The following is a 70,118-nucleotide window of genomic DNA, read 5'->3' as shown; positions in this document are numbered from 1 at the left end:
TCAGAATTATCTGGAGCTTCTTTACCACCTCTATTTAAAACATTCTTGATAATATTTTGGTGAACAATACTAAAACTTTCCCACCTTCACAGGAACATTGGATTTCAACCCCCTCCTATGGGAAAAACTTAGTTAAAAAATACTAATGTTAAATTTTCATAATGTTTCCAAAAAAAACTCAAATCTAAATATTTCCAAGTTATGATTCTTGAAAAATTAAAAAAAAAAAAAAAAACTTCCTATCAAACAAAACCATTTGTAAAATGTAAAGCATACACGAGAGGGAGCACATAATTAGGCTTTCAGCTGAGTATCAAAGGTTATTTTATGGGCCTAAAACAGTCCTTCCCAAACAGATCCTATACTTAGTTTTGTCCTATTCAATAAAACACAACTCTTTCAATTTGTGTCGGTTGACCCCAAAAGGTACATTCCTTGGGCTTATATTTAAATATGGCTAGGCCCAAAGCCCATTTATTATAACACCATCTAACTGTCACACGGTGTTTCTTTTGTGGCTTGTTTCAGTTCTGTCCACAAACTTTAGGTGACTTTATTTTATTTTATTTTATTTTATCATCACAAAGAATCAATGTCAGCCAATCAAGAAATGCTAGCTATCTGCATCTCCCTCCCTGCTACTAATGTCAAAACTGAACTTCATCCGAAAACTAGAAATAAGACAACATTTTATATAAACCAAATTAATTTAATTTCTTATGGTAGTTTTCTGGGTTTCCCACTCACATTCAGATGTTGGGTGGTGCACTTTCTACCCCAACAACTCAAAGTATCAAGCCCACAAGAACAATTGCAATGCTTTATCCAACTCATAGATTATTGTCTCTTAAGGTACTTTCCCACTATGTTGTTTCAGTTATTTCCTATGTTGTTGTTGTTGTTCTTGTGTTGTACTAGGATTCTTTAGTTTGGTAATGGCCTAATGGGCACGTGTAAACTCAAATTTTTGTTTTTTCTAGAACCCAGTATCAAATACCAGAGGATTTTCCTCAAAAGAGAATTGCTTCATCAGAGGTCACCAGATCAACATCAAGCAATTTTTTGGGCTTATCTCGGGTCCTGCTCCACCAAATAAAGCAGGTTCTACTTGCTGTCTCGATGCACTCTTCTACGGCTTCATCAGTTAGAAATTTGAATTCATGAAATTAGTTATATGTGATTGTTGCACTAACATGGGTCTTTTCTTGGATGAAAATGAGTACTAACTAGTGTATTACATCAACATCATCAATGTTTTCCAGCTAATTTATAATGTTTCAAATCCGAAGTTGGTTAGTGTGAATTATTGAAATGTAAGTTGAATTTGCCAAATGAGAAAAGAGAAATGGAGGTTGAAAGTGTGAACAATTAAAGTAACTTCATGATGAGATGAGATTAATAATATTTCTTAGAGTAAATTACACACCTATATGAAGTTTCATGAGATTGCATACACACCTTATTGTTTCTACTTTCTATTCCTACACTATTCCCTTTAATTGTTTGAAAAAACATCTCACTGTCACCTCTAAGACATTAGATTAATCATGCTTAAATGTTTGAAAAACATTATATTGTGATGTCCTGTAAAGGAGGTTATTGTAAACGTTAAAAAAAGTTGTATGCAATTTTATGAAACATCATGAGATATCTGTGTAATTTATTTGATTTCTTATTTACAATTATGCATCAAAGTAGCTTGGAAAGGATGTGAGAATAGAGATTATTGTGACACTCACATTCCAATGTTGCAGGAAGAGTTGTTTCCCCAAGCTGTGTCTTGCCACTTACAGAAGAGAATGTGGAGAAGGTTTTGGATGAGGTGAGGCCTGGCTTGATGGCTGATGGAGGGAATGTGGCATTACATGAGATAGATGGTCTTGTTGTTGTTCTCAAGCTGCAAGGGGCATGTGGATCATGTCCTAGCTCAACTATGACATTGAAAATGGGAATTGAAACTCGCCTCCGGGATAAGATTCCAGAAATCATGGAAGTGGAGCAGATACTGGACACTGAGACCGGTCTCGAGTTAACTGAAGAGAATGTTGAAAATGTAAGCAAAACTTCATGCATCATTTCTAGCATTTCCATAGTTTCATTGGCCTTTTAGACTTTAAGGTGTGAAAGCTAAGTGATCTGATTAAAATGTTTTCTCTTCAAGTTTCATGTACCATATACATTCATTCTCATCAACTTGACAAGGAATGATTGGTGTATAATGCAAAATCATGATGAAATGTCTAGACCATCTCTCATTCTTTAATCACTTGGATAGTGGTATAAACATGAAGAGTCTGTTTGTATAAATTTCTCCGGAATAAGAGAAAAAACTTGGAAGGAAAAAAGAACTAATTTTTTCCAAAAGTTAAATTTAACTTGCTTTCATATTAGTTTGTTCAAAAACTAATTGTTTTGATTTATGTATAAACTAGTTTTACCTTGTAGAAAAGTTTATTTCATTTTTTTTTTCTTTCTAGAAGTGCTTCGGGAGAAAGTTATCTAAACATACCCTTTATCCTAGAATTAGAATAGAATATCAATGCTTAAAAATGAATCTTCCAAGCCATATATTTCTGGTGGCTTATTTGTAGACATGTATGTATCTATATGCTGTAGGATTCATATTACTAGTGAGCACTTGGTGTTGCTTCAGTATTAGATTCTAAATCTTATAATGTTCATTTTTCAGGTTCTTTCTGAAATTAGACCATACCTTGTTGGCACTGGGGGAGGAATATTGGAGCTTGTTGAGATCAAAGATTATGTTGTCAAAGTTAGGCTAAGTGGACCTGCAGCTGGAGTTATGACAGTTCGTGTTGCCTTAACACAGAAGCTGAGAGACAAGATACCTTCTATTGCGGCTGTGCAACTTATAGATTGATGTCACATACAACACAAGTTCTTTGATATTTTGACTAATCTGTTACAATATGAAATGGAATAAGTCCATAGAAAGAACATGTAAAAGCTTTAGTCATGAAAAGAAATTCAGTGTCGGTTACTCAGTTTTATAGGATTTATTTAATGTTTCTCTCCTCCCTTTTTACTTCAGAAGGTTTTGCTCTAGTAGGTGCAATTAATAAATTAATGTTTTGACATGATTTTAGTGTATGACAATAGGGATATATACTAAAATGAAGGATTGAGTTTTTTGTTGTCGAAGGTTAACATATACTATACTAAAATTAATGAAAATGACAAGTTGCACCGAGTGAACACAATGTTGTTTTCTTTATTTCTACCTTGTTTAAGAACGATCTAAACCAGAACTTGGAAAGCATAAAATAGTTCTCTTTCAAGCATAGTGTCTCAACGCACGGGTCATAGTGTGAACTCAGTTAATGGATCTATATATATTGAAAAACTTTGGTTGTGCTAGTAATTATTACTGACTCGTAAAAATAGCTAAACCACACTGTTCCACATAGAGAAAGTGGGCTAAAAGCTATGACTTACCCTGTTTATTAGTAGGTTGATAGGCTGAAAATAATGTTTTAATTATATTTATATGTAATATTTATTGAAAAATTAAATATATTAACTTAATTTTTAAATAAAAATTTACCTAGACGTAATAAAATAAATAAAAAAATGATAAAAAAAAGTAATGCAGTTGTGTGCACTTAGTTAATTATACTATCAAACATAATTTCAAAATTTTGAGATGATAGCGACCAAGATAATAGTAGTAGTTTAGTGATGAAAGTAATAATACAACAATAGTGAAAGTGACAATGATAATAAATATGACAATAAATAATAATGATGATAAGAATATTAATAAAATAACAATAATAGTTATATATGATAATTTTACTTATAATATTTTAATTTAAGAGTTGAGATTTAACATTACCATTTTTACATAATAATCTTTTATATATATATATATATATTTAACAGCAATGTCATTATTGGGCTATTTGTTTATCCCTAACATTTGAAAGTTAAAATTTGTGTGATGGAGGAAACTCTGATTTAACCATTTCTCTATCTTTAGACGCCAAACTATAATAACATCCAATGCAGGTCTTTCTCCTATGGGTAATGTATGTTGTTGTTTTTTACCAAACTGCTAGAGTGAATAGTACAAGAGCAATGACCTAAACTATTACATGCTATTGTAAAAATTGAAAAAGTTAAGGCCTCTTCACTTAAACTATTACAAAGATTGAAGCTTCAGTTGTTAGCAAGGTTGATTCCAAAATAATTATCTTCATTTTGGTAGAACCTTTCTATAGAGACCGAAGAAATGAGAAGACTTTTCTTACGTGAAGATTCCACTTCATCTTCTTTAAATAGATTGAGAAAGTTCGACAAATTCTTAGCGAAACTTTCTTTAGATGTGAGGAGAGTTTTCAAGAGCTTAAGAGAAGATTAACTAGTGCCCCTGTGTTAGTGTTACCTGATCCTAGTAAGACTTTTGAGGTATTTTGTGATGCTTCTAAATTGGGTTTAGGAGGAGTGCTTATGCAGGAGGGTAAGGTAGTAGCCTATGCTTCTAGACAACTTAAAATTCATGAGCAAAACTATCCTACCCATGACCTTGAGTTAGCTGTAATAGTATTTGTGCTTAAGTTGTGGAGACATTACTTGTTTGGGTCTAGATTTGAGGTTTTTGGTGATCATAAAAGCCTTAAGTACTTGTTTGACCAAAAGGAATTGAATATGAGGCAGAGGAGATGGTTAGAGTTTCTTAAGGATTATGACTTTCAATTGAATTATCACCCTGGCAAGACTAATGTTGTAGCTGATGCTTTGAGTAGAAAATCTTTGAAAGTGTCTTCCTTGATGATTAGGGAATTGCAAATGATTGAGGAGTTTAGGGATATGAGCTTAGGGTGTGAGTTGACCTCTAAGAGTATTAAGTTGGGAGCTTTGAGAGTGACTAATAGCTTGATAAATGAGATTAGAGAAGGTCAGCAGGTAAATCCTTTCTTATTGAGTCAGGTAGATAAATTGAATCAAGGTGTAAATAGTGAGTTTAAAGTTGGAGTGGATGGAGTTTTGAAAATTAAGGATAGGTTGTGTATTCCTAATGTGCCAGAGCTTAAGAGAGCAATCCTAGAAGAAGGTCATAAGAGTATCCTTAGTATCCATCCAGGAGCCACTAAGATGTACCAAGACCTTAAGAGGATGTTTTGGTGGCCTAAGATGAAAAGGGAAGTGGAGGAATTTGTGTGTGCTTGCCTAGTATGTCAGAAAGCTAAGGTAGAACACCAAAAACCTTCAGGTTTGATGCAACCTTTAGATGTGCCTGTGTGGAAGTGGGATAGCATCTCTATGGATTTTGTAGTTGGGTTACCTAAGACTGTGAAGAACTTGGATGCTATATGGGTCATTGTAGATAGATTGACTAAGTCTTCCCATTTTATTCCCATTAATATTAGATACCCTTTGGAGAGGTTAACCAAGTTGTACATCAGTGAGATTGTGAGGTTGCACGGAATTCCTACTAGTATTGTGTCTGATAGAGATCCTAAGTTCACCTCTAGATTTTGGGAGAGTTTGCATAAGGCTTTAGGCACTAAGCTTAGATTGAGTTCAGCCTACCATCCCCAAACAGATGGCCAAACTGAGAGAACCATACAATCTTTGGAAGACTTGTTGAGGGCTTGCATCTTAGAACATGGGGGTAGTTGGGATAGTTTCCTACCTTTGATAGAGTTCACCTACAACAATAGCTACCATTCCAGTATTGGGATGGCACCATATGAGGCTCTGTATGGTAGGAGATGTAGAACACCTTTATGTTGGGTAGAACCTGGAGAGAATGCCATGTTAGGACCTGAGATAGTTCAACAAACTACTGAACAGGTTAAGATGATCCAAGAGAAGATGAGAGCAACCCAGAGTAGGCAAAAGAGTTATAATGACAAGAAGAGAAAAGACCTTGAGTTTAAAGAAGGTGATCATGTATTCCTTAAAGTCACTCCTTGGACAGGAGTAGGTAGAGCACTGAAATCCCGTAAGCTTACTCCACGTTTCATTGGTCCTTATCAAATTCTTAAAAGGATCGGTGATGTAGCCTATCAAATTGCCTTGCCTCCATCTCTTTCAAATCTCCATAGTGTCTTTCATGTTTCCCAACTCCGAAAATATGTCCATGATCCTTCCCATATCATTGAGTCCGACAACATTCTGTTGAAGGATAATCTCACTTATGAAACGATTCCTTTAAGGATTGATGACACGAGAGTGAAACAACTAAGAGGAAAGGAAATCCCTTTGGTTAAGGTCGTTTGGGGAGGAAATATTGAAGAAAGTGCTACATGGGAATTAGAAAGCAAGATGCGAGAAGCTTATCCATTTCTGTTTTCAGGTAAATTTCGGGGACGAAATTTCTAAAAGGAGGGGAGAATTGTAACACCCAACTTTTATTTTATTATTTTATTATTATTATTATATTATTAAAGGTATTTTCGTAAATTTATTAAAGTTATAGGGGTAATTTGGTAACTTGGAACGGGTTGTTCCAAAAATGGAATGGGCTGTTCCAAGCATTAAAAATGTTTTGTTTTTGTTGTTGCAGAACGACCTTGGAACGGGCCGTTCTGGTATGGAGGCAAGGCAATTTGATAGGCAATTTGTGACGGATTTTATTTATCACTGATGGATTTCATTCAGTACAACAGTTTGTGACAGATTTCGCAGTTATTCATCACAAATTTAGTCATCAAAGACGCCCAGTTTGTGAGGGATTCATCCCAGTTAGTGACAGATTTTATCCGTCGCAAGTTGTGACGGAATTCTGACGTCGCAAATTGTGACGGATTCTAGTCAATTCTTGTCATCACAGTTTGTGACGGATACTAGGCATCACAGTTTGTGACGGATACTTGGCATCACAATTTGTGACGGATTCCGTTCATCACAATTTGTGAGGGATTTTATGTCATCACAATTTGTGACGGACTCACATACCTCTCAATCCCTCTCAAATTTGTGACGGAGACAGTTCCTCACAAATTGCGAGGGATTTAATCCTTCACAAATTGCGACGGAGTTAGAGACGTCACAAATTGCGACGGATTTTTATTAATTTCTAAACATTTATTGTTAGAAATTAGTGACGGAAATTATACTGTTTGTGATGCCTTAATTCCGTCACTAATTGTGACGGAGAAAATAATCCGTCACTAAATATTTTGTGACGCCAAATTTTGTGACGGAATCATTTCCGTCACAAATTCCGTCACTAATTTATTTGTGACGGATTTTATAAAGATTAGTGACGGATTTGTTCCCTCTCTAATTTTAATTTTTCTAGTAGTGCATCTAGTTCAATTGATATAAACACGTTAGTTCCAATAAATTAAAATTAATTGGCTTATATAAGGATTAATAAAAACTTATCAAATAAATCTAAAATTGATAAAATATAATTAATGTTCCATTAGTTTAATAAATAAAAATTATAAAATAAATTATATATATAAATATATACACCAATAACACATGAGATCAATTACTTAAAATACGTTATACTATCTATCTTCGATTATGCTCGTACTACTTTGAGGTAGATATCGCTTCTTTGAGGAGACATGATTCTATTATTATATATGAATATGATCCCACCATGGGAAACTGATTCAACAACAACCATATTTTGAAATATTTTTATTTTGTTTAATGGTAAATTAGTTTTTAATATAAAAATATTTATTTAAAATATATCTAATTATACATATATATTTTAAAATTATATTAATTAAATATGTATATAATAGTTTATCTTAAAAATCAATTCATTTAGATATTATAAAATATTTTATTTTAAACGTCAATTAAATAATATCTTGCTACTTATAATTTATTTAAATATTTATAAATGAATATTATATTAACTCCATTGATTATTTTAATCCTTGTCTTTAATTTTATTATATATAAAAATTATTTACCTAATATATTTTGAAATTATTTTCATGAATCTTATTTTATTTCAATTGTTATTTTAAAAGTTAGGCTTAATCATTCAATTCAATTGATATAATCGTGCTAGTTTCATTATTTAAAACCAATTGACTTATACAAAAATTAGTAAGAATTTGTGAAACAATTATAAAATGAAATATTTTTTATTAATTTTAAAAAATTATTATCCTTTGATTTTAATTTACTCATAGATGTTCATAGTATTTAACTTATTATATATACACCTCCTTTTTATTACAATTACACCTCCTTTATTTAAAAAGGCTAAAATTGCTAACAGTAGAGCTTTAATCCACACATATACTTACGTGGAGAAAATCTTAAGTCTTCTCCCTTAACTAATTGGGCAAACCACTCGCTGGTTTTTTTTGATCAGTTTTTAATATATCACAATGCGTTTCCTTGCTTTTTTCTCTACTAAATAGAATATGTGACTGTTTTAACGGAGTTTTTTTATTCGTATATTTATTTTAAAGTTTCATGTTGAAATAAAATTCCAACACAAATTAACATATTTTATAACTAATATCTGGTTTTAAACTTGATATGAAAATATTATGATATAACTTGATAATTAGTATTTTATTAATGGTTGATAATTAGAAAATAAAACAAGGATAAATACATTTTTAAAATTTTATATCTTAGTTTTAAGATGAATAAATATATATTAAGTTAATTAATAATTTATTTAAAATGTTAAAATTTAATTTATAAAAATAATATTTTAAAAGAGAAGTGTTATAATAACACATGTGTAACTTTTACTAAGTATTACATCGCTCAATAACTTTATATTAAATGTGAATTTTATAAATTCAACCGTTAGATTGAAAGTTTTTTACTCTTAGATCATATATACAAAATTTTATATGAATTCAAGATGATTTGATACTTCATTCTTGTATAATAAAATTGACGTAACATATACATTTCAAAATATATTAAAATATGAGCACTTTGATTACCTTCAAGTTGTTATTCAATTTTAACAAAACTTGATATAAACATATAAAGTGATATGAACTTTCAATTTAACGGTTGAATTTACAAAATTCACATTTAATATAAAGTTATTGAACAATGTAATACTTAGTAAAAGTTATATCAGTGTTATTATAACCCTTCTTTAAAATATAAAAATTATTAGTTAAACTTTTAAATTTATAATAGATAATTTAAATTGTATCATAATATTAGTTTTAAATAGAAATAAGTAGATTGTTAATTATAAAAGTAAGTATATATAAATAAAGATTAATTAAATATAATATAATTATTATTATTGGTAATATAATTATTAAATATATTATTATATCTCATAAGAACTCTACAGTTAAGTGTGCTTGACTTGGAGTAATATAGGGATGGGTGACCTTCTGGAAAATTTCTCAAAAGTTGTGTAATTAAGGACAAACACATGCTGAAAAGTGAAGTATTGTGAAATAGAATCCTTGAGAGGCCAAATATGAGTATTTCGTAGCGACCGAATTTGCAACGTCTATAAAATTTAATAAAATAAAAAATAAATCTTTAGCGACCGATTTATTCGGTCACTAATTTGGTCCCCATACACATCAGCGACCAAAATCATTGCAACCATTTTGCGACCAAAATTTTTGGTCGTTAAATAGCGACCGAAAATTTTTTGATCGCTATATAGCTTTGCGACTAGGGTTTTTGCAACTACTTTAATTCGGTGGCTAATTCGGTCGCTAAGACAAATAACGACTTATTTTAGCAATTTAGCGACCGATTTTGGTGGTCACTAAATACAATTTTTTTTGTAGTGAAATTTGATGAGAAAAAGTTATACCTTTATGTTAAACAAAAAAAAAAGTAGAAACTTTTACGAATGAGAAAATGAGAACTTTCAATGATAACATTTAAATTACAGTTAAAAAAATTGTGCAATTAAGATTAAAACTCAATTATAAACTTATCTTATGAGATTATTATTGTCATTGTCTCTATATCATCACTATTATTGTTGTCATTATCACCATTGTTGTTACTACCTATAGTTATTGTTGCTACCACCTATTGTTGTTGCCATTAGCTATTGTTGCTTCCATCATCACCGCACTACTCATGATGATTGTGATGATGATGATAATGATGGTGATGAACAACATTTATGATGGTGGTAATGGAGATAGTAATAATAAAGGTCCCATAAAGTGTTTATAATTAAATTTTAATTTCAATTATCTTAATCTTTTATTGTAATTTAAGGACTATGATTAAAAGTTCTCATTTGAAATGCTCCACTCACACATATATACACACAAGTAGGATGAAAAGGAATATGTAAAAAATAAAATGGATAGAATAAAGAATAGAGGGAAAAAAAATGAATAAAACTATGAGAAAGAGTTAAAACTAAGATGTTTGGTTTAAGGGTGCATTTGGTATATATTAAGGCACAACACATGACAAATGCTCAAGATATTAGACAGTTTTGTTATCGTGTGCATATTATTTGGTGGACAAAACAAACAAAACAATATAAAATTTACTATATTACCCTTCTTAATTTTAGTTATCTTAACAATAATTGTATAATTATTTTAATACAATGCTAATATATAATTAATGGTAATGATAACGACAATAATATGTGATAGTAACAATATTAACAACAACGATTAAAGTGGTGGTGCACTAGAAGCTAATGGTGGTGTGATAGTAATGATAATAATATTGTAATAATAGTAACATATAATGATAATTAAAAGAGAAACATTATATTTAAATAAGAAATTAATATGATTATTTTTATCTTTTAATTATCTTGCACTTAAAATAAAAAATTGTCTCATGATTTATTGAATAAAAAAAAAAGAGTTGAGATTTTGTTGTTTTTATTTTCTTTTGATGTGTATTGTCTTATTATCTTTCTTAAATCAAATTAAATAATTATATTGCGTTGTTTAACACCATTTTTTTTAACAAATCAAACAAATTCTAAGAGAAATAGAAAAGAGATAAATAAAAAAATAAAAATATATTTTAAAATTAATTTTTTGAAATTATAAAAACCAAAATTTAATCATATCATAGGAAAAACAAACGATAATCGATTATCAATCACCAATAATCAATTATCAATTGAAATCATGTGTATATTCATTCCCCAAGTGCTTTGGAAAGAAATAAAAAAGTGAGGGATCATACTTTTCTAATTCTTCTTTTCACCATTTCCCTTTCAATAAATACCCTATGCTCTTTACTCACTTATTTTTTCTCGCTTCACTCATTCTCTCAAATGTTCCATATACCACACAAATCCTTTTTTCTTTTTTCTTTTTTTCTTTTTTTATTTTAATCTATAAAGAGAAGTTTCTTAAAAAGTGACAAGAAGTGCCTAACTCACGTACAAAAACAAGCTGAACCTACAATTAGTACTTCCCAACTTTACATATTACTTGTATTGAGTTCCTCATGTATACATACACAAATTAAATTAGTTATACATGGACCCTTTCATGATGCAAAGTTCTAAAAATATTTTTGCATATTAAAATTTTCCTATGCCTTTTTGACTGAATGTATCATCAAGCTGACTAATTTGGAGTTAAATTCAGTGACTTAGTGGAAGCTTCAGTTGCACAACTTTTTCTTTATTCCATTTCCCTCTTCATCATGATGGATGAAATTCACATGTTTTGTGGTCCCAGAATTTAAGGACAGATTTCAGAATGCGTAAATTAGGCCAACAATGATGGTAGTGAAAAAAAAATAATAAAACAAAGTAGAAGATTGTATATGTCAACTCATTAGCTTGAATATCTAATACATGCGAATAAAATAAAGTACCCCACAGTTTAACCGTCAAATTTTCATTCCTCTTTAATATTGTATAAATTATTACCACCGGCCTACAAAAGACATTCTTTATCTTCATGAATTATTCTTAAAAAATAATAAATAATAAAAATCATATAATTTTAAGTGATTATCTAAAAGAAAAGAGATGATGATTATACAGTAAAATTTATTAAAAAAATTGTAATTCCTAAAAAATAACTATAAAAATAAAATTGTCCAAAAATATGAATATCAAATGGGATAATCTCTTTTATTAATAATATAGATAAACTAAACATTGAGATTAATGAAATTGCATTATCATATATACGTCATACATACACATAATAAGAAAAAAAAACTTAATTACAATTTCTTAAGTGTGATTAATTCTATCTTTCAATTAGAATTAGTGATTTATTTTGTTAATGTGTAAATGTATATTAATAAAATATGTATTAAATATAAATGTACAAAAGTAAATCCCTAATTCTTTTTAAAGAATAATATTAATCACATCTAAAAAAAAACTGTATCTAAATTTTGTTAAGAAAAAAATAAACAACAAAAACTCTATAGTGCATTGTGAATAATCAATTGGAGAGTATAATATTGTTACTTCCTTCTAGCTTTTCTTTTGCACAATTTGTTCCCTTCTCCACCTAACAGATTTGGAAAAACAATATATACAACACGATATTCAAAACACAATACAACGTACAGCATATTATATAGATATATAGTTGCTTAATTTGATAATAATTGTCAATATATATTATATGTGAAACACATAGATAATAACAACAATAATAATAAGCAAAGCAGATACATATGAATGAATCATATCAATGTGTCTCAGCGAGACACTGAAGAATGTTCACCTGCATTTGCAAACAACTTACATAGCTTTGTAGCTCTGTCACCATTTGTTCACTACACATCTCTTCTCCCCCTGGTATCAACCTTCTTAGGCTCTTCAACTGGCCATTGATGACTTCATCATTTTCTTCATCACCATCTTCTCTTAAACCCTTTTTGATTTCTAGCATGTCCTTGCGCTTATTACTAGACTTCAAACTAGGGTTTGAAGGGAAATGATTCAATGGCACCATTTCATCACAATTTTGGCCACAAATTTTTGATGAGCCTTCACCAGCCTTAGTGTCATCACTATCTACATTGGCCCTATCCCTTTGAAGCTTCACACTTAGAGCATTGCTCCATGCATAACCTTGGGCTGAGTACACCATTGCCATGTCCACCTCGTACTTAACAACATTCTGAATATCATCACAATGGCCACTGTGTTGTGAAGAGCTTCTTTCCTTGATCTTCATCAATGCTGGAACCAAGTAGTTCATGTAGTTCCTAGCAAACACTGCTTGTTCCACTTTGTTGGGTTCAAGTGAGTATACACGTCTTCGTTTAGCAGGTTGACCCTCCATCAAATCCAAACGTAGGTACACCTTTTGTTATACAAAGAAAATTAAAAAAAAAAAAATGTATCTAAGCAAGAAGTGAGGGAGGATGAAAAGAAGAAAGAAGAACAAGGAGAGGAATATGTGAGTGATGATAGAGGAAATTAATAGAAGTTAAGAGGGTGCAAAATGAAGAAAGTAAAGTAATGTGAAAGTGGGGAGAGGGTTGATTTTGTCAGCTATGTTAAGGAGAAAGAAGGCAAAAAGAAGCTTTTAGGGGAATGGTGGTTGTGGTGATGAAGTTAGTGTTGAAGATAGTTCAAGTTATAGGAGTTTCATGAAGTTCACTAGCAAATAAAGTTTGAATTTTGCTTGACATGAGAGGCCCCATGCAACTAAATAATTGGAGTGATAAAGGAATTGAATTATAATTATTAATTACTAATCGAAATAAGTATGAAGTCAGATAAAATCATTAATAAAATAAACATTAATATATATTTTTAATTATTTAATACAGTTGTGTACACACATAACTTGAAATTGAAATTACTATAAATCAATCATGTGTGGTTTGATTCACACGATTGGTGATGACTAAGTTAAATATGGACGCACGAACAGGCACAAAAAGAAGAGGACGTAGAGACCTAGAAAAGGAGTATATGTGTGGGAGAGTGATTAAAGGGAGTGCAGTGTTCACAGAGAGGTACAGCACAAAGATATGAGTGTGCAAAATACATACTAGTGGTGGGAGTGGTCTATTTTGAATGGCACATGGCCTCACATGCTTGTTGCTTTTCACAACTACCCACAGAAGGGAGTCTCTCAACCCATGTGCTGCTACAAAACAAAAACACCAAAACCCCACTATAAATGCACCTCACATGACTCCAACCCCTTTAAGTGGTACTCTTTTCTCTTTGCACTTCCAGCCTCTCCCCTACTTACAAGTTTTTTCCCTCTCATTTCAAATCAACCAGCTCATCCTACTCCTACTCCTTTAATTTCCCCTCTTTCCTTTTTCTTTAAATTAATTAATTACCCCTTTATTATATAGTAGTTTTCCTTGGATATATTTGTGGATTAGAAAAAAATTCTCATTCCACACTTTTTGGGGTGACATGCACCAACATGGAGGAAATTAAGACAAATTAGAAAAGAATAAAGTGATGAATATGATGAGTGATGCATGTGACAAGAAAAAAAAGAGAGAAATAAAGAAAAATATTAAATAAGTAGAAAAATTGAAGTTTAATTTCTTAGTTAGCATGATCTTAAAAATTTGTACTTTATAAATTTTATATACATGAAAATTACATTGTATGACTCTTAAGATAGTTATTATCAAAATTAATAAATTTATATATATATATGATATTTGGTAATTGAATGATATTATGATGTAAAGATTATTTTCTATAATAAAATTTTAGTGTGAAAAATCTTAATTCTATGAATATAATATATAATTGATATGAATTGTGAATTGATGCACCTTTGTATATGTGAAAAAAAAAAAACTGAATTTGACTTTTAAGATGAAAGATGTACTTTCTTTGAGTTTATAATTATTGGTCATAAAAATTAGCATTTAACATTTATAAAAGTATATAAACATATATAATAAAATTACGAAATTATTAAAGCTTATTTTATTAATTTTTCTATTTAAAATAATAACTATATATTTCCCTCTAAGAGTCTAAGTTTACTGTGTATTGCTTTTCAAAGAGAAGTGAAATTTATGAAAGTTTCACCATTAGTGACACAAATACAAGGTAAACCTAGCAACAGAAGTGGTATATTCTGATAAGATGTATGTGACAGCTAGCTAGTCCTATGAATTGCACAGATTATGAAAGTTAGGATTTTGAAAGGATAAACAAAATCCAAACTGAATTGGCCCCACTATGGTGCGATGATTAGAGGGAAACGATGATAAACCTAGAGTTGTGTAAGCAAAGTCAAAAACTTGTCTTCATTGAGAAAAAAGTGAAAAGGAAAAAGTTCATCATCAGGTAGCTTGGTAACTTAATCAAATTTGACCTTCATATGCTTGGTAATATAATCACTATGAGAGCCCCACCTGATTTTTATATTGTTTACTCCAAGTAAGAAAATAAAATAATAATGAACTAATTAAAGAATAATAAATAAATAAATAAATAAACGATCATTCAACTGAAAAAAATAAAGAAGTGAAGAAAGTTAGCTCAGAGTCCTTTTGCTTTCAGAGGATCCTGGAAATTGTAGTTTCCAAGTCTGAGGCAAAACTAAATGCCAACCACCCTTTGGACATTTGTGGGACAACTATGCATGTGCAGGAGAGTCTCAGAATTCAGATTATTAGCATGAAGTACGGTTCTCATTCTCACTGTTAAATAATTATTAATAGTAGTATTATTCTACCTGATGCAAAAACAAAAAGGCTAAGAATTACACATTTTCAAGTGTATATAATATTATATCACATTGTTAGAATATGGATTTAAATATAATTTAATTTTATAAAACTAAGTTGTAAGATGGTAATTACTTTCTACGTATATCTTTAGTCGTCATGAAATTTTTAACATTTCTCACATTAAATTTGAACATAAAGTTTGTAGAACTTAATATTGACAAGTAGTTTAATAGCAATCTAATATCAAGTGATACAATATATTAATAAATATAAATTTTCATATGCTTTAATACCATGCTAGAATATAAACATTTAGATTTAACTCAACCTTATCAATTATAAGAAAAGAATTGTTTCCTATTTATATATTATTATAATTTTATTTCTAGTTCATGTAGAATAGTGATACAATTATTATAATCTTATTTATAGTACATATAGAATAGTGAAGCAAGTGGGGGTTACATGTTCAACATTATATTATTTTGTTGCGTAGGGCCTTTTGAGATGTCAAAGTTCAAAAGCAAGACTGCAATTAGCCTTGGCAGGAAAGAAATCAGGTATTAACATTAATTGGATGTTGGAACAGTACTAGAGAAAATGCACTGAGGAGTCACACAACAATTAATGGGTTAGTGAAATTTTGTCAGGGCGTTTGATTGAATGGTCTATGATGTGGGTGTGTTTGTGAGGATGCACGAATAGACAACACAAATGCATGATGGTGCCTTGTAATAAAATCACATTATTAGGAAAAAGAAATAAGAACATCAAAGAAACGTCTGACAGTGTAAGACATAGAGGGAAAGACTTGATTGTTTTTTCTGCAAACAAAATAGAAGTGATGAGATGGAAACACAAGTTTCCGTGAGTTTTTCAATTAGGGTCTAATAGCTTTGATTTCATCATAATAATTTATACTTATGTGAGTCTTCTTTTGACTCTTCAATTATTTTAGATACCAGCTCATAAAATTAATCGGACCCCTCCTATTCTTGAATAATAACATGATATGATCATAAAGAAATAGACTTGTACATTTCTTAAACTAATCATGATGATACTATTCTCTTGAATCTTTGACCATATCTTGCACAGGTGAGATCCAAATTCAAGTCAAAATTAATCTGAAACACTAGCTAGCACATTGCTTACTATTTATCTCATCATTAACTCCAAGAATCGGTCACCTAATCTCAAATTATATGACCCAACATGCATTTTAAACCTGAATTAGGTCACGTTGGACCATAACCATTTACAGAAAAAGGAATTCAAAAGAAAAACTAAAATAAATTTAATTTATCATATAAACCACTTCGTAAAAGTTCTATCATTTAAATCATTCAATAGTTAATTTCAACTTATATATAAGTTAAAATAGCTTATACAAGTAACCTAATTCATGTTTTCTTTTTATTCTCTTTTCTATAAATATTATAGAAAACATGTCTAAATACAAGTTTAGAATGATTTTTAAGAATTTTTTTACCAAACAAAATGCTCTTTATTTTTTTTATATTCAAAAACTCTTCCTAACACTATATTCAAATATACTTATAAAGAAGTTTATTTGATCTTAATCTACCACTAACTAAATTAAACTTGAAGAATTATAGATTATATGAATATTATTGATGAGTGTGTAATAACAATGAGCAATGCAGCTAGCTAGGTAGGATATTTTTGAAGTGGAAGGTATACATGTGTGTGATCTAAAGAAGAGGATTAAGATTTAAGAAGATGTGGTTGGATTTAGAGGGACAAGAAGATGGGGACATAACTGACGAAGTTGGTTTTTGTACTTTAGCCTAATTTGGGAGTATAGTTGAACAGTGACATCACGTGTAAGGTTGACATCTTTGGTGGGAACAGTAACAGCAAATTGTAGCTTAAATCGAACTCAGGCAGCCCGTAATACGATAGGCTTAGAATGCTCCACGCCATCCAATTCTGGATCACAAAGTTCTATGTCTGTACGGACACCACCCTTTTTCTGTGAGAACGACAACGCCATACTACTTTGTCACTACCTCGTTAGAGAGAGCCAACAACACAACAAATTAACCTCTTTTCACTTCCTTTGCTAACAGCTGCTTTGTGCGGCGCATGTGCTTGCTTGCTACTTCCTCATATTCAAAGAAACAAATTAAGTAAAAGTTTGGCTTTTTTAGTTCCTCGGATTTGTAGAAGTTCGATTTTGGTTCCAAGTTTAAAATTAATTATTTTAGTCTTTGAAATTTTTAAGAAAATAGTTTGGCTTCTAGGGTCACTTGGAGTATATCACACACAAGAACAAATTGAGTCAATTATATTGTGTTATTTGAATGAATAATATTTTAAAAGGTTAATGTGCTTATTTTATCATATATCTTAGAAAATTGCTTCGAATTAATTTATATCTTAGGAGTGGTATTGATGACTTAAGCAATGCTACAGTGAATTACTTTTGACAAGTGATTTATGATTTACTACTTTTATTAACCATCATATATTCATCTCATTCTCACAATAGTATTCATGTGCCAACTGTACCAAATAAAAATTTTTCTCTCACTCTCCTTTCTTTATTGTTGCCGTTTCAATTTGTTATCTCCTCATAGTCTTGAACCAACAAGTAGCTAGAGATTTGAGATGAAGAATGACAACGACGAACAATAGGTAATTGAATAGAGTAGTTGAATAAAAGAGGAAGAGTAGGAGTGGTTTTCTATAATCACGTTTGAGGAAATCTCAATAATATCTCTAGAATTCTTACAACAATTATGAAATATCTAGAAATCTGCACCAGGTTCTAATACTCTTTGATGCAAATTTTAGGAATTCCAAACGTAGTCCGTATAGTTACTCAAACTTCATTCTTGATAATGCTTTCATAAATATGTGTGTAACTTGATCTTTTATCATGTAGTATTTAAGTCGGATTTGTTTTGTTTTTCCTACTTCTCTAATGATTCTTCATAGGACTTAGGCTCAACCATGGTTGTATTGCAAGTCTTATATATGTTTAGCTCTTGTGTCCTTTCTTAAATTTCTTCATGCGGTTGTTGTACTAAAACGAAAATGTTGCTTTTAGAAATTTTTTCTTTTTCCCAATTCCAAATAGTAGTTTTATCAACTTCAACATCTCTCTATTGATGATGATGAGCTTCTTTGTTTGCAAATTGTAGATTCGGTTACCTTTTGACTATGTGTTACACTCCAAAAAGATTCCTTGTATGGTCTTGTTGTTATCTCCTCGACAAACATATCAATTTGTATAAATAATTCAATGATGAGTATGAGTATTGTTTTTCAAAGAACTTATGCAATACTTAGTATAAATTACTAATTATACTAAACTAAACTATTGGGAAAGGAAATTTTGATTGATCGAGGAAATAAAGAAAGTTTTTAAATAAAAATAAATGTTTTAAGAAAATCTTTTTGGTATTTTTACAAACACTTGAAATGCAATAACTAATTTTAACACTAATGAAATATGTTGAAATTTAACTTCACCAAACTATCTTCTCATGCTTACAAACAAGTTTTTATCCATTTATAGGTTCAAAAATTATCATTCAATTAACAAATATACTCAAACTTGAATTCCTTACAAGAGTCTAAGTTTTTTGACTAAGTTATCAATTCCGTGCATTATTTAACTAAGAACCAAACTTTAAGAACAAAAGTTTTTGAATGACTAATAGCATTTACTCTATTCCTAGAGGTAAACACCATTAATTGCTCTACTTCAATTCAAAGGTTCACAAACATTTTCCAATCACTTTACACTTACAAAATCATAACAAGCATTAAGCAAATAAGTGAGCAATAATATTGAATAACAATTATGATTAATAACATAGAATGTGAACATGAGAATATGTATGGTTACGTCAAACTCTAACAAGGGTGAACTTAGCTACATATAGACATGGAACACAACAAAAATGATGAAGAAATAAACAACTTGTTCTTAAAGCCATTAGAGTTCTTCTAACCATCACACACACTCCTAGAAATTTTCCTCAACGATTTATCTTCAAATCTCCAATTTTAGGTCATAAACCCTTTTGTCTCTTCTCTTTAATGACATGTCAACACTTCTAATGCTAAGCATGGAAATCCACACTTAGCTTGAAATAGAGAATAACAAAAAATGACCTTTGGAGTTGTTGCACTTAGCGTGGAATTCATGCTTAGTATGGAAAAATAAATCAATTTGCTAAATTTTTTGGAACATTGGTGTTGAGCATGGTATTCCATGCTCAACGCCAATACTTAACCAATTTTTTTCTATTATATCTTGATGCCTCATCAAACTTTTCACTTGTTTTTAATGTTTTTCATTCTTTTCCTTGATCTCATCTACAAAATAACATCAAAAGACTTGTAAATTTTCTAAAAGCTCAAGTTATAAACTAAAGTTAACTTTCTACAAATTAAGATAAATTTAGATCAAATTAAGTGTTTAAGTCAAGGAAATTAAGATAAGTGCTTCAAATCATAAGATTAAAGCAAACATGACATTTATCACTTCTCTTCTAGTTTCGTGTCTCTTTTTTATCAAAAAAACATGTATGTAGCAAATAAATCTTGAGAACAAAAAAATAATGTCCTCATTTTAATGTTCCAAAAATCATAGATTTCTCCCATGAAAATTGGGACAAGGACACATGATAGTTGATTAGTGATCATAGGTTGAAAAAATCTTTTAGTAGTATGAAATATAGTTAGACTTTTAGAAGTAGTTATAATATATATATATATCTATGTCCAATATATGATTGAATGTAACTCTAGTACTACTAATAGTATTTAAAAACAAATGACTACTAGAAAATTATTATTCTACGACGGCAATTTTACATCGATTATATGAAAAACGATGTAAAAAATAAATACGGTGGCACTTTCGTAATTAAATGTAAAAAGTTGGTATATTTAGATGTAAAAATTCAATATTCTACGTCGGTTTCTAATTAACGGATGTAGTATCGGAAGAGTTTTAAGGTAGAAACGATGTAATATTGAATGCCCTGTAAAGTGACGAGCTCCGGCAACACTGAACCTCGACATCACTCAAACTCAAAACCCCACAACCTCAAGATTCGTCTCCCAAACTTAGCATCTTCAATGGAGAGTTCCCTCATCAGTCCGAAACTTGAACTCCACAACCATGGAAGCGTCAAACACCTCGACCATAGCTCACTGCCGTTAATGGAGTTTCCCTAGCCGCTTGCTTTTTTGTTCTCCAAACCTAACCTAAATCCTTTCTTTGATCGTTACAACGATGAAACTCAAATCGTTCCTCTGAAAAACCCTAAACCCCAATATTTTCGCAGCAAGAGAGGTCATAGGGGGAAGCGAAAATCAGAAGGTTGCGATATAGTTATGGTGAGTCGATTCTTTGAAGCGAAAATTGCTATATTTATTTATTTGTTTTTCTAATAATTTTAATTTGTTTTTCTTGTGTTCTTGTGATTATGCACAATTTGATGAATCTGAGTCAGAACTCAAAAGTGTATGATTCTGGGATGTGAAATGACAGTTTGTGGTTTATTGATGCTGCATGGTTTTCTCTTGGGCATTATTTGTTTATTTTGTTCTTTGAAATGCAGGAGTCTTCTTTCTTGTTTGGCCTTGGGTACATTGTTGCAGCTGTGTCTCTTTATGATGAATACAACAATGATATTCTTGACTTGAAAAAAGGATCCTGCTTCCCAAGGTTTCATTCTGCAATGCTTTCTATTGTTGACTTCTAACTCTGTTGCGGTATCAGATTAGGACTTGCTATATTTTTGGTCTATTTGAGAGTTTTTGGTTTTCTTACTAGACATAATTTTGGCCCTTACATCCATCTAATTCTAGGTTTCATTTGGTATGCCTACATGCTATTACCTGCAAATTTACTTGTACTTTGGTAATGTGCCCTGAGATGTTGATTTGATGGATTTCAGTTCCAGCTCTTGGGAACTGAAACTCTGTTTGGCTTGTGGGAATAGAAAATATTAATGCAGTCATGTTTGTGATTCGGCTTTGTCAATGAGAAGTATTTTGGGAGGATAGTTTATTGCATAAATATTAGTGTTAATTGCAAGGATTTCTTGATTTAAAGGATGGAGGTTTAGCATATATACATGTTTTAGCTTTGAAGTAACTAATGTTCTGTATTTTGTGTGGAGTGAAAACATTAAACATATTGTTGGATAAGTGGTCGTATTAATTAAAAAATTACTTAAGCCGGGTTTTTCTTATAGCAAGCAACCTTGCTCATATAGGATCAAGTGAACATTGACAAAGTAACTAGTAAATAGAAAACAAAGAGGAGCTAGTGCTTTGAATTCTTACTTTTCTGGAATCGTGCTGGTGTGTTTCACCCAACTCACCAAAACACATGGTTAGTTAAAATAACAGGGACATGTTCATGCATTCTTTTTAAATGAAGACTAAAATTGTTTAAATATCTATTTATGAAGATCAATTATACTTATTCGTGCTTGTTTTATTGTAAAAAATTGATTATTTGAAGAATTATTTTAAGGAGTGAAAGTAGCTTAAAATATGCTATATAAAGTGATTCTTTTTTTTAGTATTGATTTGCTGGAGAGGTGGGAGGAGCATTAATTAATTTATGTTTCTCAACATATTTGTGCCAACTACCAAGTGATTCTTCTCTCGTCCCAATTCTGGTCTCTTTTCTCTTCACACTTGCAATTTCATTTCCTATCACTGCTTCATTAATTTCATTTCCTATCACTGCTTCATTCAATAACATGTCCATTTTGTTTATTGAATTCACTTCACCAGATTAATAGACTATTATTATTGACTTATTCTTATTCTTGTTCTACAGTTTGTTCCTTTTATTCTTATCATGATACCAAGACACTTTTGTACTTTAATATACTAAAGCACTCTTTTCTGTCGGAAATAGTTTCTATTGGATTTTTTTTCTTCTTTATTTTTCGTGTAAATTCTTTAATCTTGTTTGTTGCTAGAGGCATGTGTGAGAAGATTGAGGTTCCGTTTTGATTATTGGGGCATTTTGTTCCTTGTTGCAAGCGGGCACTTTGAATTTATTTGATTGGAGATGTTTAGTTTGGTACTAATGTTAATATGTGCATTTTGATGGAAGCGATCAATTTTGTTTAGAGGATATTGGATACAGGGAGGTTATTGTATATGTGTAAACCCAACGTACTTAGTTTGGTTGATTAACACATTATTAATTCTTATTTATCTAATGTTACGAGGACTACTGTATTCTTATTTATCAAGGATCTGTCCTTGGCGCAATGTCTGATCACTGGGTGCATGGTTATTGTTGTACCTAGAACTGAAAGATCCAACCAAACATGTTATATTCTTATAATTTGCTCCAGGGATTTTTTATTCTTTTCTTCTAATATGTAATTTATATTTTTAATTCAATCATTATATGTGGCAGTTAATATGTGCTATTATTGATTGAATTTTTCTGGTGTTTAATACTGAAAGTAAAAATTTTATTAAGCTGTTATGCTGTGCATTTTAATGAATGCTTTGGTTTGTGCAGATGGCAGTTAATGAATGCTTTGGTTTATGCATCAGGTAGTCATTCCATTACACGAGCTAAAATCAGTGAATCCTTCATCAAACACGACCAATCCTGCTGAAAAATACATCCAGGTGATCTCGGTAGACAATCATGAATTTTGGTTTATGGGCTTCTTGAAATAGAACTGTTGAAATGTTTATGCAATCATATAAATTGAACAGCTGCTTGAAAAAAGAAATCCTCACAGAAATTGGAATAGCAGGATAGAAATTACTAGCAGCCTTTTTCATATTTGTCTTAGACAGTTTATTAGGCAAATTTATGTTACCCTTTTAACTTGAAATTTCATTGCTAAGCCTAAATTAAAATGTAGACAATGCTAATCGAAGGTTACAGTGAAATTTTCACAGCAATATTTGTTTTATCCACTTCTCCAGTTGGCTCTGGAAGTCCTCTTAGGCACAATGAACTAAATATGCGTTTTGCTTCGGGAATGAGGAATTTAGCTGGGGTCATGGGACCTTGGCATGTAGATAATGGGAACATTGATGAAAGTTTTGCTTCTTCTCTGTTGGAAGAGTTTAAAAGCAATAAAACTAAGTGTTTTGAGCTCTCTGAAATTGCTGGTCATGTTGTTGAGTTCAGGTATGCTTTTTGCTATTGGTCACTATATGCTGCCACCCTGAAGAATTAAATATGATTAATAAATTATCATTGGCAGTGCAGATCAATATGGGAGCCGATTTATTCAGCAAAAGCTCGAAACAGCTACTACAGAAGAAAAAAACATGGTTTATCAGGAAATTATGCCACATGCGCTTGCTTTGATGATTGATGTCTTTGGTAATTATGTGGTTCAAAAGGTAATCGTTTCTATTTCAATTAATTATTTTTTTTTCATTAATCTTGTTTGAGCAATAGTTGTAATTGTATATTGCAGTTTTTTGAGCATGGACTTGCATCCCAAAGGAGAGAATTAGCCAACAAATTTAAACTTCTTGGCCATGTTCTGACACTTAGCCTTCAAATGTATGGTTGCTGAGTCATCCAGAAGGTATTGACAATATAATATGGCAGTAGTTGATAATGATATGGATTTGTTCGGCTCTATCTATAATTTTCTGGATATCTTATCATTTTTCTTTTGATCTTGCAATTATGTATCTCTCTCTAGGCCATAGAGATGGTTCAAGAGCTTGATGGTAATGTCATGCGCTGTGTATGTGATCAGAATGGTAATCATGTCATTCAAAAGTGTATTGAATGTGTCACTGAAGATGCAATACACTTTATTGTGTCAACATTTTTCGATCAAGTTGTGACACTCTCAACCCATCCATATGGTTGTCGGGTGATACAGGTAAGTTTCTTCTCTACGTATATTACTCTTATTATGTACTTAAGATCATTTGTCATATAATAATAACCTTCTATGTGACAGAGGGTATTGGAGCACTGCAAAGATCCTATAACAGCAGAAAGTTATGGATGAGATTTTAGGAGCAGTTAGCATGTTAGCTCAAGATCAGTATGGCAACTACGTTGTTCAGGTTTATATTTTTCTCTGATGGGTTTGTTTCTTATTGTCTAGTAGTGGAAGTATGTTTGTATGGTTCTAATAGGTATTCAGATTATAATCTTTCACATACTCAATTTATAAAGCCATTTGCATCACCATGTCCTCTTCACACCCGTTACTATAAAATTTAAACAGCTAACTGACACCATACAAGTTTCAAAGTTTGATGCAAAAGGAGGGAGAAGGAATAGATATTTTTCATACATTCATGATGCATATATCAAGTAGAGAAATGTTATCAAAGATGGTGTTGCTAGTACTCCTCTAAGAAATTTTTGCATCTTATGTACTGATTTTATTTTCTTCATTTTATTGGAAAATCCTCCAAATTAATGATGTCTTGTTTTGTCTTTTGTCACAAATGGAGTCCACAGTCAACTTGGGAAAAGAATCATATAAGTACCAATTTTTCTGGGAAAGAAATTGTTGAACCTGTGATGAGAATGTATACTGAGGCAACAGATGGCTCTTATATAGAGACCAAAGAGAGTGCCTTGGTATGGCACTACTATAATGCTGATCCTGATTTTGGATCTTGGCAAGCCAAGGAGCTATTGGATCATCTTGAAAATTTGTTTGCAAATGAACCCTTTGTTGTAAAGAAGGGAAAGTATATTATTGAAGTCAAGTCACAGGTACATATCTATCTCTTCATTTCTCAACATATGACTATTCTCATGTGTTTTAATATTGGTTAATCAACATTGCAGGGGATTACTAAAGGGCTAATTGTAGAGGACATCCTGTCCCAGATGACCAAGAAAGGGAAATCCCCAGATTTTGTACTGTGCATAGGGGATGATAGATCTGACGAGGATATGTTTGAGAGCTTACTAACCAAAGCTTACGGTGGAACCTCTTCTCCTGCACCAGAAATCTTTTCATGCACTGTTGGTCAGAAACCAAGTAAAGCTAAGTACTACTTAGATGATACTGAGGATGTGATGGGGTTGCTTCAAGCTCTTGGTACCATTTCAGGGCCCAAATCATCATTTCCTGAAGAATTACTTGTATACCTTACAGTTGTCCATTTTATTTAGGAAGAATTATGAAAAACAGGACATTCAGTAATATTTTCTGATAAATACTTTTACAACAGTTTTACTGCTATAACCCTTCTATTTATTAAATAAAAGTGTTAAATATTTATTTTTGAAATAACAAATGTTTTTCAGTGTTTCTTTTATAAAAATTATGAAGATTAATTTATAAGAGAATGATATGTCATTATTCCTTTATAAATAGAGACACAATCATGTAATATTAGTGTCATTATTTATATATTGTCATTATTCTGCATTTTTTTTCCTTTTAATAATTCTCCTTAAGAAAACATTTGGGTTAATCTTGTTGATCCTACACAATGAGAGTAAGAATATGTAATTTTTTATATATTGTTAGTTGATTAATTAACACGAATGTTCTATAGAAAGGTTCAAATTTTAATTATTGAAATAAACACATCTGAAAAGAAATTAAACTTGTTTATTGTGCCCCAGCACCAAGAGCCGTGGAGAAATGCAAGTACAGGAGCTAGACTAGAAGTTATGAGTCCATAACCTGCTCCATCGTCAGTGATGCCCAGTTGACTTAGTAACTGAAGGTTAAGCTGTAGCAGACACAGATGGATAGAGCAGGGTGTTCAAAATATAGTTATTAATCTGTGTATCATTATGGTTTGTTATATAATATCTTTAATAATTTGCTTGTCTGTTGTAGCTATATATTTTTTGTGGCTCTGTTTGTGCAAAAATAAGCATAATTTTTTTATAAAAAAAATGCAATCTACATCGGTTCTGAAGAAAATCGATGTAGATTTAAGAATAAATTTACATCGGTTCTCCAGAGAACCGATGTAAATTTATTCTTAAATCTACATCGATTTTCTTCAGAACCGATGTAAAATGTATATATTTTTTACGTCGCTCTATTCTACATCGATTTTAGAACCGATGTAGACGCCTTTAGTGAACCGATGTAAAATATGCATCTTGTAGTAGTGAGTAATGGGATGGAAGTAGTTAAATATAAATATAATGGTAATTGAATAAATTAGTTGAGTAAAAGAGAAGGAGAAGTAGTGACTTTGTATAAAAGCACAGAATGTGTAGAATTTTTTCTACATCATTGTAGGTTATACATCTTCAACCTATATATAGGCTTCTTATCATTTCCATATGTAAGTTGGCAAGTATGAAAAAATATTTTACATTTACACTTTTCCATTACAATCAATGATATTTTGTTATTACTCTATAATTACACTTCATGAAATTTCACAATAATATCTTTAGAATTCTTACAACAACTGTAAAACATTTAGAAATTTGCATAAGTTTCTAATCTCGTAAGAATTTGATCGTCTCACCTTCATCATAGGACACCTTCATCATAGGACGAATCCAAACCTTCCTTTTGTACTCCTTAATTATACTTCAACTTCCCAATCCCAACCCCACCATTCAACTACCATCTTTCCAACTATTGGTATTTTTTTTCTCATTCAATTATTAATCCTTCTTTTAATTCCAATTATCAATAATCATAAACTCAAATTCTAATTTTCATTATTTGTTTGTAGTTGACAACTATGATTCTAGTTCACAAAACCATGAACTTACGACCTCGAAGCTTCTAACACTACAATACAAATAACATCCCTTGCACATAATTACAACCTTGACAATTTGACACCAATATTACCACCATGACCTTGTTACAACCCTCATTACTAATGTCATACAACAAAAAATAAGACCAATAAGTGTCACTATTGTTAAAGAGAATAACATTTGAAAAACTGTCTAGATCTTAAGAAAGATAAATTGAGTACTTAAGAGTTTAATGGAGTAATGAATGAATTTACGTACTCTTTTGTGAGATTTGAGTTTATGTCATGTTATGTATATTTAGGGTTCTTATGTGATCAAATTGGAGTTTTTGTATAATTTCCATTTGTGTCTGAGTTCTATAAATCAAATATTATGTGTTATGCATTATTGATATGATAAAATATAATAAAAGTAGTAATTGATGTGAAAATAGAGAGAAGTTGGAAGTGGAATTCTATCTTCAAAGGTTGAGTTCGTAAGATTTGGGACTCTATTTTTGATAGCTATCATGCTTAGTGGGTAACATGGTTGTGTTAGGGGTAACCATATCATATTGAGTAGGCTTGCTTGAGCACAATGGAAGCACACTTCTAGGAAATACTTTAGCACGACGGTGCTCCTTAGTGGTCTTCATAATAAATTGTGGCCCTAGATGTTAGCTAACCAATGAATTTGAAATCATTCAAAAAGGATGCTTAGAATTCAATATATGATCAAATTAGTGAACAAATGTCAAGTTGTCAAAATTAGGTAAAAATGTTATGATATTTTTAATTTTAGGTACAATAGTTGATAAAAACAAAACTTGAGATCAAAATAAGAGTTATATATAATTTTCTTAACTTTGCAATGAGATAGATATCAATTTGATAGCATTAGTATGACATTAGATAATGTTTATATCTCATGTAATTCATGAAAGTATTATATATGATTAGAGTATAAATAATGTGAACAACCAAGTGTTTCATTTTTATTATGAGCATTCTAATCTTGGAAATGGAGGGAACCACTATTAAGGTTTAATAAACAAGTTATAGAAGAATCTGTGTGAGCTTAAGAAGTATAATACAAGTGACAATTGAGATAGCTAAAAGTTACATTAACAAGATATGCCTTGAGTTTTCGTGCTGAGTTATTTGTGCCTATCAGTTATCGTGTGTTATGAGTTAAGTCTAACTAGTTGCTTAATAGGGAAAATTCCAAGTTTATGCTTGGTCATTTGTGAAGTGTAAACATCTATCTTGTAACGCTAAAGTCTAGTCATTGTCTAACAATGTGTTATGCACTTATGTGTTATTTGAAAGTCCATGCATATTATTCATATATCGTTTGGAGGTATTGACTTGCGAATTCAATTAAGAGGGTCTATATGGTCTTCAACCTTGTCCTTGAGGGTTTCAATAGTGGGAAACAACTTATTAATAACTTTCCAAACTTGTACATAAAAAATAGAATAGTTCAATACAGTATAGGATTGTCCAGTTCAATACAGTCCTATATAATATATAATATCTACCAAATTAACAATCAAACAACATTATATAATGTATTAAGTAACATTCAAACATAAATATAATAAGAAAAAACATGTTGAATATAACAACATTCTATAACAACCCTACTCATGTTGAACCAATAACAACATTCAAATAGACTTTGGTTACCCCTTGTCTAACTAAGTGACCTTAATAGAGAATAAATTGAATTGTAATAAAAACTTTTTCTAAACTCTAAATCTTGATCAATAGGATAAGAAAAAATATGGCGAGAAAGCCCCAAATTAATTCAAATAAAAAATTGTCTTAATCAAGTAAAAAAAGAAGTTTAAAGGCTTTAAATAAGAAAAACAACTATAATAAAGCTAATTTCTTAAATCTTAAAAACAATCCTTAAAAATTCTAAATTGGACAAAGCTTCCAAATTAGAGCATACAAACCCCACAATAGACCTCATATAGTCCCAAACTAGTCACCATAATAGACATAAATCAAGCATTATCATAGAACTCACAAAAGACCCATAACCACCCCCAACACAAAGTCAAATTAGTCACCTAAATATGCCCGATTAAATCCCAAAACAACCCTTAAATTTGAGTACACATTTCATTAATTAATACCTTATATGAACAATTTCAAAACCTCCAAATAATAGGAAGTTAACATGTTAGCCACCCAAAATTCAAATAACAACACAACTAGATGCAACCATTTAATATTTATTTAAATTTGAAACAATAAATGAAAAAAAGTTGAAATGTAAAATGCAAGAAAACCCAAATACCTGGAACGATGGTCGTCGAAAACAGAACAAGGAAGGTTGACATAGAGGATAATGGTAGAAACACAAGAGCAATAACAACTATCACAGAGCAAGTTTGAGAGTGGTGACAAAGGTTAGGAGAAACAACAAAGCATGAGAGCATCGAAGAAGATGAAGAACAATGAAGTATGAATGAGTGTTTGTGCTTTCTATGCCCCAATTAAAAAGATTTTCTATGTCTGGTGTTGTTTGAGTCAACACGTGACAAGAAAGGTTAGGATCAACTACAAAGTTGATAATCTCCAACACATTCTATGATAGGTGTTGACTCACTCAACTAAGAAAATATTTTTTATGTTAAGTGAAATAACATCTAACATAGAAAGTTTTGCAATATTTATAATATTGTCACGGCATCACTTTGTATGACATTTGGATTTCACCAACATGAAATTATCGTCATATAAAGCTCTTTTTATACTAGTGAAAAATGAAATAATATATATGTATGTTCCTTCTTGTTTTCTTAAGCAGGTCATATTTTATTAATAATTTATTTTTTTAAGGTATAATTACCTATAATAGTGATAGTTGATGGTGATTAAAACATAAAAATAGTGTTGCAAATGAGAGTGTAGAAAATTACAAATTACCAATATTTAATAAGTTATTTTATGAGTATGGTAAATGTGAGAAATTTTAAAAATTTGGATTAATGGGTGATTGATAATTTTCTATGAAATTGTAAAAGAAGTTCATGTTGAATTAGTTTTCGCTTTACTCCATTTGGTAAAAAACTAACAATAAAAGATGAGGAGGAGAATGGTAATAACAAGAGTAAAAATGAGAGAATTTGAGAGATCTAGTTGTGTAATTTTTTTTTATATCAATTATTTTTATATATGCTAATCAGAAAATGTATTTTGATCATTATAATAAAAAGTAACGTACCAATGTATTTCTAATAGATGATATACTATATACAAAATATAACATTGATTAACATGTGATGAAAACAAATATAACACTTGTGCATAAGTAAGCAATCGATATTTTTTTTAAGAACGGTCAAAATGTGTTGTAACGAGTTCATATGAAGAACTGCTCCTAAATAGGTTAGAATTGTCTGAATTTGTTTATAGTCATCATTCAAAAATATCTCATTCTAATGGAGATTTTGTGTGTACTTAATTATAAATTCATATTTATTATCTTATTTTAATAATATGAAATTTTATTTGTATTATAATAATTCTCCCTAAAAAAGGACTTAACCCTTCATTTAATGAAATTTATATCTTTGTAGGCATATTCTGTTTTTTGTTATTTGTTTGTTTTATATATATATATATATATATATTCATCGGCTTTGATATTTGTATATTGACTAGGAATGACAAATAAACTCGTACCCGTGGGTAATACCCGAACCCGTCTCGACTTTGACGGGGAATACCCAGTTTGACCGGGTACAGGTACGGGTAAAACCCGATAAATTAAACCGGGTACGGGCACGTGTATGGGTATATACATACCCGTCCCATACCCGTATCCGATTTAATTATATTAAAAAAATTTAATATTTTATTATGTGTAATTATTTATTATAATGTGAAATATTTATAATTGTATAATTATTAAGAAATCTCTTGATTAAAATATGAGATAAAGAAATAATCTAATTATAATTATAATATAATAGAAAAATAATTTAAAAATATTATATTTTTTTTGCAAAAAGAAAAATAATAATTTTTATGGGTACGGGTACGGATATACCCGATACCTAACAGGGACGGGGATGAGGATGAAAATCACATACCCGACAGGTACGGGTACGGGTACAAGGATGGGTTTGTGTCGCGGGTACGAGAACGGGTATCATAAAACCCGTACCCGACCCGCCCCGTTACCATCCCTAGTATTGACTGGATCGAAGAATCTTGTTAATAAATGCCTTTAAAACATTTGTTAAGAAATTAATACTAGATTAAAAAACACATGAGAATACATTGAAAATTTGAAATTATGGTGAGGTAGATTATTAATATCTTTTGTTACTTATAGTTTCTTAATGTCTCTGTCCAAGGGCACAAGGTAGCATTTGTCATATTTTGCCTTTCATACTTGCCAAAATTATTTTCTTCCATTATTACGTGATTATAACATTGTTGGTTGTCTTTGGCGTTTGGGTGTGTGTATCCACATACAGATGGTTATCCAATGTGTGTCGACTTTCGAAAGAAATATTCGAGCACGAATATTTTGATTAATTGGGCTGAATATATTTAAATGGTAATAGGATGCTAAATATAAGCCCGTGTAATTCTTGTACATGCCATTTCCCACTAGTTTATCACAAACACTTTAATATTTATGTTTCATAATTAAGAATCAAGATTTAATTATGATATAGGCGTAGAGTAACCAATAAAAATAATGTTTTTTCTTAAAAAGATCGACATAGAAAGAAAGAGTTATACTTTCTTATTAAAAAAATCATCTTATTTCCAATCTTATTTGACTTATTTTTCTAATTGGAAATATTATTAATTTATTAATAATTAATTTTTATATAAAAAAGTCTAATTCGTTACTTTAAATAGTATTTTCCTTCTCAATTATATTTTTTTCATTCACAAAATTCAAATCTAACACTATACTCAAGGAGATGAAGTCTTATTGAGTTAAGTATGACCATGTTTTTTTTTTCTTTTACCATTTTACCTCTATAAAAACAAACTCAATGTTATCAAACTTAAAAATCAAAAAAAAAAAAAAAAAAAAACATCAGCATTGCCTCATCTCAGTGTTTCAAATTCATGTTCTGAAGGTTGACTTTGCAATTTGAAAGTTACTACCTTTATTAAAAGAAGATAAAAGCATTAGGTAACTTTTTCAAAGTAGTAACTAGTGACCCCATGTGCACGACTAGGACACTCGAAAACATTTACAAAAAATGCAGGCCTTTCTCACATTCCCCAGAACTGGATCTCTGCTTGTGACGCTTCCAAAAGGTAGACAAATAGTATAAAACATGATGCATTAATTCTAAATTCTCCTGTTATATTTTTTCTTGTAATTCTATTGCTTTCTTTATGGTTGTCATAAAGTAATGAATACTATTTACATTTTAAAAATATTAACTATATTTTTATTTTTAATACTTCCCTTATAAAATAGTTAGGCCATCTCATTCACGGATCTTCCAAATAAGAATCGATGCCTAATGAGACATAACCGTTGGAGGAGTATCCAATCCAAGGAATGGTGCTTATGTTGGTACATGAGCCACTTTCTCATGACATAAGAAGACTTTAATAATTATAAATATATGCTAATTTTAATATGAAAGTGGGGTTATTGGTGAGACTGATTAGCAACATTTTGGAGGTGATGGATTAAAAGAATGGTGTGGTTCCAAGGTTCATAAGTCCAAAAAAAAATGAAAATGAATAATGAGTAGATGTGAGAACCATTTAAAAACTCTAAAGTATTGATACTTTTCATCCATTTGATAGTATGTGTAAATGTAATATAGGTGCAATAAAATTATAGGATTATATAATATTACTATGTAAAAAAGCACGTTGAGAGCAAGTCAAATTTTCAATTTTTGCATGATGCCGTTAAATCTTTCCATAAACTCTTATTCTCCCACCACAAAAATCCCAATAAGCTAATTGTCTAGTCACTGCCACTTTAAAGTGGCACACAACAACCATTAAAAACCCTGGATGAGGAAGGACCCAAAAGCATATGAAAATCAAGGATTGAATCTAACACCACTTCTCCCCAAGCATCACAGCAAAAATTTAGACCAAAACATCTGAAAATACATGAAAAAAAGATAAACAGACTGAGAGAGAGATATATATAATATCACAGGCTTCCTCTCCCTACCCTAGTAAGCATAAATAGTTAGGCCTTCTCCTTCTCTCTTCCTTCATTTAAACCATTGAACTTTGGCCCTTTTGCTATCTACAACGTTCTTGTGTTGTTTATCACACGGTATAATGTTGCTGGATTGTGTCAATGTCTAGACCTTTCAGCTTCACCACAGACTCAACATGTCCCTTAAGTGTGTGAAGCTCACGAAGCCTGTCAAGGGTAGGTGAAAAAGAGAAATTCCATGCATTAGTTCTACTAGAAAACTTTCTCTGAATATAACAAATAATGATACATTTGTGTAGTAAATCATATTGCAATAATTGTGAGGATTTTGCTTGTGTGAAATGAGTAAGGTTAAAGCAAGTAATCTCGGTCATTATTAAGAAAAACCGATGGTTGATATTCATTTATAATTTATTATACCACTGATTAATTAAGTCTTTCGACAAAAATTAGTTTAGAGAATTTGAACCATTTGGGATTGTTTTGATAAACTTTTCTAAAAGCACTTTAGGAGAAGAAGATAAGATAAAATGAAATAGACTTTTGTATAAGCTAAAATTAACTTATATATAGTAAACATTTTTTTGGAAAAACTAAGCTAATTTTAACTTTTGATAAAATTTATTTATTTTATTCTTATGTTCTTTTTCTAGATGTGATTTTTTTAGAAAGTTTACCCTATCGTAACAAAATTGTGATGAGAATCTTAGAACAAGTTAGGGAATGTGGTTGCTTACCTTGCAACTTCAGCTCTTCTCTTAGCCTGCTCAGCAATCTCAGACAGTTCTCTATAACTGTTCTTCTCATTGAAGATACTAGAGGTTTCTGGTGGTTGAAGTCCATGCAGGGTCCTCTGAGCAAGAGCCCATTGAGCTTCCCTCTCCTCCTTACCATAGTCTTTCTTGGTGGTGAAGGCAGTCTGTCACCAACACAGTGAAACAACACTCACAAATCCGAAAACTTTTCATAGAAACATCACCAAAAGTGAATAAGAACCTATTTGGATACAAGTTTAGAAATACTTTCGAGAGTTTCTCTATTGAAAAAAGAAAACTGTATTTTTCAATAGAGAAATTCTCAAAAGTGTTTCTAACTTGTATCCCAACAGACTTTAAATCATGAAAAATAAATACCTTGTTGTCTAGGAGATTCGACCAAGCTTTGCCACTCAAGATATAGCGGATGCCAAACTTCATCAAGTCAAGAGGGACATAGAAGACAACACTGTAGAGCCAAATCACTCCTGCCCAACCCCAACCAATTCCTTTGATCCTTGCAAAGCCCCAGTTGGCATATACTGCTATTATTGTAGCAATCTGCATGATCATAAAGCTCAAAATATCACACTCCACCCTTCTCTCATAAGTACTGTATCCAAGAGTATCGATATGAAATAAAATTTTCATAACTTTTTTAAAAGGCTTGGATACTTCATCGATATGCATCGGTGAAGTAGTATCTAAGAGTATTGATATCAGATATGTATCATTTACGAATATGTGAAGCAAATTGAAGTATTAGTGTTTTATATGTTTAGATCCACTCTAGCAAATATGATGGAATATCATCATCCTTACCAGCTGAGCAATAACAAACGCAGTCACTAACAGCAATCCAGGGCGTTCAAAATAGGACCAGCCACGTGAACGGGTGACGAATATCAAAGCCTGGCTAACTATACTGACTTGTAGATACAAAGCAGCAGTCATTTCATCTTTGCTGTCATGAATTGGTCTAACATTAAATTTGTCCTTCAGAGACAATCAAGGGAAAAGTGTCAAACACTTGAGCCTAAACAAGGACATTAAAATGCAATAAGGAAGCAATGAAAGGTAAATATTTCTTACAGGGAAGAACGTAGTCTCTTTCATTGCCCAAAAGAATATAACAGTCATCAGTGCCAAGTAGCCTCCAAGCACGGTGCCAGTAGCAAATATTTCTCTCAGTTTCCAGCTATCAGGCAAGGGAGATGGCTTAACCCTGTCCTTTGAAATTGTCATGATTGTTCCTAATAGTGTCACAAGTATTGTTTTAGTTTACCTTTGTCAGCATATAAAGAGATTTCAAGTACATATTTCATAGAAGTAAGAACTTTACCATCATTCAGAATGGCAATAATCAAAACCATAAAGGGAGAGAAGTCGAATTTCCAGATCAGTGCAATGAACATGAAGCCAAACTGCATGCAGAAATAAAAAATCCAAACTGATCAATGCTCATTCCTTGCCATAATGAATTACTTTATAATCACAGCAATGCTATTGCTCTCTACTTACCACTATACGGATTGTGATAGATACTGCATAGATCTGAAATACAAAGATAATGGTCAGGAGAGGAGTTGATTTTCAACGTGTGAAAAAGAACATGAATATCAAGAAAGAAAAATGTAACAAACCGTGTAGTTCTTCATTCTTTGGAAAATAGCTCTGCTAGTTAAGACTGCACTGATAATAACACTCAATCCAGGTTCTGTCAAGACAATGTCAGAAGCACTTCTTGCGGCATCAGTAGCATCAGCAACAGCAATTCCAATATCAGCCTTCTTCAATGCAGGAGCATCATTGACACCATCTCCAGTCATTCCACAAATGTGCTTCCTCTCTTGCAACTTCTTCACAATTTCATATTTGTGTTCTGTAGTATAACAATAGAATATAATTAGGACACAATCAGCAACTACACATTTTCAAAGAACATAAGGAGAGTGAAAAATAAAGAAGCCATAATAGTAAGATAATAGTGAGTTGGTATAAGAGTATGAACCTGGAAAAACTCCAGCAAATCCGTCTGCCTTCTCAATTAGCTCTTCTACAGGAAGTGCAGCAATATTTGCATCTTTGTCTTGACCAAGCAATGAAGCAGATGGATACATATTTGTTCCCATTCCAAGTCTCCTTCCTGTTTCCTTAGCTATGGCAAGTTGATCACCTAGGGAGCAAAATAAAAGTTATGATATTAAATTAAGGATGTTTCATAATAAATTTTATTTTGTAACAAATATAGTCTGCCTCTAGATAAAGGAACAAGGTAGTTTTTTTTATATGTTGAAATCAAACTCGGTATTAAAGGAATTTATAACAATTCACACATTTTACTCAACCAATCGAATTAGACCCCATACGAATAAGATAGATTAGTTACCTGTAATCATCTTAACATTTACACCAAGGTTAAGAGCACGGCGAATGGTTTCAGCACTGTCATGCCTAGGGGGATCAAACAGTGACAACAAACCAACAAACTGCCATGGAGCACCAGCACTTTCCTTTGTTTTCTCAGGAACTTCCTGCACAAGTAGCAGCGAAGAACCATGAGGGCTTGTGTTTGTGAAAGGAAATGAAGATTTAACAAAAACACTTCAAACATGAAGACTAGCTAGCTTAGATATAAAAACCTGTCTAGCAACAGCAAGTGAACGAAGCCCTCTTTCTGCAAACTTGTCAATAATAGCATGAACCTTCTTCTTAGCATCTTCCCTGAGGTTACACAAGGTCATAATCTGTTCACCAAAATTAATAAATTAGCACCGATGGAGTAATTGCAAGCCTCACAAATTATGAATAAATTGAACAAGGTTACCTGCTCAGGAGCACCTTTGCTTGCCCTGTGCCAGTTTCCACTAGCATCAATGTAAGTCAAAGCAGTTCTCTTGTCAACAGGATTGAATGGTAGGAAGTGCACCTCCCTTATCCCAGCCCTTGCCTGCACAAGGCATACATAATTTTGTTCAATAATTCAGGCCAGAATTTTTCTAACAACAAATTCAAGGACACTAAATGTGGAAATTGAAGCATTTGTCTTCCAAACAACATAAAATTGCTATAAAAAAATCACTTCTGAAATGTATTAGCATGTTTGGCTAAGGTCTTGTTATTTTTTGTCTATAGACATAATCGACACAATATTTTAAAGCTGACAACTAAAGACTAATCTGCATTTGCAGAAAGTGACTTCTATTGATAAAACATTATTTTAAATACTACGAGAATTGATCCGGGGAGCACCAGGTTGACCCTTGAGTCTCAGGATAAGCCTTACAACCACTAAGCCAACAAGTGTCATCAAATAACGTCTTATTTACACATTTTTAAAATCAATTTTTATTTAAGCATAAACAAAAGGACACAAACCTCTTTAGGATCAGCAAGCATTCCAACAATAGCAGCATCTATGGCATCCTGATTTTCAGTCCTAGCAGCCCTGGCAGCAAGAAGGATGACATGATCCTTGTCCACACCCTTTGCAAAGACCTCAACCAAGTTCTTGTCAACAGTGAGTTTGTTGAGTGTGAGTGTTCCTGTCTTGTCACTGCAAAGCACATCCATGCCTGCCATTTCCTCAATGGCAGTCATTCTCTTTGTGATGGCACCCTGCTGAGAGAGCTTGTGAGAGCCAATGGCCATTGTCACAGACAACACAGTAGGCATAGCAATGGGAATGCCTCCAATCAAGAGCACCAACAGGTTGTCAATTCCATCCCTATACTTTCTGTGCTGAATGGGGTACATCACTATGATCTCAGCTAGCATACCAATCGCAATGGAACATATGCAGAAGTTCCCAATTGCTGTAAGAACCTTCTGGAAATGTCCAACTTGGTTGGTGCTGTCCACCAGGTGTGCTGCCTTACCAAAGAATGTGTGCACACCAGTTGCAATCACAACGGCTTCAATTTCGCCTTGTTTGCAAGTTGAGCCGGAGAAAACTTCTTGCCCTGGATGCTTTGTCACAGGAAGTGATTCTCCAGTTAAAGCTGCTTGATCAACCATCAAAGGATCACCCTCCAAAAGCCGAGCATCAGCCGGTATAATGTCACCTAGCTTGATGCTTATGATGTCTCCAGGGACTAGAATTGCAGCTTCTTGCTCACTCCATTTACCATCTCTAAGAACCTGCAAAGGCATCAACATTTTGTGAGCCATGAAAACATGTTTAAACTAGTCCCTTCTTAATGCCTTGTAGTTATAGTATAATGCCTAGAGTCAACCATTTATAAAGATGACCTGTGACCTTCTTATAAACTCTTTATCTTAAGCTTCAAGGTCAAAATAATGAATAAGAGTTTGTTTGGATAAAATTGATAAGTACTTCCAAGAAAAAAAGATAGAAAAAAAATGAATTAAATTTTTCCATAAATTAAAATTGATTTATGCATAAGCTGAATTGTAAGAACTCTTCATATTAGATTCTCCAATAATTTATTTTTAGCTTAAGTATAAATTAGTTTTAATTTGTGGAGAAGTTTATTTCATTTTTTCTTCATATTTTTTTCTCCTAAAAATACTCATGAAGAAGTTTGTCCAAATAGACTCTTCACTCAAATCTCAAAGTATAATTTTAATTTATATACAATGCCAGTATAAAATGTGTTACATTATCAACCAATAAAAAAATCATGATATATAATATGTATGACTTTGAGGTAATTAGTATAAGAGTCAACAAACTTGCTATAAATTGCAATATATGATTGAATGAGAGCTTAAAAGGTCTTTACTCTATCTTTATATGAACTATTTACTCTTAAACTATTCACCCTTTTTAAAAAGCAGATGAAAGATCTCTCAACACTTTTGCATCAAACTTCTAAATGCATAAAAGAGACACAAATTTCAACAGCATTACCTTTGTTTTAGGAGCAAGACCAGCCATAAGAGCAGCAGCAGCATTTCCAGCATTGTTTTCTTCAATGAAACTGATAGTGGAGTTGATCAGCAACAAGCAAACAATACCTACAAAATCTTGCCAATCTGGGGGCTTCCCTTCACCGTTTGCAAGAGCAATGGCCATAATAGCTGCAGCCTCCATGACCCATGAAAGGGGATTCCACATAAACCCAAGAAACTTGAGAAATTTGCTTTCCTGTGTATCATCACAATCACAATCATTTTCAATTAGATATTGCACTTAGTAATAAAGTCTGTTTGAGTACAAACTCAAAAGAGTTTCTTTACCAAAATAAAAATTCTTTTAGTAGAAAATTTTTCAAAATTTCTTCTAAATTTGTATCATAGTATTCTTATAATCTATATTAGAGAGTATATGATAAAGGGAGGAACCTTCTTCTCTTCTAGTTTGTTGGGTCCAAATATTTGAAGCCGATTTTCTCCTTCCACAGAGGACAAACCTTCCCTGGTACATTTTAGTTGCTCGAACACTTCCTCAATTGGAATACGTTCCTATAAACACAGTGATGTTAGAAAATTGAACACCTTAACACATTCCTCTTATGTGGTTATGCTTTTGCTTTCAGTTCTTTTCATTAATGCAATCCAACTTTTTGTTCTTTTCATTTCTTTGATACGAAATTAATATTGTACATTATTAGGATCTTTCGTCCACATTTACTGCTTATGGTAGTAACTGTTGAGATGTGAAGTTGCTTTTTGGTTCATTTGGTCATGGATGAGTTGTGCATTTCAATCTTGTATGATTCCAAAACTTGGTAAACACACACACATGCACACAAGTACAATAATATGCAAATCATAATAATAATAATAATGAGTGAGGGATGACGGTGATATACACAGGCCTACTTCAACAATATTTTGATAAAAATAAATAAATTTGATTTGACATGCATTATCTACGCTACAAAGACAGACCAAAAAAAAATAAAATTACATTAGTTGAAATAGTTTTGCAACGGTTTGTGTTGAATGTTGAATTAATAGGTTGAAAATGAAATGAAATTTCTCCATTTCAATTTTAATGTTTATAATTTAGAGTGCAATTTAAAATTCAAATTGTAATTTTATACAATTTTTAACCACTTTTCAGTTCTCTACGCCCATTTTCTAAAGATTGCCAATTCTAAAAACTAAAATAAGTCTCTCTCGGTTAATTTTCATAAGAAATTGCATAGCATAAAATATTTTAGGCAAATAGCTTTCAAAGATAAGATAATTATATATTTTTAATGGTTTCTTTTCATGATTTCTAGGCTACTGTCAGCTAATTTTGTCTTCTTTTATCTTTGAAAAGATTTATCTTGAAATTCATTCTTTTAAACTACTGTTTATCCACTTATAGCCAAATCAAGCCAAATGTTGCACATGCCTCAACAGGGTCACAGTGCTATATGAGCATGAACCAACTCCCTTTATTAGCCCAAAAAAATTCCCAATCCTATTCGACGAAAATATATAAATAAATAAAAAATCCTCAACTTGTTCAGCCAAATAAAGCTACAGATCTTATCGACAAAAAGTGTTAAAGACATTAGTAAAATATCAATAAATAAAAAATTGATTAAAAATCACGATGTAACAAAAAAAGAATCACTTTCTAAGCACACACTAAGTGTTTTAAACAAATTAAATTGTTGATCTATTTAAAGAAAATTTCTCATTTGATTTTTACTATCTACAAAAAGTTTTAGATAATAATGAAAACGAGATTAGTTTAAAGTGATTATAATTTGGAAAATAGTATGGTTAAAAAAAAAAAAAAAGTGATTATAATAATAATAATAATAATTGGGAAAGTGTATTGAGAGTGTCAGAGTAGACAGCACAGCTATCTCTCCATGTGATTGGCGCGGGCTAACAGCTTTCACTTGTTCCACAGCTTGGACAAGTTGGGGTCCCGTTTGGTTGCAATTTAATTAATAACGCTCTTTTCTTGTTTATTCTATTATAGTAGTGGACAAGGGACAAGTTGGGAGCAGGTACCAAGGGCAAAATGGTAAAATCAGAAGCACAAGCATTCATGAATCCAAACAAGCGTGGACCCCCCCAGTGTCAGGACCGTTGAATGTGAGACTTACTATGAAAACGGTTAATCCCAAGGGCCATGATCCACACAATATTTTTTTAAAAGGCCAAAGTACCACGGAAAAGTACTTTAAATTCCTTCCCACCAAACAAGGCACTGCAGACACACATGATGGATGATGGACACTTAGGAGTTATGAACACACCACACACAAACGCACCCTTAATTAATGGGGTGAGTTTTGAGACGTGTTCGACTCCATGTCTTACCTGTATCTCACATGTTTGGATCCGCAATTAAGGTGGTCAGTGGAGATAATTAACACGTTTTGCCATTGCCACCCCACAAATTTTGTAACCCCTCCTCAATCTCCATGCATGTTTTAATTTGCCTTATTTTGACCAAACTTGTTGTTTAAGTGTGGTTTCCTTTAAAGTAAAGGTTTCAATATTCAAAAACTCTCCATGCATGTTACCTTCCCCAGAATTTCCCTTTAATGACTTTTTATTTTTCTCCTTGGTTTTCTCAGCAATGGGACGTTAGGTGTGGAAAATTGTAACATCTATGCTTAATATATATATATATTTTTTTCTTCTTCTGAAAACTGCTACCCCAAGACTAATTCTAAAGAAAACTCACTAACTCATGAGCATGACTAATTCTAAAGAAAACTCACTGGAATTTTAGACAACCATCATGAAATTAAAAGTCTAGATTCAAACCTTATTATAAAAAAAAAAAATTAATTAATCTCAAAACTAGAGAAGCAAATAATCAGGGAGTATTTTGCAGCTAACAAATGAGAGTTAATTATAAAAAGCAAATTAACCTCAAAACTTTGGTGAGTTGGAAGCATACAACTTTGAAGGCAAAAAAACAACAAAGAGGTACGAGGCTATAGCATGGTACTACCCATCAAAGTAAACAAAGTAAAAGGAGAATTTTTTTGCATGATTCTTTCATTGAAGAGCACTTCAACACTAGAGGCACATAACTCAAGAGAAAAAAATGAAGAAAAAGAAAAGGGGTATACCAGATCAACGGTCTCATTCTTGATCTCCTCGAGAGTGATTGATCCTTTGTCTCCAGCCATGATGTTTGTTCTTTCTGAGCAGAGAAGAGAGGCAGTGATGAAAGGAAAAGAAGAAGAAGAAAGGGAAATATAGAAAAGATTAAAGGGTGATTGAATGAGAATTGTGCATCCCAAGAAAGTGAATGAATGAAGAATGGGAGAAGAGAAGAGAAGAGAAGGGTATGAACTGAACCCCTATGGCTATGTTTATATACCCTCTTCAGAAGTATGAATGAAATGCAAATATCACCTCCCTCACTTTCTCTCTCTACCAGCTTTCTCCTACTGCCTGTCGGTTTTTACTCGTGACGTTCTGATGTTTATGTCTTTAAGCTCTAAATTTTAAGATATATATATTGTGTTAATATTAATAGTTGTATATATCTCTTCAACAACTTATTTCAAGTTTGAATTTTAATTTTACCTGTAAAATAAATCACGATAGAAAGAGAATATTATGTATCTTTTAATAAAGGTTATAAGTTTATTTAAAGAGTTAATCACTTATATATTATCGGTGTAAATTTTTTTTACATTGACAACTAATTATATCTTTTAATTGTGTTATGTTATTATAAATACATTTACTTTAACCCCAAGCGTGTGGTTCAGCGGTAGGGGTTGATCCACGCTTAAGCAAGGTCAGGGTTCGAATCCTGCCTTGTGTATGCAGCCGCGTTAAATCTTGGGGCCAGCTATCCCACCCTTTGAGGTGCCCCCAACGTAGCGAGAAGATTAGTCACTGCTGTCGGCCCTGGATACTCCAGGGACGAACCAAAAAAAAAATACAAACATGACACAATTAAAAAATATAATTGGTTGTCAGTGTAAAAAAACTTTACACTAGCAATATATACATGATTAACTCTTATTTAAATATATTAAGAAAAGTTAATGAGTAAATAAAAGATATTATAATAATATTATATCGATTAGAAAATTAAGATATTTCATATCTTTAATAATTATATAGATAAAATATCATATCATTATAAATAATTATTTAAAAATAATATAAAATCTTATTTCTTTTTAATATTAAGAGATATAATAGTCTATTAAAATATAAAAATCGAAATCAATTATATATTATAATATATTTTTTTATAATAAATATAGATAACAAATATGATTAGATGAACATTCTTCTTCAATTTAATTTTTTTTATATTTGTAAAGGTCAAAATTTAATTTATGATGAGTTGATTAAAGGACATGAAATTTTTTGTTACTCACATTAAGGCAATTAATATTTTTAACCGTGTATACTTCACATTAATAATTCTGTAATTAACTAAATAAAGTTTGAACACTGCAAAGAATAATAATAAATTGTGAAGAACAATTGCGCATGTTACCCAATTTGAGGGTCCCAACCCTATGTTGAGGTGGCCTGCATCATGTTATTGTTAGACCTCAGGTATCAACATTACTTATCTACTTGTTCACACCATTAATGCCACAGAAATTCTATTTATGTTATATAATTTAATTAAAAGAAAGATATATAGAAAAAGTATAGTGAGATAAGATAATTGATACGATAGAAAGAGAAAATGAGATAAATAATATCGTTAATGGAAAATAAATTATCTTACAATAAAACAATCGAATCTTTTTATTATTTTATTGTGGCAGTGACTAGTGAGTGTTAATTTTGTTTCCTTGTTCAATTGCTTTTCCAAACTGCACTTTAAATGATAAGAAATTAATTTATCATTAGTTTATAAACTTGATTTTTCTAATCTTAAAATTCAAATACGTAACAATATATACTATATAGAAGGATTTAAATAATTAAAAACATGGACACCTAAATTCAATCTTTATCGTAATTATTTTTGTAATTTTTTATTTTTATAAAAAAAAAGTAGGAACTTGGCTTCACAAGACACCTTAAAACAAATAAAGCTGACATTTCTTTTTTCTAGTGTATTTCCATATAAGGTGTCATAGTTAATTAAAGTATAATTTTATTTTTTTATAAGCAATAAATATTAACAAATGACCACATTTTAATTTTACTTTCCTTTATATTGTAATTAGTACTAAATTTTCCACTTAGTATTATAAATGACATTTGTAATTCAACATTAGAAATTTAAAATAATTGTGTAAGAATTGAACAAAATTTAAAATTTTTCAAAACTTTCAAATTTCAATCAATTTTTTTTTTCATTACCAATAAAATAATTTTTGTTTGCAAATATACGTAGAACTTGCATGTTTGTTGGTTGAATTGTTTTCTTAGAAGAGTTTTGAATAGTTTTAAAAATTCAAATTCATTACATCATCTTCGTTTTTTTTCTTTCAAAAGGTTCCACATTTCACAACTTCCGTTAAAGATAGTGTATTCCTTAATGTCAATATGTCATGAAACATGAGCTTATACTTTTAAATTTTATTTTTTAAAAAGCCAATAGTGTATATACGTACGTTTCATCATTGTAATCATTAATATTTTATTGAAAATTTTTTTAAATCAATATATATATATATATATATATATATATATATATATATCCATGTCATTCAATAATTAAATTATTTAATCAAACAATGACACATGGAATTTGAAAAAATTAAGAAAACTTAAAAATATTTATATATCGTTATTGAATTTAAATCCTTGGTGATGATAATATTAAAACTAATATAAATTTTATCCTTTCCATGTTATCCATCTAGGTTAATGGGACACATTGGTTTCTTAACAAACTAACTACTAAGGAAACTTGAGCCTCGAAGCCCTGCATCAAACGATTTGGAAATTCACGGCATGTAATTTTTATTTATAGAAACAATAAAATTCTAAAATTAATAAATAGTTACAAATAAAATTATGAATAAATTTAAGCATTTAATATAGTTTTAAAATCAGAAAGATGAAATACTTTTTTTCTTTTTAAGTAACTGTTAAGTTTTTTTTTTCTGTTTAATACTTATGAAATTATATATTAATTATTTTAAAATATTTTCTTTATTACCACTAATACATAATAAACATTATATAATACGATTTTGTTAAGTACTAAAACAATAGTTATAATCTAATAAGTATTTTCTAAGAAAAATAAAATAGATCAGCATATATTAGTAATACTAAATATCAAACTTTTGATATTTTTTAATACTAAATATTGAACTTTTAATAATTTTTCATATTTTAAACACTAATTTTAAGGCAATAATGAACAAAACAGTATACTACTATAATATAATGTAGGAAGTGAGGGATTGACTTTTATATGGGGGACCACAATAATAGAAAGTCGTCTAAAACGCAAATTGAAATGAAAACAATGTATTTTAATGAACAATAATGTAGGGTGTGGACCCCAACCCACTTTCTACCACTCTATAATAATAATAATAATAATATTATTATTATTATCAAATCAAGTCATGTATTGTTTTTTTTGGCAGCATCAGTTCATGGAGGAGTTAAAAAGAAAAAAGAAAAAAAAAACTCTTCGACGGTGATGGCTAATTGGACAAGGAGTACGTGTATATTAAAATATAATCATTTTTTTTCTTGATCAAAATGTAATCATATTGTTCAAACATACACATAAAAGAAATTGTGTATGAAATGATGCACTGAGATTTAAATCTAGGAACCCGTACATACATACAAAACAGCCTCTTTAACACTTTATTTGGTGTTCAACTTGTTAAAAAAATTAGTCCCATGATACGTTATACAGTAAAAAAAATTTGTTGTATAGAGATAAATACTATATAATGAGATAATATTTATTATTAAAAATTACTTTTATCTATATTATAAATAAAATATATGTTGATATATTATTAAAAAGTATTAAAATAGACTATATTGATACATAATATATATTGTTAAATTTTATTTAAAATTAACACTAAAATTATGTACAACTATATGTTAAATAAATTTATTCATACATATTTTGTGTCTATAATGACATTTTTTGTATGTCATTATATGTAACATTTCTTATAATGATATGACATTCAATTGTAAAATGCAAAAGGTATCTCAATTAGCGACTCTAGCATGACAATGTCCTAGAAATTAAAGGTTCTACAAGTAAATGAACATCTAAATCAATGAGAGAATATGTAGAGTAAAAATATGAGTATCGAGAAAAAGTGATAAGTATGTAACATAAGTCCATAATTACAGTAACCATAATAAGAAGTAAGAGAAAGAAAGTTGTTGTCTTACATTAACAAGTTGTTACGAATTGCATTCCATCACGTGGGAGTTACCAACTCCAATGTGACATTGTTATCTAAAGTGTTATAAATTCAACATTAATTTGACTAGGTTGACTATAACATGAATATCTCGGCCTAGGTGTGGTTAGGTTGATCTTAGTGTAACATTGTAAATTTTATGATTGTTTGATTATTTTATTCATTAAATTATTATATGTGTTTAGTGTAACTTGGAATTTTGCAGGTTTGAGCCAAAATCATAATTCTGTCAAGTGTATAAATTACCATTGCATCAGGCGCAACTTCATGGTGTTGTGGGTGATGTAAGGCAGAAGCTTTTTGTCCCACTAACATCAGGTGCAAGATTAGTAGCGTCAGGCATGAGCTAGACGAGAGCTCTATAACTTGGTCATGTTGAATGTGGGTTGAGGGGTGTTCGGCGTGATTGCCTTGAAAGCTCTTTGATTTAGTGACATTGAACCCAAGATGAGCGGTGTTAGGTGTGATAAGGTCAATAGATCTGTTTAGACAACATTAGGCACAAGTTTTGTGACGCCAGGCATGGGTTAATAGAGGTTTTCTACTTGAATGACGCTAGACATTGTGTACTTAAAGACTCCCTATCTCATTCAAGTTGGACATGGTTGTACTAAATGAAAATCTTAACTTTAAAATGTTGAATTATAATGATAATTACATCATATGATGATGTTTTGAGTTGAGTAATTTGAAAGTTGATTAATAATAGAGTTGTATGATGTTAAGTTATATAGTGTTGATTGAAGTTGAGTTTTGAATGCTTGAAACTTGTAATTGTGTTGTGTTGTTTAAAAAGATGAATATCCTATTGTGAAGATATGGTGTCATGGTGCTCCTAAAGCCAGTTGTTAAAAAACTCTTCTTGAGTATAGTTATTTCTTGAAGTGGAGTATTGAGTCTTTTATAGGTCTTTAGTTGATATCATATGGGGGAAAGATCAAGTATTACTGGTTTAGAAGTGACCAATCAAGTAAGGTATAAAGGTCAGGGGCCAAAAGCCCTAACTGAGTATTAGAAAGGACACAATATTTGGAGAGTAGTTGGAAGACTAATTCCATATAGGCTTAGTTATGCATGCTAAGTTCTCGATAAGCTCACACCCAAATTGTTCTACCCTTGAAAGGGATACTAGATCTTCCTAGTCTAAGTGGTAAAATTCAAGAAATCATGTTGTATTGTGAATTGATATCCAAATTTGTTGTTGATCTAACAAGCCCAAAAAGATTGTGTTGTTAATTAAGTTGGTTCAGTAAGGTCAAACCACTTAAACAACTCGCCTTGTTGTAAGGGATCTCTTAGTTAAAATGCATGATGACGCATTAAGTTATTGTGTTACTTAGTTGTGTTGTGTTGTAAGTTGTTGTGTTGTTATCATATTGTGTTGACATGAAAATCAATTGAAAGCATTGTGTTGCCATGTTGTGGAGTTGTTTCAGTAATTGTGTTATTTGTTGTTGATGTGTTGATATCATGATTGTGTTGTAAAGTTGTATAAATAATAAAGTCATGTTGTAAGTTGATGTGTTGCTAAGTTATGCATGCATTGAGTCATATTCATGTTGAATTGAGGTTATGCTTTATAGTGTTGATATGATGATATTGATAATATAGTTGTATTTTATAATTCCTTATTGCTGGACTATGATTATCATATTTATATGGGAGTAGGCAGTATTAGGCTAGAGGATTTTGCTGCTGGAATGTCATGTGGAGATGACACTTTTTTCGTTGGATGTTACTCTGATGTAACTTGTGTAGTGTAGATTAGTTGTTTGACTGACACTAGGTTATATTTCTCATTATTACACTTGATGCATATTATATATATATATATATATATATATATATATATATAGAGAGAGAGAGAGAGAGAGAGAGATTTGTTGTAACTCCTTAAAGGACTTTATGTTTTCAAGTTATGAGCAGGAATTGTTATGTTTTCTATATCCTATACATATATTTGTTGCATGAATGTCCATATACTATCATGTTTGATAACCTTAATATAATTAAATTAATTATTTATTTCTTTTGCTTAGTTGGTAAATTGTAAAGTGTGCAGTCACCTATCGGGTTAGCATGACTAAGTTAAGTGACCTATCAGATCGTTACACATAGCATGACTAAGTTAACCTTACTTATAATTAATGAGTATATTAATTTCAAGTGATTATATCATAATGTTTTATCCATGTATCAATTGATACAATAGAAACAATTGATCATTAAAATTTCTCCAGAACTGTAATCCTTCAAGTTGGTGCAAAGATTAAAGCTTTACCATAATTTTTTTTACTGAGTTTTGACTTAAGATATTTACCCATAGTATTAATTTGGTATGTGTGAAAATAAGGCGAAGAGAAAATTTGAAGGTAAAACATACATTTATTAAAAAAGAAATCTTTTTTGATATGCAAGAAATTATAAGGAAGGAAAAAAATAGATTTTACACCAAAATATATTTTTTATTTCGAAAAAAAATCTACAATGAAAGCTATATAAAAATGAAAACCACTATTATATCCTTTATAATCAATTAATATATATATATATATATATATATATATATATATAATTATTATATTCTATTTTATTTAGAAATAATTACATATTATACAAGTGTATCTTTTTTTTTCTTCCTCATATTCTTTTTGTTCTTTTTATCAAACCACATAACTTTGATGAAGAAAGTGTTCACGCAACATAATTAATAACAGGCCTAAGATATTAAAGGAAACACATATTAAGATTTTATTTTTTGGCTCTATATATAAAGTTAAAATCTAATACAAGATTTAAATATCATAATCATTTTAATATAAAAAAAATTCTAAAAGAAATTAAACAAATTGATAAAATCTTTAAATTTAAATAATATCTTAAAATATTACAAATTTATGAAATAATTCATATTGAGTATCCATCCCATTTCATCTATTTTGAAATTTGAATTATTCTCTCAACACTATTAAATAATATTTTTATTATTTTATTTTATTTTATTTGAGAGAAAGCAACATTAGATCACATTCCCCTCTTATACTAAAATACACAATTTAATCTTTTGATTCAAAATTCTTAAAATAACTAATATTCCTTATTCATATCAAATACAATTATTACACTATATTTTTTCATATATTAAAATATAAAATAGGTTACATTTTCTTTTTTGAGATATGTGAGTATCATATTATCTTCTCTTATATTAAAATTACCATTTAATATTATTCAACTTAACTTCACTAAACTATATTAATTATAATATTTTAAAAATATTTTTTTAATTAAATATATGTTAATACATTGTAAAGTAACCTTGAAAAGTTAGAATCTATCTGTCTAAAATTAAAAACAAGTATTTTTAAATAAATACTTAAAAAATAATTCTTTAAGAAGTAGATATGGTTACTCTTTTTTTTTTTTTATAAAAAAAAAACTACTTATTTTTAAAAAATGAGATTTATACAAACACATAAAAACAATACTTATTTTATTAAAAAAAGTGATTTTAGAGAAAAACATTAAAGAAAAACCCTTAATCTCTAATTATCCGCTAATCATTTTTTTTTGTTGGTATAAAAGTTTCAACAACCATTACAAAAAGTCAAACATAAATCTTTTTGCATTTACCTCAACCACACCAATACTATTATCCTCTTAGAATCAGTCCACAAACAAAATAAAAAGCTAATTGGATGAAAACTCAAATTTCAAACTAAATCTTAAAATTCTAAATACAACAAAAACATCTAATTATTATTCTGATATGATGTGTAAAGCCATCGTAAGTTGCCACATTTGACGGCTTTAGCGTTTAGCCCTTCATGTAAGTGGGACGTCCTTAGCTCATCAAATCAAAACTTTTTTCTTTTAATTTTTTCTCTTATTTTTAATTAATTTTCAGTTATATATAGAAAACGATAAAGGCTTAAAGGGAAAGAAAATTTTATAAATACAATTGTCCCAATAGGGAAAAGGAGTTCAGAAGTAGAAATTGAAAAGGTGAGCCTCCACCGTCTTCGTCTCAAAACATTGGCAATTTCATTACTTTTTTACTTGGAAATCACTTTTTGTTAGTATTGTATTGTTTTATTATTTTAAGAGACAAACTTTTTATTTTTATATCACTGATATTTATTCAAAGTATTCGTTGTGAAAAATAATAATTAAATTTTGTTGAAAATTATATGAACAATTAAACCCACATAAATAAATATTCTTTTTAATATAATTAATTCTATATTCAAGATCAGAATTAATTAAAAATCCTATATTACTCAGGTAAAAAATATATCACTTTTTATTTTTGTAAAAATACGAATAATTATAAAAATAATAATAATGAAAATTAAACTTCAGCGGTGGTGTTTAGGTTGACAATGGAAGGGAGATTCAAAGTTCACAGATCTTAGCAAAATTGCTTTTGGTTCAAATTCAAACCTTGTTCTGAAAATGCACGCGGACAAATAAAGTGAGGAGGAAGAAAAGGATCGTCTTCTCATTCTTCTGTAATTGAGTAATAAAAATATGGTCTCATGAAAAAGAAAGAGATATTTTTTTCCTAGATTATACTAAACTTTATTTGTATAACCAATCATGCTGAAATTATATTTTAAAAAAAATGTTCTTCTTTTCGATCATCAATCGTCACAATGAAAGTGAATCCATTTTCTTTTAATAAAATTTCGAGTCACAGTATTATATCCGAAAAAATACTAAAAAAATTGTTAATATAATAAATTTTAAAATAAGAGAGATATTAGCAAAAAAAAAAATTTATACATATTTTTTCTTATATCATGTAAAATTATTGTTAGTCTCACTATATATGCGAATCTCATTTTCTATTTGATGACTCTCGGTTTTCAAATTAGTAGAGCACATGAATTTCAAATAATAAGAAAAGTATATTAAAAAAAGAATAATTTACTTAAAGAAAAGTACCCCTTAAGCTTAAAGTCTATGAAACTAATCTTTCTATATATATATATAAAAAAATTGATTTAAGGATGAGAAACATCTAATAAAATAAATTTTTTATGTCGAAAATTTTCCGTCAGAAATTTACGTTTTTTTTCATTAGCTAATTCTTATTTATGCAAATACAATTTTGTACTTCAAATACACTACCCTTCCAAATGAGGCACATTGATACATATATATTAAAATGATGAAAATCACATTCATAAAGAAAAAGGACAATCACAATAATGATCAACATCTTCGTCTACCATGTTATTCACAGTAAATTTTGGAGATTGTTTATCTTTCTCTTATGTCTAGAAATTACTAAATCTCTATCATCAACAATATATATTATCTAAAAATCATTGAAAGAAATTACATCCTACCTTTTCCTCATTACTACTCTAAAAAAAAAAGAGAAACAAAAATTTATAACAAACAAAATGCATACATTTATAAAAAATAGGGCAAGTTTATTATTTTCACTAGCTACCCAATTACTAAAACAAAAATTGTTTCAACACAAACACATACTAAACACATACTATACCATGAAGTTAGGGAATTCATCGTAAACTATTTTACCCAAACCAAAAATTAAGCCATATATCCTTAAAATGAAAACATAGATTATTAAACATTAAACCTTGTAGTTAGGACAACCCTAGAACTTCTTCCCAACATTTGCAGATGTGAACATAGTTTGCAACATAGCCACATCCTTGTAATGTCAAGTGGGAACAAATGTTCAACTTAACATGACATAAATAAGACATCATGGTTAAATTTTTGTGAATTGACTACATTGGATGACATTTGTAGGAGGATCACGACATGGTAAACTCGAAATCAGTGGTGAAAACCCTAGAATTTCATATATTGGTGAAAAACATGTTTCTTCAAAAAATAAACTAACATTAATTAAAAAGACGTCTATCAAGTCATAGTAGCACACCCTAAATTCATGTTGGCATGTCTCATAATATGGTTTCACTAAATTTAACAAAAATCAAATATTAACATTAATTAAATAAAAGTAAGACTCAATTGACTTATTTAATAATAATAAAACTAAATTAAAACAAAAAAAAAATAGAGTTATTGAATAATTTAACTTTATTTTTTTAATATTATTCAATAGCATTTTCACTTACAATTAAAAAATATATTTTTAAAATTATTTTATTACTAACACTTAGGCCATCACTTACATTAATTATTTAGATTATACTACGCACTAGCTTAGTGACGGCTAAGGCAATCATTACCAATTGCAATGGTCTCATGGCCGTTGCCGGTGGTTTAATTTTGTGTTTTGTTACAGTGTATTTCGTCGTAATTATTTTGTGCATATATTACACATATATTTTTAAATTTAGATAAAACAAAATAAAAATAAAAATTAACAAAATTTGAAAGATAAATATTAAATGAAAATGACCCGTGAATGTTAGTATATCAAAAGATTAAATTACTTTCAGAACAAAATTACTCAAGGTGAATATTTTCAGATAAATACTAAATCATTCGATAAATATTAACTTAATATTCTCATTTGTCACCCACGCAAACTGATAAATAGAGCAGGTAGTTTAAGAACTTAATGAAAATATAGTCTTATATGTCATAACTATATTACTATTTAATAAAATCATATCCACAAGTCAATTAATTTGACTTATTATATAAGACACGTCGCTATATAAAATAGTAATAACAACAAAGAAACCTCCGTTCACTTACATCAAGAGTTATATTATACTTTTATTCTTATACCATTATTATTATTATTATTATCTTTTTTTTTTTTTTTACATATTTTTGTCAACTTCTTGAATAATAATATTTTGCATTTGTATTTATTGTCAACTTCAGAATAAGTCGCATCTTGCACACAAAATTTCATACCAATCATTTTCATATGAATACTACGTATGCTCCTTGGCTAAATATTAACACCATATTTCTCTATCAAGGAACCATTGTCCACGCATACTAGTACACAGGGAAGCAATTTTAATTTCTATAGGCTCTATATATATGATAGTCTTGTGTCATATTTCACATCCACTTTTATGGTCAACTTTGGATAGGTATACGCAAATTGCTAGTGTTTTTGCTAACAAAAGAGACAAACATTTCTGACATTTTTACATTTGGAAATACATTTATTTAATTAACAAGACAATAAACAACAAAGAGCATGCATGATGACTAGTTTGAATCACCAAGCACGCTCATAAATAGTATTTCTTATGCCACATAATTGAGTATTTTTTTCTTCACAATTTCTCTATCAAAGCTACGATTACGTTTAACCTTTCTCTAATCTCTAAACGTGTTCTTGATATTTGGTGCGATTTGTATGAATAAAAGGTTTATGTGCCGAGTTCAATGCAAATTGCTTTATTTAATTTGTTGTTGTTAATTATGTTGGGAATTTTATGCAAAACTTCAATATGATTACGCTCACATGGACAACTTCCATTACTCACACACACACGTATATTTAAATTTATTATTATTATTTCACCAACCCACTTATTGGTTCTTTTTCTTTGCTACGAATAAGTTAGCAATGTCATATATTTGTTTTATTTGGAAGTTTAAAAGTCAAGAAAGCTAAACTTGAGCTTATTTGTGTGGTCTAAAACGATGTATTCCAATGACTTTTAGAATATATATTAGAAGTATTTGTCCTTATTAATTAAAGAAAATATAAACTAAAAAAATAAGAGATAGAAACGATGACCAAGAAGGTTCCCACCTCCAAAGCACATAGAAGCAAGGAGATGTCAATTATTAGTTCTAACATGGCTGCAAGTATGACTCATGAGGAACAACGAAATTAATTAATCACCTTTTTAATGGTTTAAATTAATCAAGAATAGTTTTTAATTTTCTTACAATATTCTCTTACCTATTTTAGAAGAATTTAAGTTTGAGAGACAATCTTTTTAATTTTTTAATTTTAAAAAAAACATTAATAGTTTTGAAACAGAAGGTTTATAAGAATATTAATAAGAAAATATAACATTTTTCAAATCATAAAATGCCTTTCTATTATTCTACTACTTCTAAGTCAAACCAATGCTTATTGTAAGTTCTATATTCGTCGGCTATATCATATGTCAATGTTCACAAAGAGCAATGATGATAACTATGAAATCGGGGGTAGCCACTCATGTCAGTTCCCAATCATGCCTTTTCTTGAACTGAAATATGCTGACTTTAACTTTTTTTTTTCTTTTTTCTTTTTTATTACAATCCTTGCTCCTTCTGACTCATAAATAATGTATATTCATTATAAAAAAAATTTATTTTATTTTATTTTTTTAACTTTTTAGGAGATGTTTGGTAAGGGAGAAACTTTTTCATACTCAGAAATTATAATTTTTGAAAATTATAAATATTGAGAATTACGATTCTTGAGAATAGTTAAAATATTTAAAATATGTTTGATTACTCATAAAGTTTCCTAGGAATATTTATATGAAATTTTTGAAAATTAAAGATTTTCATATTTAGTTATACTACTATATTTTTGGGAATATAAATATTTTTTACAAAAATATCTTTTATTAAAATAAATTATTAGATATATTTATTTATTCAAAATCTTGTTACAAATATGACATTAAACTATTTTTAAAAAGTTGAAAATTTATAGTTAAAATTATTTAAATACATAATTTAACAAAAAAAAATACTACATAATAATTAAGAAAGATAAAAATATATTTTTCATTTCATTTAAATAAATAAATAAATAAGTGTTAACAAATACCATTAAATTATAAAAATAAAATAAACCTTAATAATATTATTAAAATTGACAAGGTCAAAAAATAATAAAATATAAGAAAGAGAGAGAAATAAAGATATGAGAGGGGGAGTGAGAGAGATGGGAAGAGAGGGAGGGATAAAGAAAGAGATAGAGAGAGACAGTGAGAGGGAGAGAGGAAGAGAGGAGGAGTGAGAGTGAGAGAGAGAGAGAAAGAGAGAGAGAGGGGGGGGGGGGAGAGGGAGAGAGGAAGAGAGGGGGAGTGAGAGAGTGAGAGAAATAGAAGGAAAAAAAGAAGAAGAAAGAGAAATAGAAGAAGAAAAAGAAATACAAAGATTTTTATGTTTTAAAAAAAGATACTGTAATATTTTTATATGCATTAAACTTTTCTCTTAACCCAGAAAAGTTGGATTCCTATTATCACCTTCCATGAGAATTGTTTTAAGAAGGTAGAATAAAAATGATTACCAGAAACTACATTCCTGAAAATGTCTTTTTTTATATTTTATTTTATAAATAGTTACCAAAAATAGATAATTAAGATTACTAAAAATATAAAAGTATTATACATACCAAATATCCCCTTATAATCAATATTTTTAAAATTATATAAAGAATAACTTTTAATTGATTGATAATGTAATGATTTTATACTGTGAAAAAAATATTTTATAATAATTTTTTTTTCTTTTCTTCAAACTTGTAAATATCCTTAGTTAATAGGAAAGTTAATTTTGACTCACAGAATATTTTATATAAAATAAAAATTGGGAACTTGCACATATATAAATTTGTGGGTATATCTCAGAGCAGATAAAAAGATCGACTCTTGCTCCCTATGAGCATCACACATGTCTATAGGCTGCAATAGCAAATAGCAAAACAAATAGTTAAATTATATGAATAGCCCTATGAGCTAACATGCAAGCATGTGAAGTGATATTATTGTGCATTGAACGATTGATGAACACTAGGTATCTCACAAGAAGCTCATTATTTGTTCACAGGTATAATTCGGTGTCTTGTGTTGTTTTATATCAGACGAATGCACATCAATGTGAATGCTAATTAATGTGCACAAGTTATTTTTATTAAAAAAAAAATGTTATTGATGTGTCTCATTATTGAATTCTAATGAATAAAAAAATCTAATGAAACCCTATATTTTATTCCAAAGTATAATTTAGTGGTAACATCCATGCAAGAGCTTCCATTCTTTTGGGGGCAATAGGGTAGGTGTATTAGATAATTTTCCTCTGTATTTGCCTCTTATGTGAGTACAATCTTGTTGGTGGACCCAATTTTATTAACGAAAAATAAATGGAGAATCAAATGAAGTTATTAATATATAGTTTAGATTATTTGTTTATTAGGATACGAAGGAAGCTACGAAGAAAGGTATATTCTTACTCGGGAGAATCTTAAAAGTTGTTAAATTGTTATGCACTTGAACTTTTTTTAATAATAATAATAATAATAATTAATAATAATAATAATAATAATAATTATTATTATTATTATTTTTATCGGAACAATACTAACTTAGAGACAATTGTTGTGAATCATTTTTGGACTTATCATGGGATATGTGACTCACGCAAATTATGTAACTAATGTTATATAAGACAATGTATATCTAAATTAAGTTATATAACTAACAAGTTGTTGATATGAGTAGTCTTAGTAAAAGAAATTGTCATTCTTATTGATTGAAGAAGGGATATACAAACGAAGTATATATACAAGTTATTGAGCTTATCTGATACTAACAAACTTGGATGTATGAGCTGGAGATCCTAACAGACTAATTCAAATTCAAAAATAGAATATGCCTAACTAATAATCTCAACTATTTGCTAAATTAGTCCCGCGTATATACAATATGGAATATACTCTAATACCCCCCCTCAAGTTGGGCTATGGATGTCATACATGCCTAACTTGGACAGTGCATTCTGAAAAGGATGAGCATGTAGAGATTTGGTGAAGGTGTCTGCAACTTGAGAGGCGGAGGAGATGGGCAAGAGATGAATAAGACTTGACTGAATTCGAGCTCGAATAACATGACAGTCAACTTCGATATGTTTTGTTCTTTCATGAAAAGTAGGATTGTGAGCCAAGTAAATTGCAGATTGATTGTCACAGTAAGTAGAAATAGGAAGAGGGAACGGAATTTTGAGATCAGTCATCAGATATTGTAGCCATTGTAATTCACACGATAATTGAGCCAAGGCACGATATTCTGCTTCAGACGAACTTCTAGAAATAGTACCTTGTTTCTTTGATTTCCACGAGATCAAGGCATCTCCTAGGAATATGCAATAACCAGTCACGGAGCGTCTGGATTAAGCCTAACTCAACCCTACAAAACCGGCTTGTAAGGTGAGGGTTGCTTTCCACTTATATGCTATTCAATTGCCTAATCTCTAGTCGATGTGGGACTTGGGTTTTTCCCAATACACTCCCTCACGTCCAGCACTATCAGGCTTGGTACGTGGATAAATGGTGGGCGGCCCTTTTTAATGATCTAGGATTGGCAGGACTTGGATTTTTCCCAATACACCCCCTCACACCTATGAGGCATGCATCAATGGTGGGTGGCCCATTTTTAAAGTGAATCTAAATGGCTCTGATACCATGTTGTTACTTCTTTCCCAAGCTCCATATGTTGAATCTGTTGGCGCAGGGGGAATTATGGATCCATCGACAAGTTTCAGTTTGTTTTTGGACATGAGAGCCAGTCTCATAGCTCTTGCCCAAGCATGGTAATTAGGTCCCGTTAAGGGAGAGGAGACCAATGACTGAGAAGGATTTTCATTTCCATGGAGATGGAAAGGATTCATTGGATTTGTGAGGAAATCCTCATATGAGTTCTGGTGTGCCATTTTGAAAATAGAAATTGTGTGCGGAAAATAGAAATGAAAAAAATACGAAATTCTCTTATGGCTACCAGAACTCAAATGATGAGCTCTGATACCATCTTAGTAAAAGAAATTGTCATTCTTATTGATTGAAGAAGGGATATACAAACGAAGTATATATACAAGTTATTGAGCTTATCTGATACTAACAAACTTGGCTGTATGAGCTGGAGATCCTAAGAGACTAATTCAAATTCAAAAATAGAATATGCCTAACTAATAATCTCAACTATTTGCTAAATTAGTCCCGCGTATATACAATATGGAATATACTCTAATAAGTAGTATTGACCACAATTTTTTTAACAAAGATTTTGAGTTTGATTTTTATGTATGAGAAAAAAGTGCGAGAAAGAAAAAAATTCACTAAAAATAATTGATCAATTCTTTAACAAAAAGGATTCATTAATAAAATCAATAAATATTTCATACTAATTAAATAATTAAAAAAATAATCTAAAAGATATGTACCTAACTAATGCTCATTTAAGACATCTAATGTACTCAATCTAATTAAGCATCTTTGTTTAAGTATTTAATAAGTTTTTTAAAACAAATTAAAAATTCAAAAGAAGCATATAACATGAAACGTACGGAGTATGATTTGTACCATTGACACTGAAATTCATACACTTGGCCCGCACTAGTTCGTGAACATTATCTTTCATTGATTCCATAATCCAAACGTTGGATTGTTCAGAGTCCTTAACCTTATACAAAAGGATACATAGCGAAATGAGGCTGTTTTCCTCAATTTGTGTTTAAATTATTGTAAAGTTAGGAATCTTTCTTAATCTTTGTTCCAAAATATGACCACTGAACATCAGCAGACAGCAGAAGATTGAACAAAACAGACATAAAAACCAATACTAACTACCAACAGAACAAACAACTTTGGTTGGAGAAAAATTTATATAAATATTAAGAAAAAAAAGCTAGCAACTAAAGTCCCAAGTGGGATACCCGTGACCAAATCCAAAGCCTTATTTATTTAGCCGAGAGAGTTTTGAGATAGAAGAATGGTATGTACAAGTACCAAGTTGATAAACATAATTAATATGATTCAATGGTTGAAAATATTAACAATCACAGTTTAGTTTAAGTTCAGTTCCTCACATTCTGATAAAAAAATTTTTCATAATTTTTTTTTACAAGCATTCTTTATGAGATGAAAAACTATTGCATAGTTTTTTTCTTTTAAAATATAATTTATGCAATGTCTCAGAACTAACAATTAATAACTGAATTATAATCGTAAGGCGTGACTTTCGTTAATCAAATATTATTTTAACACTTGGAGAAAATCAAACCTAAAAGCATCAACTTGACATCTTGTATCTCAAGACAGACCTTATAATCATTAAATTAAGAAATTTAGTTAATTATTATACAAGATATCTTGTATCCTATACTTTTTAACAGTATACCAACATATATTGTATTTATTATGTGAGTAAGAGTAAATTTTTAGTAATATGTATTATGTCACTATAAAATACGTGTTATTATATGACAATTTTCTTCTTGAATTATATATATATATATATATATATATATATATCCGTTTATTTTAAGAGTAAGTCTACCTAGATTTACTTCATTTAATAACTCATGTTCTACATCAAATTTTAACGATCTATTGAAGTCTAGGTAAACTTGTTTTTGAAATAAACAAATCTCTTCTCTCTTTCTATATATATATATATATATATATATATATATATATAATCTCATGCATACTATTTTAATTTATGATAGTTGTTTCTAATCACAATATGAAAAGACATAAAAATATTACAATTCAATGATTACGCTTTATCATTAAAATAAATATCTACTATAAATAAATAAATAAAAAGTATGAATAAACACATAATAGGATTCTCACAAGGAAAAGAAAAAGAGATTGCGATACTAATAGAAGGAATCTTTTCCCCTTTTGGGCTACCCAAGAGGCACTATGTACTTGCTCCGATCAAATTCAAATTCCCGGCCCCATGCACATACTTGAGAGAATGAATAGGGTGTCTTTTGGTCAACTCATAAATTTACTCATGGGAAATCGACACTCTTTCTCTCATTCCCCGTGAAAAACACAAACACAAAAATAAATAAATTAAAAAAAAAAGTCAACTAAAGGAATATTAGTCAATTATCCCGTGGGAACATGAAAGGGCACACACTTCTGACTTCAAACACATTGGAGTACCCCTTATGTGTCAGTAACTCTTTACACAAATGTTATGCTTTCTTCTACCATACGTGTTGATAACTCTTTAAACTTTCGCAATTTGCTTTTGCATGCACTCGATTCACTCAACGTTGTGTTGTCTACGCAAATGCAAGTGTTGGTTGTATTGTTGGTACCTTTGTCGGGATAAATTCTTGCATGTTCACGGAAGTAAAGCATTCTCAGAAACTTTACTCTTGAATATTATAGTTTATAACATTATAAATTAATAAATATAAAGTAGAATTGTAATAAAGTACAACCATAAGGATATATAACTTTATCCTTCATGTGGTTAGAACTTTAATCCAATCCCTTGCCTTGTATGGAAGATATTTTTTTGAGAAATGTTGATTTCTTAAATTGATATCTGTACCTCCAAAAATTAATTAATCTTTAATTTTTAATTAGGAGATATATATATTAATAAGGTAGTGGTAACTGTCAATGGTGTACAACAGTAAAAATGCCTTGATCTATGGGGAAATTCCCAAGTATTCTAGCTAAATAAAATCCCCTTTGTATTATTAATGTGTGTACATGACTTCAATTATAATATTAAGGAAATTTTTTTGATACAATTACTTAAATGTTCTTTTTGTTATTGTTAGGCTTTTAATAAATGTACTCATTATTGCAAGTAGTAAAACGAATAAGTGTAAATATTGAATTTATAGAAACTTGTAATATGATTAATTAATTTAATTGAACCTTAATTAGGAAAATTTATAAAATATTTGTTTGAAGAATGCATGAAAAGTAAATCTTTAGGGTTTTAGTATAAGAAAATAAATTAATTAGAAAGATGACTATAATTTATAAATAAAAGGTGTCAAAAATGATTTCATTGACCTTTCTTACATGTATGATTCCTAATTATTATTAGTTTAATTCAACAACAATAGGAGTATTTAAATCCTAATCTTTAGATGAGAAATTATAGGTCCTTTAATAAAAATTCTAATTACTTGGTGAAATTAATTAAACAACTCGCATTAAGACCAAAGGTTTAAAATGTCAACTAATAATTCTTATCCTATTCATAATAATAAGCATTATTAGTGTTATTGAATCATTAATTCTATTGAATCATGCAATGGGTGATCAAGCCAAGAATAACCATTAAGAGAATAAGAACAACAATTAATTAAATAAAAATAAGAAGACTTACATGGATTCATATAGTCAACTACGTCAATCCTCAACAATAGGATGAATTAGGTGTTCATGGCTAATGGAATCACACAGAGAAGTTTATTTTCTCTTTGTGTCTAAGGTTGTTTTGATAGATTTTTCATTGAACTTTACTCGTTGACTTGCTTAAGCAATCCAAATGGCTCACTTAAACTAGCTTTTATGATCTTTTGATTTTTGCTTTTGGTTATAGCTCATTGAAGTTGCAAAGGTGGTTTCCTTAACCCAATAGAGGGTCACTTTGAGTGGTCATGCATCTTTGCTTAAGCAAGGAGACTTGGTGCTTTATGAATTGATCTTCACCTTGCCTTACTCAAGTGGCTAGGACACTACAAAAAAACTACTATTTAGCAACCAATATTTTGTTCCCATATACAAAAAAAAATTGGTTGCTATTCACCTTAGCAACCGAGCTAGCAATTGAATGATGGTGGTTGTGAAAGGCCTAGTCACTAAGCTATTTTAGTGACTGAAATGGTTTACTTGAGCAAGGGTTGATAGCTTTAGTTGCTGTGTTTGAATCTCTTTGACTAGCTTCTTCATCCCTCTTTCTTTTCTTGTGTCTAAAACACTAAAAATCATCGGAGGAATACTTAAAAATTAAAGAACTATATTGATAATTATCAAATATGACAATATCTTTAATCCAATTTAGACAATTATCTAGTATATCTTATGCTTTGGAGTCTTGTTTTTGTCAAAGTTTAGTATTTTAATTTTTATCCTATTAATTAGTAGAGTTTTTTAAGTTTTAGATATTTTTGATAACTTTTTGTTAGTTTTACAATATAGGGAGAAAAAAAGCTAATGTTAAAAAAGCTAATATTGGGAGCGTTCACCCAAAGTGAGAGAAACGCGCTTTGAGCAATTTCATGCTCCTTCAAAGCGAACCATCTGGACACTATGAGCAAGCCAACTTAGAAGATACCCTTGGAGCATCATGAAGGGTTCACTCAAGCGAGTCATCTGAACGCTCTTAGAGAGTGGACATCACAAGCTCAATTGGAAAAAATCTATTTAAAATGTTATAAAAAATAGGGTTTGAAAATAACAGAAAAACACTTCACATATTGTATAGTTTAGATAGGTTTGAGAGAATAAAAGAAGTTATTGTTGGAGATTAATGTAGCTACCCCATGTAATTGTTCCTATTTTCATTCAACTGATTTTATTTAGTTAATTATTTTCTTCTTCTTTTAATGTGTGTTTTGACTTGACTACCTTCTACATGATCCCATAGGTTTAATTGAGGTTGAGAATCCTTTTAAAACTACAATCTAGAGAATAACACTAAAACCATTTATTACTATAATAAGATTAGTCTTATTAGTCAACGTTTTAGACCTCTGATCTTTATGCAAGTTGCTTAACAAAGTTCACAAAGGAATTGAGATTTTCCTTAAGGAGCCTAAAATTTCTCATCTAGGAAACTAAGTTAAAATATTTTTGTTGGTTGATGAATTAACTTAATAAATATTGAAATTGAATAATAATTGAAAAGAATATGTGAGAAGAAGGTCAACAAAATCAATCCCCGATATTTTTTATTTTAAATTTTAAATCATTTTTTCAATCTTTTTATTATTCTAAATCCCTAAAAATATGTTTTTTTGTCTTTATTGTGTTTTTCAAATATTTTTATTTTTTTCCTTTCCTTAATTAGTATTACATTAGCTTAATTAGTTGTTATGCAAGTTCTTATGAATTTGATACTTGGACTTTTGTTCATTTTATACTCGTGACAATTGCCATGGTTGCCAAAAGTCTAACATATATTAAAGTAAACTAAACCGATTTTTAATACTTATTTTGTCAAGAAATAGGACTCAAAAGCATAAAATATGGTCAATGATTACCTAGATAAATAAAGTTAAAATATACACATATTTGACAATTATCAACTATTATCCAATCGAAATTCAAGTTTTATGTCAATAATCTTTTAATACAAACTTTTATTACTCAAATTATCAAAGTGAAACTTTAATCTAAATGGATGCTTCAATGGGAAAACTTTTCATATGGTCTACCATGGACTGGTGTTAACAAGTTTTTTTTTTTTTTTTTTGTAATTTTACAACAAAGTTAGTATCCATAATAAAAGTGAAGTAAGGCACTACAAGAATGTTTCGATTTAGAGTCGGCCAAAAGTCGAATCTAAATCATAAAAACCGACGTAATATTGTCGGTTATTTGTCGGTTTTTGGCCTATGCTAAATAAGTCGACACAATTTTTTTTTGTGTCGGCTAAGCCGTCACTAACAAATTTATTTATTTTAATTTTTTATTGTCGGTTAAGCCGACACTATGTTAACACAAAATTTATTTTATTTTTTTCTTTATCTTCCTTTTTTAGCTTATCATTTATTCGTTCGTAATTTTAACATTCCTAGGATTCGATTCGTGAACCTTGAGGTCTTAAGTGAACTTGATAATCAAGTGTACTAGAACACATTATGCATATATAACATTGAAAAAAATATCTTTATCTCTCTCAAAGCACGTATACTGTCGAAAAAGTTGATACTATTTTAAGATATAGCGTGGCTTTTTCGACACTAAATTTAAATTATGTTTAGAGTCAAAAAAGCTGACGCTATTCTTTAAATATAGTATCGACTTTTTCGAAATTAAATTAGTGTCGGAAAAGCCGATGCTATATTTAAAGAAAAAAGTCGGCTTTTCTGACGCTAAACTTAAAATATTTAATTTAAATTTATTTTAAATTGAGTGTTGGAAAAGTCGACACTACATCTTAAAATAGCGTCGGCTTTTCTGACACTATTTGCGTTAGCTATTAACCGACGCTTATTTTTCGCCGCTTATTCACCGTTTTCTTGTAGTGAGGTGAGTTAAGTCTAAGTATTATTTTTATATAAAAAATAAAATCAAATATTGTTTCTCGAGGTTTACATAATTAGTGTCGTTGTCATTGACACTCTTTACCTTGTAGAGGTTTTTACTTATTATCCTTTAATCAAGTTGTCTAAAATTCAAATATTGTCCTTCAATGTGGAATAAACTGTTAGAAATGAAATACTCACCTTGTACGAGCTCATAGTCCCTAATGTAGTTAGACACTGCTTTTAGTGGTGAATACTTCATATCAATGTCAAGACTACTAAAAAAGTTAATCAATAATTACTTCTTAATCACCTTCAAATTTCTCTCTTATTAGTTAGCTCCTAGCTAGCCTAGTTACCTTTGACATTGCTAAAATTAGTTTAAGACTAAATATTTTTTTTGTATTTTTAAAAAAATTTATCTTTAAATATTATATCGTAAAATATCACGTCACTTAAATAATGAAAGTAAAAAGTCAACTTTAAAACTTAAATATTGGTCCACGGATGTCAAATTGATTGTATAGGACCGATGTTCCATAATTTTAAAATTAGAGGCAATAATTGTAGACCGACAAATTAAAATAGGGGGAAAAATATAAGTTAACTATTAATTTTTTCTAACTCCTCCAAAATCCCTTTACACACCTATGGTACACCCACTTGTTTTTGTCTACCTCTGTTTTAGCCTTACCTTTCATTACTCTTTTATTTTTGGAAGATTACTATATTTGGGTTTGAATGTGTATGGAAATCGTTTACTATACAGAGAAAGACTCAAGGGTATAATAAGGATTATGAAGATGTTGAAGTTCATTGGTTTTGAACAATTTATAGGAGGTTGTTCTATTTCACAAACTTCCCTTTCTAATATATATCGAATATTGTTGGGTATTTGGATCCTCTCTTGCACATATTGTGTATAGTTCCTTTCCAACACAATTATAGACCATTAACTTAGCTTAACGGTTGAGATTAAAAAGCTCTCAAAGTTGTTTTCTTAATGATAAATTATACATTTGGAATTTTCTTTTCTCTCTCTACACTCTATAGGTTCACATTCTTTTATTTCCAAATTCAACTCTTGTTGAATTCCAAACTCATTATAATTTATAAGTGCAAGAACAATTTTAGACATTAAATTATAAGTATTATACTTAATATTAGGTGCAAGAAGCACACTCCTTTCAATTTATTTTGGCTCACAAGTTAAAAGGATTTTTAACATCTAACAGAATACTGACGAGCATAAGTTTCTTGTCGCTAAAATCTAATCCTAATGGTTTGGGGGTAATCTATAAATATGCTTAGTATGGTTGCTTTTTTTTATTTTCCCCCCCTTAAAATATCTGAACGAGTTTATATTTCTCAAATCTTCCAAATTATATAAGGTTAAGAAGTGAGTATTTAAAAAAAAAATGCTTGGGTGGTGGAGAAGATGATGCACTTATTTTTTGCGAAGCGACCACAAATGCAACGTTCAAGAGGTTGCAAGAAGTAATGGAACGAGTTTGAAGTTCAACAAGAATGGAATTTGTAGGGCTGATCAATCATTGTAGGATATTTTTTAAAATTAATTACATAAATGAGACTGTTTTAAAATTATTTACGCTTTTGGGATAATTTACAACAGTGTCGTTATGGCCCACAACGACACTAGTGTCACGTGTAATTTATTTTTAGAAACCATGAAAGTCATATTATAAAAGTCTTCAAAGCTGGTAGCGCTTCAACTACGGTCGCTACAGCCACTAACGACAAACAAAGGCTTCATGTTCGGCTAGAAATTTAAAAAAAAAAATTAATGAAATCGCTACAGCCTATAACAACATCAATTAATTATTTTTTTATAAAAAAAATATTTAAAATTTTAGTATATAACATTTTAAAAAAATTTATTTAATTATTTTTAAATAGCGTATAATTTTTTTTTATAAAAAATAAATAAATGAAGTCGCTATAATATGTAGCTTTTGAAAAATTAAATTTATTTAATAATTTTTAAAACTATCATATACTGTTATAAAATAAAGAAAAAATAAATTTATTTTTAATTAAATTATTTAATATAAGAAATATAATTATTAATATATATATATATATATATATAAAAAAATTTAAATACAAAAAGTGAGTAAAATTTTTTTTCACAGAAAACTAATTTTTTAAATTACTAAATAATAAAATTATTTTTTAAATATTAATTAAATATAATAACGTTGCTATAGCGCTTAAAATTTTTCTTTAAAAATATATTTAAATAAAGTGGATATAGACTAACATAGATTGTTAAAAAATGAAGAAAGAATGAATTAATTTTTTAAATTGAATTATTTAATATAAAAAATATAATTATAATATATATATATATATATATATATATATATATTGTAAATATATATAAATATAATAAAATAAGTAAATTTTTTACTAGCAGTAAAATATAAATTTTTCATATATTACTTTTTTCTTTTTGGATTATCTAGAGTCATTATGAGTGTAACGTAACAAGTTGTTTTAGAAAGTTCAATATAGGTGATTTAGTAGCCTAGAACGGACCGTTCCAAGCTATTAAATTTACCTGTAATTCGTGGTTGAGAACGGGCCGTTTTGGAGGGAGAACGGGTCATTCCAAATTCTAGAACGGGCCGTTCTGGTTGGAGAACAGACCGTTCTGGTTGGAGTACGGGGCATTCTAGATGCAGAACGGGCCGTTTTGCATGTGGGTTTTGCACATAACGAAGGAGAACAGAACGGGCCATTCCGGATTCGGTACAGGCCGTTCTGGCCACTCCGAAAAGTCTATAAATAGGGGTTGAGGGCCTGGAGGAGAATGCGAGTTTTTAGAGAGAAGTTTTAGAGAGAAGATCTCTGGGTCTGTGAGCTCCTTTCTCTCCCAAATTTCTCTGTATGATTCATTTTCTTCTCTAGACCACTAATTCCTTTTGTCATTTCTTGAAATTCAGATTAGAAAGATTGATTTGGGTGGATTGAAGTTCCGAGTTGAGCCTCGAAGGGGAAATATTCTACTTTTGTTCAGTTTTTGGCTATCTGAGCCAATCTTCAGGTGAGGGAAGCTAGAATGTAGGTTGTTTAATTTCAGGAGAGTTAGGGAAGTTTTATGCATGGTGTTCTTTTGTTGAAATAGTTGAGTTGTTGGGTGTTTAAGTTAATTTATGCTATTTATATAAGTTGACATGATAGATGAATTTTAAATATGTAGTATATTGCTGAAGTTGCTTATAAAGTTGTTAAGTTGCATTAACTTGATATTGTAATGACTATAGTTGTTTAATTAAGTTGTTTGCATGTTGTCAGTTGTCTATTGTTGTTAAGATGTCTATTGCTGAAAAGTTGTATGTTGTTTAAGTTGCTACATTTATTAAGTTGTGATGATGAGTTGTTGATCACTAGGACTAGGGGAGATGTTTTCGAAGTTGCTCATCCCATTGTGCGGATTGAGATAGTTGTGGTGCTCTGAGAGCCTAATTTGTTGAAAACCCTCCTTGGGAAGTTGTCCCTTGGAGTGGACGTTGTATCGTTCTCCTCTAGGACTTAGTTGGTCCCGTGTGTAGGCAAGGTCGAGGCACACGTGTACAAAGCGACCACGGTATAGGGGCTAGCTAGGCCGAGCTACACTGATTACAAGCGGCCAGATGTTGAGATACATAGTACTAAGGTGATAAGTTGAAAGTTGTTTTAAAGTTGAAAGTTGTTTTAAAGTTGAAAGTTGTTTTAAAGTTGAATCCCTTAGTATTGTGTGGGCGACATGGAAATAGTCGATCCATGTCATGGTTAAATGACCAATTTGAGTAAGGTATCTAGTTAGAGATGTAGTCTCTGACTAGGTACTGGAGGGTGCGTGGTACTTGGAGGACAGTGGGTGGGCTAACTCCACGTGTGGATTGGTGAAGCTAGCCAAGGCCGTGGTAGGCTCATACCCAAACCCTTCTATCCTGATAGTAGTACTGGACCTCCGAGTCTAAGTGGCACACCTGAGAAATCGCCTATTGTTGTCTATACCTGGTTCTCTTCGGAGTTCCTAACGTTGTACTATACCTGACCTGGTTGAGATAGGTCAAACGTTGGATTCGGTAGGGTTTATGTCACCTAGAGTGCTCAACTTCAGTTGTTGTAGATCTCCCAGTTGTATATGCGTGACGACGCATTTAAATATTAAGTTGTATATTGTTGTTGTTGTTGTATTAAAGTTGCTTCTAAGTTGTATGAATAAGTTGTGTTTTTATGTTGAACAGTATGGTCATTTGTGATGATGATTGAATGAATGAGTAGTATAGTGTTTTTTTTCCTATACTTGTATGGTTGTTTATCGAATTCTAGCTTACCCTTCTGTTTCCATGTGGATGGACTGCTATGATCATACGGTGTATGGGAGTAGATCAGGACTAGGTTTGGAGCTGTTGGATGTGTCTGCTGCTAGAAGTGAATTTTTTTGGTACCTAGTGTTAGAGTTACCACCTTGGGTAACAGTTTTGTGCTTGACCGACACTAGGAGATAGTAGTTTTGGATAATTGTATAAATACCAATACTTAAAAACTTTATTATTATTATTATTATTATTATTATTATTATATATATATATATATATTTGCTTCATGTTGTGTATTTATGAGTTATCCAATTTTATTATTTATCTTAGTTTACAAACTTTTAGTGTGATTCCATTAAGTGTAGAGACCACGGCGGTCGTTACACTTTTATGGTATCAGAGCCGGTCGAGTCCTTTGGATACTCTGTGGGGAGTGATCCTTCTAGGTTTCTGTTGTGTCATATCTCTGATATGTGCTAGCCTTTGGTGATTTGTGGAGGTATTATGTTACTTATAGGATGTTTGAATTCTTGTAGTATGGCGAGACCCCAGTATGATGAGATTGCTAGGGCGATGGAGATGATGGCCATGGCGATGCAGTAGTAGAGTGCTCACTTTGCTCAGATGGAGACAAGTAGAGCTGTGGCTGAGGCAGCTAGACTGGTGGTCTCTCAGGAGGGGAGAGATTTAGCAGAGTTCAGGGGATGTCAGCCTCCTCAGTTCAAGGGGGATTCAGATCCTGATGTGGCAGATTAGTGGTTGAGTGAGATGGAGAAGATCTTTAGTGTTCTGGGATCTTCTGAGGATAGGAAGCTGACTTATGTAGTTTACATGCTGGGGGTGAGGCTGAGTACTGGTGGAGAGGCACCAGGCAGATGTTAGAGAGCAGGGGTGTACTTGTTGATTGGGATTGCTTCAGGAGGGTCTTTTTGGGGAAGTATTTCCCGGACAGCGTTAGATACGCTAAGGAGGTGGAGTTCATGAGACTACATCAGGGGAGCTTGTCTGTTTCTGAGTATGCTATGAGGTTTGAGAATCTAGCTCGTTTCTACTCTCATGCCATATCTGAGGCTTGGAGATGTAGGAAGTTTGCAGAGGGGTTGAGGCATGAGCTGAAGAGGGTCATAGTCCCGATGTCCATAGTGGAGTTTCTTGCCTTGGTTGAGAAGGCAAAGACTGTTGAGAGATTGGAGGGTGGTGGTAGTAGCGGTAAGGTTGCTAGAGTTCAGGAGGGATCATCTAGGTCCAGGAGGGGAGGCCAGCAGAGGGGACCTTATGACAGACCTGTACAGTCTCAAAGAGGAGCTGTTAGTAGGGGACCTCGTCCTGCTACTCCTCAGGGTGGAGCTCAGGCTGTTAGATG

General features: G+C 30.4%; 4 protein-coding genes across 17 annotated transcripts; 2 read left to right on the top strand and 2 right to left on the bottom strand.

Annotated features, from left to right (window-relative positions):
• Positions 1 to 601: 601 nt before the first annotated feature.
• Positions 602 to 3,036, top strand: LOC109803979 (nifU-like protein 3, chloroplastic). The gene is made up of 4 exons (XM_020365698.3): positions 602 to 852; positions 981 to 1,101; positions 1,755 to 2,053; positions 2,690 to 3,036. Exons 1-4 carry the CDS (start codon positions 754 to 756, stop codon positions 2,879 to 2,881), a joined length of 711 nt encoding a protein of 236 aa, XP_020221287.1. The 5' UTR covers positions 602 to 753; the 3' UTR covers positions 2,882 to 3,036.
• Positions 3,037 to 12,450: 9,414 nt separating this feature from the next.
• On the bottom strand, positions 12,451 to 13,852 carry LOC109804317 (transcription factor bHLH146). Its single transcript, XM_020366135.3, has one exon. It carries the CDS (start codon positions 13,194 to 13,196, stop codon positions 12,597 to 12,599), a length of 600 nt encoding a protein of 199 aa, XP_020221724.1. The 5' UTR covers positions 13,197 to 13,852; the 3' UTR covers positions 12,451 to 12,596.
• A 6,686-nt stretch (positions 13,853 to 20,538) lies between these two features.
• LOC109803620 (putative alpha,alpha-trehalose-phosphate synthase [UDP-forming] 10) lies at positions 20,539 to 25,845 on the top strand. 14 transcript variants are annotated; one of them, XM_083059073.1, is made up of 10 exons: positions 20,540 to 20,958; positions 21,183 to 21,289; positions 23,155 to 23,232; positions 23,539 to 23,746; positions 23,828 to 23,964; positions 24,042 to 24,155; positions 24,276 to 24,461; positions 24,543 to 24,651; positions 25,055 to 25,315; positions 25,391 to 25,845. In XM_083059073.1, exons 8-10 carry the CDS (start codon positions 24,586 to 24,588, stop codon positions 25,718 to 25,720), a joined length of 657 nt encoding a protein of 218 aa, XP_082915199.1. In that variant the 5' UTR covers positions 20,540 to 20,958; positions 21,183 to 21,289; positions 23,155 to 23,232; positions 23,539 to 23,746; positions 23,828 to 23,964; positions 24,042 to 24,155; positions 24,276 to 24,461; positions 24,543 to 24,585; the 3' UTR covers positions 25,721 to 25,845. The 14 variants fall into 14 exon arrangements, with proteins under 14 accessions (XP_082915218.1, XP_082915199.1, XP_082915198.1 ...); XM_083059072.1 differs by having other exon boundaries at positions 23,512 to 23,746; XM_083059070.1 differs by having other exon boundaries at positions 23,498 to 23,746.
• A 7,302-nt stretch (positions 25,846 to 33,147) lies between these two features.
• Positions 33,148 to 42,565, bottom strand: LOC109803271 (plasma membrane ATPase 4). Its single transcript, XM_020364776.3, has 16 exons — positions 42,207 to 42,565; positions 39,514 to 39,633; positions 39,080 to 39,316; positions 37,585 to 38,346; positions 37,034 to 37,156; positions 36,849 to 36,953; positions 36,596 to 36,740; positions 36,218 to 36,382; positions 35,850 to 36,088; positions 35,728 to 35,760; positions 35,549 to 35,630; positions 35,299 to 35,459; positions 35,029 to 35,202; positions 34,585 to 34,767; positions 34,189 to 34,370; positions 33,148 to 33,658 (listed from the first exon to the last, which is right to left on the bottom strand). Exons 1-16 carry the CDS (start codon positions 42,264 to 42,266, stop codon positions 33,562 to 33,564), a joined length of 2,868 nt encoding a protein of 955 aa, XP_020220365.1. The 5' UTR covers positions 42,267 to 42,565; the 3' UTR covers positions 33,148 to 33,561.
• Between the last annotated feature and the right edge of the window lie 27,553 nt (positions 42,566 to 70,118).

Source organism: Cajanus cajan, chromosome 1 (genome assembly GCF_000230855.2).
Source record: "Cajanus cajan strain Asha chromosome 1, NIPB_CcT2T_4, whole genome shotgun sequence".
Lineage (NCBI taxonomy): Eukaryota > Viridiplantae > Streptophyta > Magnoliopsida > Fabales > Fabaceae > Cajanus > Cajanus cajan.
This window is presented reverse-complemented; position numbering and strand designations above follow the sequence as displayed.

Excerpts from the sequence above, each read along its gene's own strand:
- LOC109804317 (XM_020366135.3), bottom strand. The coding sequence starts at position 13,196 with ATGGAGGGTCAACCTGCTAAACGAAGACGTGTATACTCACTTGAACCC.
- LOC109803979 (XM_020365698.3), top strand. The coding sequence starts at position 754 with ATGTTGGGTGGTGCACTTTCTACCCCAACAACTCAAAGTATCAAGCCC. Across the intron at positions 1,102-1,754 it reads TGCTCCACCAAATAAAGCAG|GAAGAGTTGTTTCCCCAAGC; the intron begins GTTCTACTTGCT and ends CCAATGTTGCAG. Across the intron at positions 2,054-2,689 it reads CTGAAGAGAATGTTGAAAAT|GTTCTTTCTGAAATTAGACC; the intron begins GTAAGCAAAACT and ends TTCATTTTTCAG.
- LOC109803271 (XM_020364776.3), bottom strand. The coding sequence starts at position 42,266 with ATGGCTGGAGACAAAGGATCAATCACTCTCGAGGAGATCAAGAATGAG. Across the intron at positions 39,317-39,513 it reads ACAAACTAGAAGAGAAGAAG|GAAAGCAAATTTCTCAAGTT; the intron begins GTTCCTCCCTTT and ends GATGATACACAG. Across the intron at positions 35,631-35,727 it reads CTATCACAATCCGTATAGTG|TTTGGCTTCATGTTCATTGC; the intron begins GTAAGTAGAGAG and ends TTCTGCATGCAG.
- LOC109803620 (XM_083059091.1), top strand. The coding sequence starts at position 24,586 with ATGGATGAGATTTTAGGAGCAGTTAGCATGTTAGCTCAAGATCAGTAT. Across the intron at positions 24,652-25,054 it reads ATGGCAACTACGTTGTTCAG|TCAACTTGGGAAAAGAATCA; the intron begins GTTTATATTTTT and ends TGGAGTCCACAG. Across the intron at positions 25,316-25,390 it reads TTATTGAAGTCAAGTCACAG|GGGATTACTAAAGGGCTAAT; the intron begins GTACATATCTAT and ends TCAACATTGCAG.